The sequence below is a fragment of the Rutilus rutilus genome, assembly GCF_951802725.1.
Source record: "Rutilus rutilus genome assembly, chromosome: 21".
NCBI classification, from domain to species: domain Eukaryota; kingdom Metazoa; phylum Chordata; class Actinopteri; order Cypriniformes; family Leuciscidae; genus Rutilus; species Rutilus rutilus.
In genome coordinates, this window is record NC_140226.1 from 6,531,992 (window position 1) to 6,604,080 (window position 72,089).

Here is a 72,089-nt window from a genome sequence, read left to right on the forward strand (position 1 = left end):
TATTTTTGAAGGCAGTGACACCTGTGTGCTTACCTTGTGGACATGCCTTCATTAAGGAGTGTGGAAGAGCCCAAAGACAGAATCACAACAAGCGTTGAAAGGAAGATGAAACTGAACTGAGGAAGAAGAGCGGACATAACCAATATCTCTTTCAAGATTTCACCCAGTGACCCAGTAGTTCAACAGTAAGCAATGGGTCTTAATAGGTCACAAATCCACACCCGTGAAGCAGAAATTTCAATAGATCTGTTCAGTCAGTAGTCCCAAAACACAGAAGAGAATTAGCATTTTCAAGCCATGAGTTTCCTTGGTTATTTCTTATGGGTTTTTAGAATGGTGGTTTTTGATTTATGTACAAAATAAGGTATACAGTGAGGAAAATAAGTATTTGAACACCCAGCTATTTTGCAAGTTCTCCCACTTAGAAATCATGGAGGGGTCTGAAATTGTCATCGTAGGTGCATGTCCACTGTGAGAGACATAAGTGTCAATCCACAATCCAGAAATCACAATGTATGATTTTTTAACTATTTATTTGTATGATACAGCTGCAAATAAGTATTTGAACACCTGAGAAAATCAATGTTAATATTTGGTACAGTAGCCTTTGTTTGCAATTACAGAGGTCAAACATTTCCTGTAGTTTTTCACCAGGTTTGCACACACTGCAGGAGGGATTTTGGCCCACTCCTCCACACAGATCTTCTCTAGATCAGTCAGGTTTCTGGGCTGTCGCTGAGAAACACGGGGTTTGAGCTCCCTCCAAAGATTCTCTATTGGGTTTAGGTCTGGAGACTGGCTAGGCCACGCCAGAACCTTGATATGCTTCTTACAGAGCCACTCCTTGGTTATCCTGGCTGTGTGCTTCGGGTCATTGTCATGTTGGAAGACCCATCTTCAATGCTCTAACTGAGGGAAGGAGGTTGTTCCCCAAAATCTCGCAATACATGGCCCCGGTCATCCTCTCCTTAATACAGTGCAGTCGCCCTGTCCCATGTGCAGAAAAACACCCCCAAAGCATGATGCTACCACCCCCATGCTTCACAGTAGGGATGGTGTTCTTGGGATGGTACTCATAATTCATCTTCCTCCAAACACGTTTAGTGGAATTATGACCAAAAAGTTCTATTTTGGTCTCATCTGACCACATGACTTTCTCCCATGACTCCTCTGGATCATCCAAATGGTCATTGGCAAACTTAAGACGGGCCTTGACATGTGCTGGTTTAAGCAGGGGAACCTTCCGTGCCATGCATGATTTCAAACCATGACGTCTTAGTGTATTACCAGAGCCCGTCTACGGAGAGCCTGTCCACTCCCTATTTAGCCCTATTGTACCGAATTTTGGTTGTAGTACCACCAGAGTTCCACTGGGGGCGCTCGCCATGAGTGCAGAATCAATGGGAGTCAATGGGGCTAGACGGCTAAATTTGTCTCTTTCACCCGATTGCCGTTGAGAAATCTCAGATGTGATTGTAGATTTTGCAAGTTCAACATGGGTTTTAGGTCGAAAGTTGAATGAACGAGTACTTATGTCGTTTTGATTTCTTACAGGTTGAGTTGTTGTTGCCCATAACACGCTAGCATTCTGCTAATGACGTCAGCATTCTGACGTCATTGACATTTTGAAAGACTTTTTTAAAGCAAATAAGTGACTCTAAAAAATCTAACACCCAGCAATGTGTAATTTCTTTGCATCTCCTTTCGAATACAACATTCAAATTACTAGATAAAAAATTATATCCTGAGAAAAGTGGATTTTGAGGGGTATACCGCCATTGACCTCCATTCATTCTGCACTCGTCCTGTGAGCGCCCTCATATGGAATCGGAGTGGAACTGCAACCAGTTCAGAAGCCGGAAGTGTAGTGAGAGTGAAACTTCTCGCCATATTAGACATTCTCTGGTATTACCAACTGTACCAACAGTAACCTTGGAAACGGTGGTCCCAGCTCTTTTCAGGTCATTGCCCAGCTCCTCCCGTGTAGTTCTGGGCTGATTTCTCACCTTTCTTAGGATCATTGAGACCCCACGAGGTGAGATCTTGCATGGAGCCCCAGTCCGAGGGAGATTGACAGTCATGTTTAGCTTCTTCCATTTTCTAATGATTGCTCCAACAGTGGACCTTTTTTCACCAAGCTGCTTGGCAATTTCCCCGTAGCCCTTTCCAGCCTTGTGGAGGTGTACAATTTTGTCTCTAGTGTCTTTGGACAGCTCTTTGGTCTTGGCCATGTTAGTAGTTGGATTCTTACTGATTGTATGGGGTTGACAGGTGTCTTTATGCAGCTAACGACCTCAAACAGGTGCATCTAATTTAGGATAATAAATGGAGTGGAGATGGACATTTTAAAGGCAGACTAACAGGTCTTTGAGGGTCAGAATTCTAGCTGATAGACAGGTGTTCAAATACTTATTTGCAGCTGTATCATACAAATAAATAGTTAAAAAATCATATATTGTGATTTCTGGATTTTTTTTTTTAGATTATGTCTCTCACAGTGGACATGCACCTACGATGACAATTTCAGATCCCTCCATGATTTCCAAGTGGGAGAACTTGAAAAATAGCAGGGTGTTCAAATACTTATTTTCCTCACTGTATATTTGGCTAAAGTCAAGATGAAACAAAAGTAGCAACACATCTTTTCTTATATTTTGTGACGTACACACGCGAGTGTAACATATTATCAAAAATAAAATAAAAATGTAAGGCAGACACTTCTATGCATCTGTTGTTAAAGGTACAATATGCAAGAATTTTGCATTAAAATATCCCATAATCTCAAGGCCAGTGTTATATATTTTGTTAAGTTGATTACTTACAATATCCCAAATGTTTCCAACTATTTTTAAATCGAGAGAAAATTGCGATTTTAACCAAGGAAACGGGGCGTTAGAGCAGGGGGGAGCTGGGAGTCGCCAGTCAATTGCGTCATATCCGCGTTACCCTCGGTTTCCGCTCGTACTGCGTGGAGTCCTGGACAAATGCGGAAGTTGTAGTTGTAGCGTCTATCAAGCAACAAATGTTAGCTTGTTTCGTGCAGTCGTTATGGAACACAATTATTCTTTACCGATTGCAGATGGTTCTGTCGACAAAGCATGCTTAATTTTATATTTTCCAAATGTAGCATTCGGTAATAGTTATGTTTATGTAAGGGAAGTATTATTGCTTTAGATTTGTGTTTAGTTTATTGACATTGTTTATCACGTCTGGTGTTTATGGCCATGTAAATAAATATAGCATGTGTTTTACATAAAGATTAATCAGTATTTTGGCAAATGATGTGGGTATGTTCGAATGTACTTTTACAACAATTGTTTAGAACACGTAAAACTGCGCAGCGTTATCACAACAATGAATTCGACATACAGTAACATCTATAACCAATATAGTATTAAACCTTACTTTTCTTGCGGTTAATTCATTTTAATGAAATAAAAGTGTGATGAGGTTCAAGAGTCAGGAAGGAAGAAGACAGGGGTCGGCGTGACTGGGACTCGAACTTTATTAAAATAAAGCAAAACAAACAAAAGTCGCACACAACGTGCATTCACCGTGGCAACCGCGACGGCACAAAACAGTTCAAAAATGAGGGCTCGGATCCACCGGTTTTCTTTCTCTGTGTCCAATTTTCTCTTCAGTCTCTCTCTCGTTCCAGCGCGCGGCTTAAAAGCGGTCTCTCCACGCGGATCACAGCAATAAGACACAGGTGTTCGTCATTTGCACTTGACCTACTTGCTCGTCTCTTCTCTCTCCCATTACAGACCGCGCTGAACCACGCCCCCCTCGCCACAAAAAGCATGTCATTATAAAAATAGAACTTAACCTCATCCATGAACATGATTTTTCTATTCCCGTCTGACTGATTTACATCCACGGTGGAGTTTAAAACGACAGTTCCCATCATTCCACGCTACTTCACATCGTCATCAAGCTACGCCGTTGTTGTTGTTTGGAATGTAGCGCCCTCTAGCGGCAAAAAATTCTTGCATATTGTAGCTTTAATTGGATGTTGAGATGTGGGCATGGCACTCAAAAGTGCAGGCAGATGAATGTGAGCTTGCAGGGACAGGGTTTAAGTGGACTAAATAATTGGAGAAGTTCCGCATACATCATCAGAGAGAAATCTGTCATTTTCATCAGAAGGTCTAGATATGACATTTTGATTAAACATTACAAGGTCAATATTTTTGAAAGATGCACAGATGAATTATCACAATAAAATCTATAAGATGCATTCAGAAAATAGATTAGAGACCAACCGATAATCGGTTTTACCGATATTTTCCCCGATATTTAAGCATTTTCCCGGTTCGGGTCTATGCATATCATTAGTCTCGATATGTCGCGCTCATAATGCCGTTCACTCACCGGGTTGACGATCAGGAAATGCTCCATAAGCACGGTCACCGTAAACTATATTAACATCTACTATATAACCTTTATTTCGCTAGTAAAAATAAATAAAAATACAGCTCAGTGGAAATTAATAATTATCTCCGCGAGAGAAGTTCTGTGTAAACGCACGGACAAAAACAGCGCTCTGGCAGCAGGTATTTCATTATCTAGAGACCAACAAAAAACATTATTAATAATTCTGATAACATGCCAGAAGAGATGGACTCAGTAATTGCGATGATGTATTCGCTGTTTTGTTCATTCTTCTGACAATGTTTGCGTATTCCAGCGAATCCATGCGCAATATATGCGTATTAATATTCCAGCGTATTCCATTCTCTATTAAGTCTATTAAACACATAAACCTTTTTAAAAAATTGTTAGAATTATTTTTACACGCTATATTTGTTAGAATCGTTAACTTAAAAAAAAAATAGTGACTGCACTATATATATATATATTATTTTTTTCACACTCTTCAAGACTACTGATGTAGAAGTGTGTTTTGTTTTGTATTCAAGGAGGGAGTGGAATTGAAGAAATTACAGTATAATACATGTTAAAACAGTTTGTTCTGTTGTTATAATTGTCAAAACCAGAAATAAATAAATAAATAAATATTGGTTCTGTATATTGGTTATCGGGCACATAAACATGCAAATTATCAAATAATGAATCTAAGTGATCAAGCCGGCGCCTCGCATGCACAAATACAATATCAGTTCTTATTGCTTGACATCGTAGCCACTTATGAGACAACTAAAATAAAAGAATTTAATTTGTATGTTTTACGATATGTAGGCTGTCAGCATGAGAATCGCCCTGCCTTGGGGTTGGCCTAATTCCAAACAGATTTTTTTTGCGTATGTGAAGGATGATATAAGCAGATATTGGAACACAAGAGAAGTGCAAAGCCTTCTTTACATAATAAATAATAGTTTAACTATAACGATTTAACAGAAAGAAAGGTATGTGAGCCCACCGTGGTGTTCAGTTTCAGTTTAGCTTTAAATAAGTTTGTTATAGGCTTGGCATTTAAAATGAATTTTGCTTTAAATGAATGACACAATTTATTTTTATTTTATACATATATTTGACATTTTTGCTCTGTTCTGAATACCTTTAAATTTAAAGGATTTGGAGTGAGGGGAAGTAAAATAGGCTACATGGTGTTTTATAATAGTGTTTGTTAATGTTTCAGATTATTTAGGCGACCAGCGTTTTACATATTTCTGAATGTAATAATAAAATGCGAATTATACACCAATGCGAAGTTTGACCTGGTGCGACTTATTTTCGGTAAATAATATAACTGTGCTGTAGTATTAAAAAGTGCATATAGAATAGGGACTGTTTGCAACAATAAAACAATTATGTTATGTTCATTACATCCCACCACCCACAATAACTTTGGGTTTAATCTGTTATATTTTTGACGGGGTCCTTGGAAAATGTTCTCCCCTGTAAGGGGTCCATGGCTCCAAAAAGTTTGAAAACCCCAGGTTTAAACAACCATTTATTAAGTATTATTCTCTTTTAAAAGGTTGGATTTTGAAACTGTGATATCAAGTTTTAATGTGTTTAAATTATGTGTGAATTATCCCAAACACTAAGACAGTGATATCTCTCTATGGGATATGTGATTTTTGTCATATTTTTCTTTTTTAAAAATCTAAAATAAGTGCATATTAAAGTGAGAATTGAGGAAAAACACATCTTTTGGATGGAATTAAATAAATAAAAAGTACTTTGGTGTCTTGTTAATCATATTTATTTTCATATAAAAGCAACAGAACTTAAATTACATCCCGTTTATTAGCAAGACAACGCAAGAGTGAATACCGCGATATCAGCCTTTGAATTCATAGGTGTTTGATCCACTACTAGAAGACAGAACTGTCCATCTTGGCTGCACTTTTTTTTACTCCTCTCCTCACTGCAGCCCCCTACTCTCGCCTAAATTTCAGGCATCTCAAATGAGCCCAGTGTTGCCAACAATTTTCAAAGGAAAGTAGCTAAAGCCTTCCCAAAAAGTCGCTAAATGTAGTACATGCATTATTGTCAAATATAGCTGTTCTCATTTGCATATTTTCTGTAAAACAACATAACGAGCATAATATAGTGAATGACTACATTTTTTTTTACGTGTGAGTTCAATAAAGTTTAAAGTTTATTATCATGTTTGAATATGTACAATGTGCAGTCTCTAAATTAATGATCTGAAACTGGATGAACTAAAGCTCTGTGTTAGTGAGAGCCACTAGGCACTAAATCTAGCGACAAAGTCGTCAAGTTGGCAACACTGAAAAAACCTACTGGTGGTAAAGTGACGCAACTGACGCCGTAGGTAGGTCAAATGACAGTGACAACATATTGAACATTATTTTTTTAACAGTCACGAAGTAAGTTTCAAACCAAATGTAGTAACTAACTACAGTACTATACAGTAGCTGCATCCCAATTCAGAGGCTGCATCCTTCAAAGGGTGCAAAGATCGGACCGAGCGTCCGTGAGGGGCTGCCGCTTTACTTTCGTTTGGTTGTTGGCTTATTTGTGTCATTGAACTTTACGTTGATCGTTCGCTGGTTCCTGTCTCCCACGTTTTCCTGAGCCTTTAAACCTTGCTCTACAGTTTTTATTTTATTTTGTTTATTAATTCTGGGGTAGGCAAGGTCACGAAGGATCCATCTGTTGTATCCTTCATTGCACAGGAAACTTATTTGTATTAAAGATTATGATCAAATTGATCATTTTAAAATATTTTCTTCAGTAATAACTAATTTTGAGATCATACTGCACTGCAATCCAGCTCAGTACAAGTAGGAAATGGAAGCTTCCAAATAAAGTGCCTGTCGGAACAACTTGGTTTCTGGGTTGTCATTTATTTTGAAGCACCATTTTTTAATATTAAAATATCGCTTAGGTCTACATATTTAGAAAAATGCTATTTTGACAGTTGGAATAATAACAATAACCATCGTCTTTGTCGTTTTTACCTTTTATTTCGTGTAAAAGTTTCAGAGACAAAACGTGTAATTGGTAGTTATCTTTTATCTCGTGTTAAATGTTGATGCATCTGAGGGAAAACGTTGTATTTGTACATTTTCTATCGGGCTAACCTGGCTGTTTTAAGTAAAATGAGTCTTTTTCACCTTTTCTCCCCGGTGTCAGCTGTGTTTCTTACCGAGGTAACGTTAAATGTGTCTCCCCTCCGCCTCAGCCTCAGAGAAATTCGCGCCCTTCAGTCAACTCGCTCGCGCGGTCTCCTGGGTAACCATTGTAAACAACAGCCTACAGCACTGAGGTGAACAGCGAACAAAATCAGCCATGGCTGTCTGCAACACCGAGTATTTCGATCAGATCGGAAATATTCAAAAGATCATACACGAACGGTAAGAACGCTGTGTACTTTTTCCTTTTGCTTATTCACAATAAATGCTGTACTGTCTCGATTAAATGTTTGGAAATTGAAGTGGGCCTTGAATGAAGCAGCGCGGTAGATTTCAGCACTCGCGGACTGTAGCGTTAGCTGTCTGGCTCGGTGAGCAGGAGAGTGATAATAACCAACGGGACAGCGGTGAACGACTCTTTGTAGCTTTTGAAATAACATGATTTTTTAATAATCACCCGTGTATAGCAGTGAGCTCAAGTAGTATGTCGGATGTCTTATCTATCTTTTGGATATCGCCTTTTTCATAATTACTAGGATGACAGATTCAGTAAGTTAGTCTATATCACTATTTGTTCTTTTTCTCTTTATTTTTTTTTTTGTGAGGGATGTAAAGTTATACTAAATGTAAAGACGTAAAGAACTATTACTGTAACGTTACTATTATAAAGTTCGTCAATTTGCTAACGCTCCCTGGATTCATCTAACGTTACTCAAGCTATTTATTTCATCGATGTAGTGTTTTCTTCTTCTTCTTTTTGATCTAATTTAGTAGTTGTGGAGCTGAATGGAAGAATTGTTTAACACTAAGTTACTTTTTTGTTTAGGGAGAGAAGAAGACATGAACTGGAAGAAAAACTGTTTGCCTACTTGAGATCAGAGGAAAGACTGTAAGTATAACAGTAGACCCTTATATTATGCAATTAATAGTAAATATCAAGAAACCTGTATATTTGAATGTTTTTAAATATTTATTTTCTGCTTACCAAGACTGCATTTATTTAATTAAAAAACAGTAATATTGTGAAATATTATTACAATTTAAAATAACTGTTTTCTGTTTGAATATATATGTCATTTATTCTATCATTACTCCAGTCTTCAGTGTCACATGATCCTTCAGTCCAATATGCTGATTTGCTGCTCAAGAAATATTTATTATTATTATGATCAATGTTGAAAACAGTTGTGTACAATTACAACAACAGCATTTATCTGAAATAAAAAGCTTTTGTAACATCATACACTACCATTTGTAAAAATTATTATTATTATTATTATTTTTATTTTTTTTGGAAGGAAGTGAAAGAAATTAATACCTTTATTCAGCAAGGATGCATTAAATTGATAAAAAAATGACAGTAAAGTCATTTATAACGTTACAAAAGATTCTATTTCAAATAAATGCTGTTCTTTTGAACTTTCTATTCATCAAAGAATCCTGAAAAAAATGTACATAACTTTTTTTCAGCATTGATGATAATCAGAAATATTTCTTGAGCAGCAAAATCAGCATATTAGAATGATTTCTGGAGGATCATGTGACACTGAAGACTGGAGTAACGATGCTGAAAATTCAGCTTTGATCACAGGAATACATTACATTTTAAAATATATTCAGTAAAAAAAAGTTATTTTAAAGTGTAATAATATTTCACAACATTAGCCTACTGTTTGTTTTGTATTTTTAATTAAATAAATGCAGCCTTGGTGAGCGTAAGAGACTTCTTTTAACATTAAGAAACATACCAATAGCAAACTTTTGAACGGCAGTATATATATATATGCATGGATTCTCTTCAAGTAGAAAATGTATTGATATTTTTTGCTCCAAACAGTACTGTTTCACCGTGTATGTATCTATCTACCAACATTGACTTTCAGATGACATTTTTAGGGATTATTTTACAACCTGAAAGAGGTCAGAAAGAAATGTTTTACTACAGTATTACATTTATTGAGCGTTCACTTTTTTTTTAATCCTCTTGTTTATTTTTATTTTATTTTATCGAGTCTATATTGTTGTGACATAGGTCTTTTGTTGCTTTTATTGTTTCACCCATATAACAGGCTTTCTCCGAAAAATGGTTATTTCAGGATAAATAAGTAGACCAATACACTCACTCATTGATGATTTGGGGTCATCCGTTTCTGTTTAAGTACTTGAGGCCAGTTTGTTTTTATGATGGCTCAATTAAATGCATTTATAAAAATAAAGAATTTTGATATGGGGCCATGATGGTCAAGGATGTGTGAGAGGTTAGTAGATCAGCATTTATCATTCATTTTAACATTTCATCCATCATTATCCATTTTCGCCCTTTGCTAGTCACAAAACTCCATCTTAGCTGTGGAGAATCCATTAGTACTACTGTAAAGTGGCTCTTGACAAATATGTAATTTTTTAGTTTGTCCAGTAATATGCACAGTGAGGAGCAATTAGTAATACTAATAAGCTAGCATTAACCTATTTATAGTAATGGTTGACCTATTTGTTACAGGTTTCTATATTTATTTTCATTAATGCAAAGTCAGTGCAGCCTTTTTCTATACAGAGAGTAGCAAAGCTGTCCGTTTCACGTCTGTCTCCTGCTCACAGGACGAAGCTGAAGTGTGCCAAGATGCGCTGCTATTACAAGGAGCTGCACGAGAGAGAGCAGCAAGCGAAGACACGCAACCTTGAGCTTCTGGGGAATGTGGAAAACTTGGCATCGAAATTGAAAGAATTCTCCATTGATTGTAGCAGGCTGCTTCAAAAGAGGGTAACAACCTTGGACTGCCGAATCTGTCCCAGCATTCATCATATGTGCTTCTTAAAATAGTACTGACTCTGTGTCAATTGTTATGCTTATTTCACAGTTTTTATCTTTGAATATTTACTTTTGTTATGGTTTAGACAGAATACATCGCTTTATCATTCCAAGCTGTGTTTTGGTTGTTTTTTTAAGTTTCTGTTATTCTCATGTCAAAGCACATGTTTGCGTTGTTCTGATCATAGAGGTGAAATGAAATGTGCAGTGACCCAAATGATAGCTGCTCGGTACCAAACACGTTAGTGTAGTCTGAATGTTTGCATTTCCCAAAACTAAGGCATTATTTTGAGGCACTGATCAGCCCCCCACCCACCCACCGACATATATTCTGAGCATCAATTAGACCATTGCCATAATCCTGTAATTGTCTGTCTAATTGTCTTCCAGTGTTTAAACTTTCACACTTATTGTTGTTTGGGAACAATCATAAACACTCCAGCACTCATTTATCACTGCACGCAAATGAGAAAAAGAAAACAACAGCTCCGTCAGATTGTCACTTAAAACTAAACAGTGCTCCACAGCTTAATATCAAATTAGACAAATTGTTTAATTACACTAGCACAAATTAATCGCCCTGTATTCAGATAGTGAAGTGCCACTGAATTTCCCTTTTTGTGAAAGAAACCCGTGTTCCTCCTTTTTGTGCGTGTTGTGTTTTGTTGCTGCAGTGGTAGCCTAAAATTGCAATTGTAAGAGATACCTGCTAATCTAGCTGCCAGTCAAAGAATATCACTTTAATTTCTATTACACTAAACTGAACTTGATTGCTTAATTGCTCAAATTCATACCATCACCTCATATCGTAAAGCTCTCATTTCGCTTTTCTTCCCTGATGATTTTTCATTCCCACTCTGATGTTAACAATGCTAATATTTGTCTGCTTGTAACTGCACGGACCACTTTAGGTGTTATCGTGTGTAAATGGTAACGCTGGTCTCTTCTGGGAGTGCAGATATTGTCTTACGAGAATGAAGTGGGAGGTTGGAGGTAATCCCAGCGCCCTCATCTCTGCCACTGGTTAACTCGCCAAACTGATTAAGAGCCTTGGCAGGCACTATTAAGGGCACTCACAAAGGAACACACACGCTGATTGGTGCTACATTTAGGGGCAGAAACATAATCTTCCTCTTCCATTGCTTTGTTTGTAATGTTTAATGAAATAAGAGGTTATATTGGAATTTGTGTGTGATGTGTCTCGTAACTGTGGTCACTTTGACTGCCATGTTATTAAGCCAGTGCCGTGTTACAACTAGTGTTTATAAGCAAATATCTTTTGTCGTTTAGATCGTTGAAACGATCTATGTTAGTAATGATTTGACTTGAATTCATTTCAGTTGGAGTACAAGAATCATATTACCAGACTGAAGAAAGACAAGAAGAAAACGGGGAGCAGGGGGGAATCAGAAGCGGACGAGGTAAGAGAAAATTATCATGTCATCTATGGAAATTACAGTTCAGTGGGGAATTTACAAAGCTATCTCTGTGCCTTTGATAAAACTGCAGTGCTGTGATGGGATCCAATGGAAGTGTGTCTTTTTTTTTTTTTTTTTCAAAAGAAGAGAGTTGAGAGTTGTAGAGAAAAATACCACAACCATTATTCAGCTCAGCCTCCCTCTTCAGGAGACACTTTTGACAGTTTATATGGGGTATCAGTGTTCAAAGGCCACAATTAATTTATAATCAAAAGCAAATTGGAAAGTGCTTGAAGTAATTACTGTTTTTCTCAAATGACTGCTTTGGTTTAACAAAGGAGTATCACAGTCTTAAAACAAAATGATATTGCACATTTTTAAAAGGCCGTTTAAAATTAGAAGAAAAAAAACACAAATGGAAAAGAGTATTTTTAAAGACTCTTACAGCTAATGCAATCCAACTGATCATGTGTCATATTTTTCTTTGTGACAGTCTGCGGTATTGCACATCACACGTACGACAGCTGAAACAATATGCGTCCAAACTCTTTCTGTCAGTCCCTCGAATAAAAGTCGCTGTTATGCAGATTGCTCAGCGGTGGTCGTGAGGCTGTTCATTTTCCCTCTCGTATCTGTAGTGCCGCAGGTGTCTAATCCTGGCTGCTTTTGCCCGAACCGACAATGTAGTTCAAGCCCGTGGCTGTAGCTTTCCCTCTCTTCAAGCGACTCGAGCTCTCTCGGATGAAATGTGGAAGACAGCTCATAATGACTTAGAGCATTCTGTCTAGAGCAGTCACTTGTGACTATGCCGTGCCCCCCCTCCCCTCCCTCCCCAAATCCCACCCCCCCTTCCAGCCTGCCGATATTGTAATGAGCAGAGATGGGGGGAATCACTCCATTATGCATAGACGCCACCACTGGCTGCGTGCATGTCCCCGAGGCTGCAGCATTCATTAAGGGGAGCTTACCAGCCTGAAAGCTGGGAAGCCATGATAACGGGATATGATTTTCATATTTAATATATTCCTTGGAAGAGCAGGCGCGTGCCGCAGATTGATAGAAGAATCAATTGCTACTTTAGCGAAACACTTTCTACTTTGCCCTGCAGCTAGCGATGGAATCACTCAGCCAAGAAATTAACTTTTCCTCTCACTCCATTTCTTTTTTCCTTTTTTTTTTTTACTTCCACACTGGATCTGCCAGACAGACCGCGTGGTTTACAGTGGATGTTATTAAGCAGCTAACGGGTTGGTATTTAAGACCCTTATCAGAAAAGAAACAGAAGCCATGTGTTTTTTTTTTTTTTTTATTATTATTATGTGTGCTGATTTTTTTTTTTCTGTACCCATCCACCACTCTTCCTCCATAGTGCGGTATTTCTGTCATGAAACAGAGTTTAGGAGCATAGGATTGTTAATAAGATTAAAAGTTAAGACACTGATCTCAGTGCACTCAGCTGAACAGACAGTTGGAAGAAAATCTAACCTTGACCAAAAGAAATCTTAGTCGGTCTGTATAAAGCTACAAAAATGATACTTTGAAATGTTTTAGATTAAAGTTTATTTGAAAAGAAGCCACCGTAACCTGATTTGTCAGGGTTGAGTTTTGGGGCCAAGGACTAGTGGAAGTAAAGCAATGAGAGAATGATATAGCAGACATTTAGCTCCCACTTACTTGCAATGAGGTATCCTTGACCGGCCAATTAATTTTAGCACTTTGTAAATGCCTTGACTTAATCAATGTACTTGACATGCCTTTTTTGGTTTTCTGCAGTTTTACTTCCTTTCATTTTCATGAATTTAATAAAGTAGTATATCACATTTTTACAGATGTATTTGAGAAATATTAAACTTTTTACATTGGTTAAATATTCCCAAACTCTTCCCATGAGTATTCAAACGGACATGCGTCAAAGGGTTTGTTAGTTTACCCAAAAATGAAAATTCTCTCACTTTTGTGTTTTTCCAAACCTGTATGACTTTCTTTTTTCTGTCGTACTCAAAAGGAGATGCCAGGGTATTCACAATATACAACAGAAGTGCATTGGGACTGACTCTAAGGATCTCAAAAATGACAACAACAAAAAACAACAAAAAAGTACTTCACATGACTAGTGTGCAGCATTCCAAGTATATCTTAACTGGTTGCAACATACCAGTTTGAATGTGCAGAATGAAGGTCTGTTTATAACACAAACCTATCATATGGTTTTAGAAGACCCGAAATAGTACATAAATCTTTTGTAATTTTGAGATGTTTGATATATATATATATATATATATATATATATATATATATATATATATATATATATATATATATATATATATATATATCATTTATTTATATATATCATAATTTATATATATATATATATATATATATATATTTATATTTATATTTATTTATTTCAATTAAAGTTTTAATAAATAAAAAAAAGTGTTCTTTTGTCATTTTTATTAGTTTTTATTTTATTTTTAATATGTCTAGTGTTTAAGTTTTATTTTTATTTCTTTAGTTTAAAGACAGATATTTTCTCCTGAGTGAAAATGATAGAAACCAGACAGTTAATTATGGTTTTATAATAAGAACATGACAAGCACTTGAACTCAAACAGGTGAACATTTCGCAAATTCATATTACTAGTGCAAAATACCCGTGAAAAATCTGTTTTTGTGTGTGTTTTTTAGTAATTGTTGGTTTGGTATGTTTGAGTGCTCATTGTTACAATTACACAGCAAAAGTTCAGTGACAATTTTATTTGTGCATGGTAGAAAGCACAAAGTGAACTCTGAGAAAACGCTATGCTTGAGCAAACAGGCTACTACAAATGATGCCCGTGAAAGAGACTGTGAATGCATTGAATAGGATATGTTTAGTTGGTGAATAGCACAGGCTACTATTACACAGTAGCGATAACGTTAAGCGCACCTGAATGAAATATAATATTCAGAAGTAAACAGCATAGCTGACTTACAGATTCACTTAACATCCACAAATGAATAAGCGCGTCGATTCAGGGAGCAGTGCAAAGTGCCCGTGCAAAATCAGTTTTTGTGAGCTGATTGCCGTCAAAAAAGTTCAGAAGATATTTCTTAGCGATGGCTGATTCCAACAGTTTCAATATGATAAAAAATTACTTTTATATTGATTCAATGGATTAATTGCATTTTGAAAAAAAAAAAAGTGTCATGAATTTATTGCATTTTTTGGGGAAAATAATTGCATTTTTGGGGAAAAAAAGATTTGAATTTGTTATGTTATTATAACCTAAAGATGCTATGTGAAAGTTTGAAACAGAAAATAGTGGTTTTCATCTTGCCACTTTCTTGGTAAAGAAAACACATTTTTACTCAAATTAATCAAAATGGATTTATCACGTTCTGGAACCAAACTATAATATTCAGAAGTAAACAGTGTAGCTGACTGAGTGTTTATGTCAGAATGTTTATTTTTAAACCACAACCTTCTTGGGGCTTCTTTGACCGATACAACCCTCTAATGTCAGAATGTTTATTTTTAAACCACAACCTTATAAAAATGATATATTTAACGATATCTTTTGCATTTCTCATCCAAACAACATCAAACTTGGCACTGCACTTACTCATGCCCGTGGCAAGACACCTGTCGAATTTGAAATCCATCGGACTAACGGTTCGAGAGATATGCGGTTAACAGACACACACACACACACACACAGACAGACAGACGTTTCTGTAATTTATAGATAGATGTTTTGTCCCTTAGAAATGAACTTTTGACAGTAGCTTGAGTTGGGATGCAGATGTAAATTTATGTTCATTAACAAAAACAGATATTTTTCTGTTCGTTTTTATAGGGTAAAATTTGGTCTTCCATAGTATTTGTATCATGTGTTATAACCACAGGTAAAACCATGCATTGCACCTCACTACCATGGTTAAAACTAAATTGCTTCTATGGTATTTGTTATGAAAAACAGTAGCCTAAAGAGATTTAGTAGGGTACAACGGGGCTTAAGGCACACCTTAAGAAAAATGTGTTTTTCACTACTCCCATAGTGTATGGCATATACACTAAAAATATTTAGCCTATTGAACATTGATGGAGCAACAGGTTTTGTGTCAAAATAATTCATAAAAGTGGTTTGTTTTGTATAAATGTATGATGTGACAAGGTGGGCCTTTTACCCCACACACGGTGTAAAACCAGACAAAGGCACAAAGTATTGATACAAATAATCTAATCTAATCTACAGTAATATCTAAGTTAATACTTGTTCAAAACAATCAATTCAGCAAAGTTTGTACAATTTTCTGTTTATTTTCTTAAATAAATTTTTCCCCCCAATAAATATACTGTTATTAAAATATTGTTCATTTAAAAAATACAAAAAAAAATATTTTAAAAAGAAAATATTCTGAAAGCATTGAATGAGATCCCATAATAATTTGATGTAGCTTTACAGTTTTAACGATAAATGAGATATTTTATTATATGATATGATTAATATCATATTTTTAAATATGATGGTTTCATTATATTGTGTCGTGATTATCTCTAAGGTGGACTCCCAACTAAATATATGATATTTACCATCTGAATCTAATCATGTCACGCAATCATGTCAAGGATCTGCCAAATTTCCACATGCATCTTTAAATGTGTTTTTTTAAGTGCTGTGGTGAATTTTTGTGCCATCTAGTAGTTTAAAGGATAATAAAGAAAAATGCGCCTTTTACCCCGGTGCACCTTTATGTTTCTCATACGTAACAGAAAAGGCAGCAGATCAGTTATTGCCACCAGTGCGACTGTCTGCAACACCAGCATTATTTGCATAGTGCATAAACATTATACTGAACACTGATCGACCTTTTGTTATAATTTTATAGAAGAAAATTATGTCAGGATAATTATCGTTATCGTTCTTGCGCCTAGTCCTAATTGCCATCAACTCCTGTCTGCCACCACTTATATCTACCATATCTATTGTTTCACTTGAACAGCACCTGAGCAGGTTCCAGCTCCCCAGCACTCGCGGATCATCACAGAGTGCTGTCATCTTCACGGGTCACCAGACCTCTAGCCGCTCATCAAGACATGATCAACGTTCAGCATATCAGACAGAGCTGATGCCTAATCATCGTTCACTCTCTCCTCTACAGAGTGGCCTTTGTATGCACTCCCATGTTTCAAAAGCCAGTGGCACTGCCATTTTATCTGATAACATTCTAAACTCAGGTGATTTCCTTGAGGACAAATGTTTGAGTGACGTGCATGAAAAGCAGATGGAGTCTGATTGGGACTTCTCTCAGAGGGCAGGAGAGCAGCAAAGATGGGAAGAACGAATCTCACCTCACGTGACCCTGAAGGAAGCTGAAGTGTCCTCTCTATCTGTGACCGTAAAGAAGCCCGCGGACATTGTGTCATTAAAGCGGTGTCCGACCCGCAGTCCTTCCCCAGATACCACCGATCCAAGAGATTCCTCACAGTACATGAACTCTGGAGATGGAGATGAGGATGAGGAAGTGTCTGCAGAGGATGAAAGTGACTCTGTGCCAAGACTTCATGATCATCCAGGTTTGAAATTCCTGCTCAGTTACTTTTAATTCCACATTGTTAGTAAACAGATGTATTGACATGACTTGCCAAGTTTCATCAATGTTTGTCACTTTTTAAATTGATTAGCCCAATTTAAGAATTATCCTTTCTCATCGTGGTCTTATACACATTTCAGATAACACTAACAGCAGACGTCCCAGCATTCTCAATCCAGCTGGTGAAATTAAACCAGACCTCTCGATGCAGACGGACAGTGATGTTTCAGTTTCACCGAGTCAAAGTGGGCATGACACCTGGAGAGGAGATGATGTAATTCAAGAGGAAAGTGTAATACCTATTCAAACCAACAGTGGCACACATGAGCAGATCAACACACGGCAGTATGGAAGGCCTGACCCTCTCGAATCCCCCAGCAGGTACAGTTGCTTGGATTGCTCGACGGTTTTCTCACTTCTGAAAGCAGATAGAAACTATAGACCTAAAGACCGGCCCTACTGGTGTGCTTACTGCACAGTAACAGATTTCTCATTATCGATGCAATTACAGTCTCGTGTTCACTTATCTAAGTAGTATCATATAGATGCACCTGACTATTAATCTAGTTTAGAAGATATGAAGTCGCAATGAAACGGAAGCAAAATTGTAAAAGATTAAAGTGCCGTTTAAGTTATTGGTTTCCCTTTAAATTATTATTGTTTGTTTTGCGCGATTGATAGTATTTGCATAAACCTAAAGAATTTAGTTTTAAGTATATTTTGTTATTTTTTAGAGGTGTAACGGTTCACAAAATTCACGGTTTGGTTCACAGTGAATGTTGCTGATTTGTGGACGTAAAGCCTATAACTAGTTTATTCATGGCACGATGTTTCTCCTGGTTTCCACGCCAGTGCTGTTTGATCTAATAGAGATCTACAGTTAATAACGGAGAAATTTGAATGCTTCTCACTAGATCTCGCAGCGATGTTATTACTTCTGTGGCGAATATAAATGCTTTCTTTACTGGATCGCTTAGCGCTGTGTAGTAACAGTGTCGCTTGATCAAAATCGTCTCACGCTGCTCTGATAAACGCACAAAAGTAGCGCAGTTTCATTACGTTTGACATTTGATGTTGGGCAACGTTGTGTGGTCACGACTGCTAACAAAATTTTGGTCACACCGGCAGTAAAAATGGTCCAACGAATCGTTTGGTTTGTAATGCGATACCGAACCGAAAGCCTCGTACCGAACGGTTCAATCAATACGAATACATGTATCGTTACACTCCTATTATTTTTTACTTGATAACAAGACATAAATAAACAAAGACAATCTTTTTTTGTAGCATGTTGTAGTAAGCATGTTGAAATCACTCAGCTAATGCAGTCGTTAGTAGAGTTTCTACTCAAACCACAACAACAGGGAGGTTTTTTTCTCTGTGTGTGGTTTTCTGGGATGGGGGATGCGTGTACATGTGCACATCATGGGTGTACAGATATAATGAACTGGGGTTCTGCAGCCAACAACCTCACTCAACGGGGCTCAATTGTGGCTTTAGGACACCTTGTGTGGACGGCTCAGACCCTGAATCCAACATTATTGCCCTAATCCCAGATAATGCTGTAAGGGAGCAATTTTCTCCTCGGGAGATTTGACCCCAAGTCCCAGGAGACTCAACTATTTCTTGACTTCATAGAATGTTCTGAAGAATGAAAGTGTGGGCATCATGATGGCTTCGCTCAGACAGATAGTTAGTAGGTTTGCATGATGTGCATGGACTTATTCTGTTTATAGTATATATGCAATACTAGTTATAATATATACACAACATAAATATGTACACATCTCAAATGGACATAGAACTTTTGAAAGTAAACTGTTATGTAATCTTATGATAAATCTAAAAATACAGGTTTCATATTAAATCTATAATTGAATGCCCATATAAAAGCTGGGCCATTTGCATTTGCATTATAAAATGTACTTGATAAATTTAGGCTACATGCATGTCTGAATACTAGAGATCGATTTTTATTTTATTTTTACGATTGATACCAATACAGATTATGTTTACACGCCTGTTTGATAATATGCCGAACAGATTTTTAATCATTTTTGTTTCTAATTTTTCCACAATATTGAATATGTTTGGGGGACTTATAGGGGACTATATCTAACTGTATAGCTTTTTGTGTACCTCAAAATGAATAAGTAACTAAGAGTGTGTTCACACTTGGCATGTTTGGTTTGATGAAAACAAACTCTGGTGCGATTGCTCTGTTAGTGCTGTTCGTTTGAATGCAGTAAGTGAATGCTGCCATCTGAACCCTGGTGCACACCAATCAAGCGGACCGAAACCGCTGAAAAGATAGGTCTCGCTCCGCTTCCAAATGAACTCTGGTGTTATCTGGTAAGGCAACACAGATCAAAGACAGCTAAACGAACCAAAAACGGTACATGATGTCACAAAATGTGACCCTAACAAGGTCAGAATGCTCAAGCATACACGTTTTTTTTTCTCATCATTGTCACGATGTTGTCCATCACAGTTCGGTACAGGCATCAGAACCGCATCTCCTCGCAGTAGATCTTCGTTTGTGTGTGTGACGGAGGGATTCCTGCCGCTGTTTTGACTCCTTTACACATTTTATAAGCTCTTCATAAGTTCTCAGCTGGTCAAAACTGCATCATATGTGGCTACGCAAATACAACGAGTGCATTTAGCCCCGAACACAGCATTGTTTTGGATGTTCGGTAACTTCAGTTGCAAAATATATGTAAAAAGCTGACTAATCAGGTTGTGAACGTATCCCTATGACTTTAGGTTTGGTATCTTTAGGTTCGGTGTTAAAAATGCCAATGTGAACTCCAAGCAGACCAGGACTAAATTTTTTTTTTTTTTTTTTTGGTCCAGACCAAACGAACCAAGCGAATCGAACTACATGTGTGAACACAGCCTAACTACTGTTTCCAGTAAATGGCAATGCTTATCGGTAGCCTCGATATTTAAAAACCGATTAAGTAGAAAAGTGTGAGTACTGGTTAAAACATATTGGTCAAATGGATTAGCTGTCTATTTCTACTTATTTATTTTTTCTCCAGTGCCACTCAATGTAGAGTATAAGCAGAGTATAAATAAGATTTGTAAGATGCGTTACAATGTGTTGTCCCTTCAACCCTATTGTAAAACATGCTCCTGTGGTTATAGACATCACATTAGAAAAAGAAACCATGGAATGACATGCAGCATTTAAAACAATGTGTCATGACGAACTTCATAACCCTCCAGGACAGTGTAATTTAAGGTTTATAATAATTACTCCAGCTATAGGCTATCCTTTTTGCTTTTTATTACTTATTTTATTATTTCTGCATTGAATAAATAGATTAATGAAGCCTGCTTAATTAATATTGCCAAGTTTACACATGGAGTGGATTATCCACTTTAATGAGTTGGTTGAATACATATTTAGCACAAAGGTATGCATGCAAATTCTGCGTTTTTGGCAGAATACTTTGTTTGCTTCATGCATAAAGGCCCTGTGATCAAATGAGATGACTATCAAAACAAACAACCCCTTCACTTTAGATGCTAATGTGCATGCAAAGCCCCAGTGGTTCCCTATGGAGGTGATTGTAAAGTGTTTCCTAGTAATTTAAGACCTTTCAATAGATTAAAATGACATTTTATTGACACAACCCACCACTTGGGCTACTACGTTTCCTGCCGTCTGTTAAATGAATATGGTTTGTAGTGACCTCTCCGGCATATTATTCGTCTTTGTGAATGTTTGCTGTTAAACATGAATGTGAGAGGTTTTTTTGGCCTTGTGAAAAGGCCTGGCTAAGAACAAAGCTCTTGTAACGTAATTGTGCGTGTAAGCAAGAGAAGGAGAAACCATTAGTATCAATCGTAGCATTTAGTAAATACTGTGTCACACATTTTGTGATGCGAAAGTGGAGTCAAGGCTATCGTGCGCTCAGGTCTAGAGAGGAGAGTGTATCATTGTATTCTTTCGAGCGTTCCCTTCATGAGGCTGTCCTCTCAGCCTCTCATATGATGGTACGAGTTTGTGTTTTCAAAGATCTTGATGTGCTTCAGTTGATCTTTCGACTAACCCATTGTACTTCTACCTTTGTAAAAGGAGAGACCAGCACTAAAACACCCTGTAATGGATCCGTTGTCAAGCCCTTTCAATGATGCCATGATGCTGCTGTATCTTCACCGATTGATTTGTTAATATATTTGTGTCTCAGTTTGTGTCATTTTCATGTTTTATCTACTTTTCAGAAAGAGTCACATCAGTTCCCTTGTTACATTCTGTCTCTAGGGTGGACTAGAATATATGCTAGTGGAACCATTATTGCTGTTATGGAGAAAACAAATAGCTGAAATATAGAGGACATGCTCCTCATAAATGGTCTCAAGAGCAAACACCTATAGATGTTGCCAACAATGTTCTGTAATTAGCTGCTGTTTGGGTGTGTTAGGTGTTTTGAAGAGCCCTGGCGAATACACTGTGGGAAGATGATGACGGAGCAGAGGGATGTATGGGGGGTGGACTTTGCCCAGATGGATTGTGCTCCACAGAATGTCATGGATATAATTCACACAGGCAGCTTAATCAGGGTGTTTCCAGGAAACAACCTGCCAAAGAGAGGCAGCGATTGTTTGGTGGCCCCTGACCCCAGGGCCCATTATAGATTGTCATAAATTCTTTTTGGCCATTTTATATGGTGGGGGTTTTAGGATTTGGGTTTAGGTTTTGCAGAAGCTATTCTATAAGGGCCACCCAGTGCTTAATACGTCAGTGTGAGAGATATGGATTCGCTAGAACAAAATGAGCCACAAACAATATTTCACATTTCTGGAGCCATCCAATGCCAAATAATTTATTATTATTATTATTATTATTCTTTGAAAGTGTAAATATAAATGTATTTATATATTTTAAAAAAATGTACTTGATACAATATGTTTTTAATATACTTAAATTCAATAAAAAATCTGAATTGACTCTATTTTCATTTTCAGTACACATTCCTGGACAATTACTGGGGATCAGTGCATGATATTCAGAAAAAAATGAAAGGGAAGAAAATGTCTTTTTCTAACCTTGTAATGTAATTAAATGCTCCACTTCTGAAATGGTTTTCTGTGGGCTATTGGATAATGATAAAAATAGGCATTGCCTTATGCTACTATTATAGATAATGCAGCCTTTATAAAATCACATTAATGCTAATTGATGTGAAAGTAATAACAGCAAATAATGGTAGATATGAAAAAGGAAAGGATAAGTCTAGGTGCTGTCGAGGGTGAACTCAAGCCTCAGCCTCCTCATCTCGGTGCAAAATTTCCCTTAAAAGTGGGTTTTGGAGGTTTTCTGGAGGAAAGTAGTTCTCCACGATCCACTGCAAACTTACTTTCAGGTCTGAAAGGTCATTCCTTGGAATGGAATGTTCACTGTGATAATGTCAATTCCCAGTGGATAATGCCACCCTATTTTTTTCAAATTTCACATCCTTATTTTACTCAGAAATATGTTACATTACACAAGTAAAACTGGCTGAAAATGTAGTCTCAGTAACATTAATGCAAGAGGAAAAACACCATAAGTTAATAAGGCTGTATACAATAACAGTATAAACCAATAATTGACCTTCTTGTTCTTGTTATTGAACATTTCTCCAGGCTCTCCATGGAAGGATTTTGTCTTCTTCTGGACAGCATTGAGCGCCGTCTCGGAGAGAAAGACGCGAACCTCTACAAAAGCGCAGTCAATGAGCAGAAACTCAGTGATATCATCAGGTCAGAGAAGGAAGATGTTTTGTCCCCTGCTTGAGTCTGCTACCTCTCATGGTGGTGTAGTGTTCACAGATTCAGTGGAAATTGCATTATCCTGCTTTTAAGGGCCTCTCACTATAAATTAAGTGCCATTACTTTGGCAACAACAACACTCCAGCAATAAATCTTGGTTTCTAAGGGGCTTTGGATCACAGTGACAATTTTGCAATGGCGTTTTATTGCTCTCCGTGTTTATTTGTGTAGATTGAAGGCATGGAGAATATTTGTACTAATCTAAAAGTACTCTTACTAATACTGCATTATTAGTGAGGTTTTCAAAGCTGAAGCTGAAATGTGTGTGCCTGCACTCCACATATTGTCATTTTTAGCCTGTTTCTTCATGCCTTCCCCAGTATATGTGGTCAGTGTGGGCGTCTGGATGGTGTGGATCTGCATGCGTGTGGTGCTGTGGTTCTGCAGCAGCTGCCCCTGCTGTCCTGCAGTCTGTCTCATGGATGCCTGTTACCCAGTGATCTAGTCAACACACACTGGTCATCAGCTACAAAGCCAGAACAGATCAGGTATAGTGCTTTGCTGTTCTCTGGAGTCATAGCATCTATTCAGGTTGTTTCACTGTTATGTATATACAGTATACTGTATAGCAAGAGATTGTTTGAATAATATCGTCGGCTAATTTTGGCAGCTTTAATTAAATAAAAAAATGCATTAAAAAGTATGATTGCAGTCCAAGAGTCTTATTTTCCCTTTTTATTTATTTTGAATGATTTTAATTGAGTGTAGTTTTAATGTTTTGCTGTTTGCTGTATTTGAATGTGGTTATTTGTATGCAGATTTGTTCAGTGGCTTTTTAAATAACAGTTGATACTAATAGATATGTTTTTCTTATTTTCATACTGTCATAATTAGATAAGATCATGGAAATTATGTGCCTGTGTTAAATTAGTTTGTCCTGGTTTGGGCTTGTAGGTGGTGTCTGTCAGCTGAAAGCGTTCCGCTGTGGGATTGCTGTTTCAGGCACTTCCTTCAGCTTCGACAACAGAAAATCCTCAGTACTGACCACATCATCCAGCTCTTCACTCCACTCCTGGTGACAAGCAATGCCATCTACACTGACAAGGTCTCTCTCTCACTTGCTTTCTGCTTCACAGCAATCTCCCAAACTCAGCACAGATGTTTTTAATACTACAGGAATTATTTTCACAGGCCTTTTATATAAAATGTTCTACAGCCACGAATCAGTTTGTGGTGATTAAAATGTGTCATTTTTGAGTTCCCCTTCGTCATGACGTGAGTCAGAAGTGATTCTGACGAATGAGGATCGCTTGCGAGAGCCTATCTACTTCGAGTGAAACTAAACGAGCCAATACACATTGACATGCGATATTTACACCAGCTGCCGTGCATCGCGGCGCGAGCAAATAACGAGCAGCAGGGGCGTTCGCATCCTTGTCTTTCGCTTTGGAGCCAGACGGTGTATGCTGTTCTTATCTCCTGCAAGATCTACTGAGTGTCTTCGAGTCTCTGCCAAGAAGAAACTCTGGTTCGTGGTGTTGGTGTGACGGCGCTGACAGCGAGGGTCGCGATCTCTCTGCATCTTCTCTCTCAGCATAAACAGCTGTTTTAACAGCTTTGTCGGTTCGGTGGGCGTGACGATTGAGAGCGAGTGCTCACACTGGGTTGCATTCCTGGTGTGTAGCCGCGGCTATCTCCCTGTGCGTTTCAGCACCTCAGAGCACTTCTAAAAGAGCTAACAGGAACTGTCTGTGTTTTTTTTCAAGATATCATTCAGATCATGTGTTTCTGGATGCGGCCAATGTTTGACTCCGGCTGACGGGCATGATCGCTGTATCACGTGCTTGGGCTATAGGCACGCTGAAATGGCACTCATTGGATGACTCATGTTCTCATTGCAGGAACATGACCATCGCGGCATTACGGTCGAGACTCTGTTACCTCGAAAGAGGTGGAGCCTCTTCACTTATTCCCCGATCTAGCGCTGCTTCTGCTTAGCAGAATTAAGCCTATTTCGGTTAATAGCCTTGGTGACCTAAGGATCACAGTGAGAGGTAACCCGCCGAGCCAGTCTCCTCGGGCCCCTCACTCCTCTGTAATGGCACCCATGGAGCCCACAAGAGAGCGCGCTGGGCCGTCCACGGCGGTCCCAGTCGTTTCTTTTGGAGTTCCACCGGATGATCAAATGGTCGCTGCATTGGAGAGTGAGCTAATGTCCTCTGGGGATGAAGACTCGGCTGCGCTGCCTCCTTCGGGTGTGCCAGCGTTGTGCGAGTCAGACCCAGAGCTCACGAGCTCCGGGCCGCCGCAAGTGTCGGGCTCGAGTGGAACCCTCCACCGTGTCCCGAACCTTCGCAGCTGGACGATTGGTATCTCGGGGCGCCCCGTGCTGGTTCTCAGCGTCCCACCCCAGTGCCCTTCTTTCCGGAAGTGCATGAAGAGGTTACCAGCGCATGGACGGCACCTTTTTCTGCCCAAAACCGTTCTGGTGCCTTTTCCTCCCTCACTACGCTCAGATAGATCTGTTTGCCTCTCCGGACTCGACCCATTGCCAGTTGTTTTATTCCCTGACCGAGGGGACCCTCGGAACGGATGCACTGGCGCACAGCTGGCCCTGGGGCCTACGCAAGTATGCGTTTCCCTCAGTGAGCCTTCTCGCACAGACTTTGTGCAAAGTCAGGGAGGACGAGGAGCAGGTCTTGTTAGTTGCGCCGTATTGGCCCAACCGGACCTGGTTCCCAGAACTCATGCTCCTTGCGACAGCACCTGCTTGGCCCATTCCCCTGAGGAAGGACCTGCAAGCATTTTCGGTCAACGAATTGTGCCTAGAATTTGGGCCGGCCAACTCTGAGTTATCCTGAGACCCCAGCTTGGATATGTGCCCAAGGTTCCTACCACTCCCTTCAGGGATCAGGTAGTAAACCTGCAAGCTCTGCCTTCGGAGGAGGCAGACCCAGCTCTAGCTTTTCTCTGTCCCGTCCGCTCTTTGCGGTTATACGTGGATGGAACGCAAAGCTTCAGGACCTAATATCAGCTCTTCGTCTGTTACAGAGGCCAGCAGAAGGGAAAGGCTGTCTCCAAGCAGAGGATGGCCCACTGGATAGTGGATGCCATCGCCTTGGCTTACGAAGCCCAAGGTGTGCCTTGCCCATTCGGGTTGCGAGCACACTCAACTAGAAGTGTCGCTTCCTCCTGGGCGCTGGCTCAAGGCGCCTCGCTGACAGATATATGTAGAGCTGCGAGCTGGGTGACACCTAACACATTCGCTAGATTCTATAGCCTCCGTGTAGAGCCGGTATCTTCCTGTATACTCACCCCCAGTGGCCAGTAGTGCGAGGGACCCGTTCTTAGTGTCAGCTTGCAACGCCACTCCCGCCCCCAAGGCATTTAAAGGGAATGGGAGATGAGACTCTGATTGGTTTAACGCACGTAAATCCCAAAACACACCCATTACTCATTAAGAGAATAAGGACAACCCTTTTAGACCATGCGCCTGGCGCGCCGACCATTTTTCCCATCGTTAAACTAGCAATGGATTCGGACACGCCCTAAGTGAACTTGCGTTTAGACCATGCGCTTAGATAATTAAAATAGGGCCCAAACAGTTTAGAAAGAAAACACACAAGTATATTGGATTTGGATCTGTGCAGTCTGTCATAAAGTAACAGCATCCAATTTATCTGATGTCATTATTAATGTTAATCAAACAACAAAAATAGTGAAAATCTCTCATTGCTCTTGACTGAATCACTTTTGTAACTTTAATAAGAATAAATGTATATTTAATTTATTTTTATACATTTGATTACTTTATGTAGAATTTTGATCATATCGCCCACCATTAGGTTCAAGACTGTGTGCTTAATGGCTTTAGTGAGGGAAAGAACTACAATCTCAAGAAGCATTACAATATGACATCGAATTTAAAATGGAGAAATATAAAACTACTTCTTTACAATTACAGTACCTTACAGTTCCTTGCATATAATACATTTAACTATTTTGAGAGCATCATTTGCAGTGCTACATGGGAGTGGGTGGAGCTAAAGAGATATTTCTGATTTGTGTAATTTTCTGTACAGCATCATGGGTATTGTAGTTTTTGATCCTGCAGCCGAATTAATGAAACATTCATAAGATAAATGATGCAGTCACTAGTTAGAACTACTGAGGCAGCACGCACAGATACAGGACGCATGCACTCTAGAAAGAGCACAAGAAAAATGTGCAAATGAATGGGAAAGATCACTGTATTTTTCAGACAGGTTCTTTTAAAAGAACTATTTTAACTTGACTTGGTACATTAAAATCACTGCGCTGAGTGATTAACCACCTTCAAGCCAGTCGTGACGAACGTAGTCTGAGCGCTTATTATGATAACTACGGTAATCTGCAGGCAGTGCAAAAAGACGGGCTTTGAGGCGTGAATCCGGCCCCAGGAATTCCACTGTTAAACGTGATTATTTTCAAAATAAGCTGAAATAATGCTGGCTGACGGCTTCAGCAGAAGCAAATACCATGGATTTACAGCTTCGTAGTAGCTCACAGTAGGGCTGTCTTTATAAGTTATCATTCAAAATCAATTTCCCCATGGAGAAAATGAATGGAGTTTTTACTTCCACAACCTGACTGTTGCACTCTATTGCCATTTCATTATATGATGTATGGACCTGTCATCATGAAGTGCCAACATACTGATACTGATAACAGGGCTGTGATTACAAGGATTACACTAATGCTAGTACAACCAGTGTTAGACATGAATGTTTTCACGCATCACAAACAAACCTTAAAAAACTTGATTGATTGATTGAGATTTAAATATTATATATTTTGTATTATTATTTAATATTTCCTATTTATTCCTATTTTTTTAATGATTCCTATCCATTTATAGTTGGATACCATTCTTCTAGAAAAAAAGAAAAAAAACCTTTAATAAATTAAACTGGAAATGTACTTAAGCAGTGCCAAAACTGCTCTTAAAGGTTCAGTGATTCATGTTATTTTCCATAAAACCACTTTTTAATGTTTGGTGGTGTACATGGAGACATTATTATCCTGGAATATGGAATAATTACGAGGAAAGGATGAAGAATATGATGCACCTGGTCCAGTAAAATGACCTTATCCTGTAAATGTAGATGGGCTTTGAAAGCAATCTTTCTTAGTGGCATTGCATAAATTCCATCTTTATAAAGTGCTCTACTTTTTTTGTTAAAATGTGATCAAGGGGGTGGTGATACTCTCATGTTGTTATTAGACTGTGTTATGTGGCATTTGGCCTGTAAGGTGTAAATCTTTTGCAAGGGTATGATAATATTTGATATCTGACCCCTATTCCTTGTCATTGTTTGTGATACAGTTTTGTTGTTTGTTTGTTTACCCATGTAGTGACTTTTTGGCTTGGCTTTGATATGTTTTCATGCGTATTTCTGTTATTTGTTATTTTGTCTAACCTGTATCTTTTAGCCTGATGCAGAGAAACTGAATTTCTATCTTTGGAACTGACCTGAGGATGACCACTGACAATCTAATTGCAGTTTGAAGTGTTTGAGTTTTAATATTTAGCTGATCTACCCAGATCAGTAATATTAGCATTTTTAAATATTGCTGAATGTCAGTTTTGAGTTGAGAGTAGTGGAATCCACTACCGTGGATTCCACTCCGGTGGAATCTGCAGATTTTTTTTTGTACTGATTTTTGCTGGGAATTGTTTTGAATTCTGAAGATTTGTGAAATGTGCTCAATAGTACTGCCAAAATGTATAATAAACAAACACTGGGAGCTGATTCCTACATGTGAATTTTCTGCAAATTAAAATAAAATCACACATCGTCATGTTGAATTTGAACAGGGTAAACACAGTCATAAGAATCTGAGTGGCATGGTCTTATGGTTATGGAAATCCTGAAAATATCAGGGAATTTTAAAACTGTGATTTCCATGACTGCAAAAGTCATGGATTGCTATTTTTTTAAATGGTCACTTGTCATTTTTTTTAAGTTAGGTTTTGCTGTAAAATATTTAATTGGCTAGAAATTACTAATCGTCAATGTAATGTCTATAAAACGTTTTTAAATAAGATATCATGAATGACTGGAAAATAATGGAAAATTGAAAAGGTGTGAGAACCCTGAAATTAAGATAAGTCGTCTCTTTGTGTCATCCAGGCAGGAGAGCTGTTGAAGAGGCTTCTGACCCACGAATCTGAGACCCATCAGCCATCAGAAAGTGAACTCTCATCTTCTTGCAGCCTGCATTCTCTTCTGCATGACGGTGTGGGAATAAAGCCCGCCGGGCCTTCCGGAAAAAATCTTCCAACCGTTGGAACACAAGGTAATACGCTTGTTTGACATTTCAGCTGGCATTTGCAAATTCTGCTTATCTCAAATATCTGTTTTTTCGGATTCAAATGAATAGCCTGTAATCCATGTATTATTGAGCATACACACAATACACACAGATGTTAAGAGCCCTGCTCGGCCAGACCGAGAGGGATGCCCTAAAATCAGGCAAACCGCATTAATGGCTCGTTTTCAGTGGCAAAGCAGAGAAACATCAGCTCGGTGGCTCCGTTCTGATGAAGGACCTCGAGTACTCGCAGGATGCCAGAGCTCTGACCCTCATGAGAATACACTTTTGCCCAAATCTCATTTCTGACAAAGCCAGCCAGCCTTCATTCTCTCTTTAAACCTGTCTCAATCAGTCCTGCTGTTCAGATTCGAAAAGCTCAGCCCCCCCTTACCAGATCTTTCTTTTCTTTTCTCCTCTGTCTCACTCTTCCACCATCTCTCTGAGCTGCGCTTTCCTTCTCTTTTCTTTGTTTCAGGAATTCAAAGTGCTGAAGAGGACAGTGCCGACCAAAGCCCAGTGGAAAGTATTCCTATTAGAGGTAAAAAGGCAGATCGAAGAAGCGCCCGTTCGGGAGTTCTTCTGTGTCTGTTTTGTCTTTCTCCTCACGCAGTAGATAATGGGGGTCCCTTTTTTTCCCAACTGGATGGCTACTGAAAAGATGATCAAGGTGAATCAGAGGTCAAAGTCCCACCTGAAGAGTGGAACAGTTCCTCTAATTATCGGCAGAGAAAACAAACCCGTCTCTTTTCTTCTGCCCTAGGTATGGGTGAAACTGAGATTCTCAGAGCGCATAATGCGGAGGTTTAATTGTCCGACGGCCGGGTTGGGGGTGCCGCACAAGATCTGTCATTGGTTCTCATTATCTGCTAAACAATGCCAGCCAGAGGCGGACTTGAAAAGACTGGATGTCAAGGCATCCTTTGAAAAGCCTCGGGTAGCAAGTCCCAGCGCCAGCTCAGAAATGTAAAACTATCCATTATTCCACTTGGCTATCTGATTTCAAACTGTGCCTTTCATGCGCAGGGCTAGCCCAAGAGCGCCACGGAGAGAGAAGTCCAGCTTCTCACTGCAACTAATCAAAGGCATTATGGTAGTCGAAAACCGCCTCTGCTGTCCCTGGCTGCTTATGAGCTGTTTACAGGCGGCTAATGAAGACTGCATTGAGTTCTGTTGCCTTTCGTATTGCATCATTTTGCAATCATCCGTGGAAACGTCGTCCGAACATTGGCCTTCCGCCGTCCTTGTCGGTAAAGCGGCGTTACGCATAATAGTGTTTTATGTAAATGGCGAACAAAAAGGAAATCTTTAGATGGTGTTTTTTTTTTTTTTTTTTTTTTTTTTACATGGCACTGAAGCCTATATTTTGCAGTCATTACACCGGAAGAAAAGAGCAACAAACAACATGTTTGTTGCAGCCATACTACAAATATCTGGATAACGAGATGCCGGAATGTATTTTGTCTTTTGGGATTCTTTGGGGGCATAACCACTTTGCAATTTGTTTGTCTGTTTGCTTTCAACATTTAAAACTGACATATTTTTTTTGTTTTACAGAGCACGTTTCTTTCTCTTCGCTCGTTTTCAAAAAGTATTTTAAGCTTGAATGCTCGCTGGTTAAAGATCTCAATTTTGAAAGTTTATTCAACATGAAAGAGTGTTTTAAATGGAATCCTACAAGATGGTGCGGCAACACAAAAGCCGACGGGTTCTTTTTTTTTTTAGACGGCAGCCTGTATGTGTGCGTCTGGATTAGATCAATAGTTTAGTGCTCACTCACTCTGTTTTTCACCTCCTCTCTTTGCTCATCAAGGCCTTAAAGAGCTGATGTTGGTTCATCAAACATCAGGGCTCTGGAAAAAGTTGAAAGTTGAGGTCTTTAGCAAATATTTGACTAGCTGCTCTCGCTTTTAGTTTTTTGTTTTTTTCTGTCTCTTTTTTCTATAGAGACCAAAGCATATCAGCTGCTTAAACAGTCTGTGGCACAAGAGAGGCACTGGAGTGACTCGGAGGAGGATTCGGAGCCGTCAGGTAACGGGGAACAATAGCAAAGAAATATTCTAAAATTTGACAAAGCATGTATGAGCAAATCTTATTCCGAAGAGGCTTTGTTTATTAGCATGGAAACATTTAAATGTTTTATATAAAATAGAATTTATTTGGTTGAACCTTATTCAAAATCACTATTCTTGAATTTAATGTAACTATTACAATTATTTCTATTGACTGGAGAGTAAGCAAGTTGTGTGTTCAGATTGTGTTTGTAAATAATTATTTTTAGATGGCCCAATCTCAGGAAACTGTGCCATTTGTGCCCAAAGTTTCAAGTTCATTGTTCCCCCCACCTCAGGCCCAAAGTAGCAGGGTCATTAATTCCATAGACATTTGGGGACAACCATAAAACATTTTTTTTTTTTTTTTTTTAAACAGCAGCTACTATTACCCCAAATTTTTTATTACATTTTAATTGTAAAAATCAGGCTATTAAATGGCCATTGTTTTGTGCAATGGCCATTTAACCCAGTTACATTTTAAAATATTTTGGAGAGTTATTCACTGTCAATATTATCTGCATTTTAACAGAAAAATATATAATATTTCTATATACATTATGATTACACTGATCATACAAATGAACAGAGTATAAATGTGTAATAATAATGCACCTTTTTCCTTCTCTTTTTATTTAAATTATTCATTTTTTTATCCAAAGACATCAACAAATTAAAGAGGTCTGAGGCACTCCGGGACCCTGTAACACAAAATAGCCAGTAAGTACTCACAAAATTATATTTATATTAAAAAATCCTTTTTTCCATTTGTCCTCTTTTAATAAAAAAAAAACAATGTGTGTTTGTCCTTGAAACACTCTTAGCATCATTAACACAAGTTCACGTGGGAGGCATCAGTCAAGCTGTATTTTCATTCAGGGCTTCCTCTCTCATCATCGGCATTATTTGATTGCTTCAGTAAATCAGGACTTTGAATGATGAAAAAGGATCTTGAAGGTACATTGTTTAGGTTTTCACATCAACACAAGTTCACACAATCAGCTAAGACACGCAAGCCCTCCCAGCAGTGCCTCTCCTCCATGAATCCATTAGGGCAGGTAATGGATGGGTAAACCTTGTGAAGAGTAATCGTCTCTGATTTCACATGCTTTTCAGAGCATCACGCTGACACAAGGGTCGAAAGTCTCTCTCCCTGTCTCTCCGTCTTTTTTTCCTGCCCAGTCTTTATGCCCACTCTTTGCCCGCCTCCCCCCGCGCTCTCTCTCAGCTAGTTTACACTATTTGCAGAGGAAAGGGTATAATGATTGCACTCTGACAGAGCTCTCTGATGGATGCCACAGTCTGCCCAATGAATGGCCTCATTAATAAACATAAGCCGTCTCTAGTGCGAGATGCTTTTGGAACATCCCAGAACCTGGTAGTCACACACAGCTCCTGAGAGAAGACCCTCTGTGGGGTTATGATGGTTAAAGATGATGGTTAGCGTTGCAGCATTCGCTTTGCTTTCAGGTAAACCATTTCGTGGCGTGCTGAAGAATTCCTCTTGCCAGTCACTTCTTGCGCTTTATTGCCTCTACAAGTACCCTGCACTCGAGCACCAGTAGAACACTACATGTGCTGTTCCCCCTCTCTCGCTCTCTCTTCTCCGTCACTTACTGTTGTCATTCTGTCACTGAGCCGATGGGCACATTAAAAGACCGTCTGCTTCGGTCCAAAACTCACAAAAAAATTGTAATAAAGCAAAATAAAATAAATCAAGTGCCTCTCTTTCTTAGTCATAATTATGATTTTGCGCTTAAGCCGGGACCGTAGCTGAAGAATCGGAGTTTAAAGCAGGCACTTTGGAGCAAAAAAATGCATTTATGGGCCTTTGTGCGCCTCCTCATTATGTGTGGGGCTGATTCATTAAGTAATTGGTTTGCAGTTGTTTACATGAGTATTAAGGCCCCCTATTCAGCAGTCTTTGAGAGATACATTGTGCAAATGTTGCATGTTATGAATGCCCAATGAGAGGCGGGGGGCCAGGCCTATTGGCCAAACACTGCGCTGGGCTGAAAAGACCAGAGAAAAGCGTCAGGCGCTGCTTTGCATAGCAATGACTCGCCCATAATAAGCTTTCCAGATTAAATACATGCAGTCCATACAAGATGCAAAGAGATACTCTTAACACATTTATGTGTGTTCATTTCACTATTATAGCACTGAAGAGAATTGGGGTCTTTCATATCCAGCCCCGTTTTTTGTTTTGTTTTTTTTCCTCCCTTAATTCCCTTCCCTGCGCCCTCCTCTCGTCAACGTGCCATTTTTACTGCTAAATACTTTTATGGAACACAGCGTTTTATTGTGTTATAATTCAGAGGCTGTGCGGACGGTATTTGTTACGCCTGTGTGCTGCAGTGATTCGGGAAGGGGAGAGCTGCAATAAGCAGCTGCACTCCATGTAAAGACCTCTTGTTCCTGCGCTTTGTTTAAGGCTGCATGCCACAGCTTCCTCCTCTTCAGCGGCTATTGTGTCCTCGGCTACTGCAGGCATGTAGTGCAGGTCTCGCCCGCTCGCTGGATCTTAGTGTCCCGCTCTGTTGCTTTAGGAAAAATAACAGGTTAGGAGTAGTGACGGGTTAGCGTAAAATCTTCACCAACATTTCTTCAATTTAAAACAATTGTGCTTGTGTAACAGCAGCGGGAGGTTAATATGTAAAGGAAGCCGTTTGTATATAGACTTTGAGTTTTCCCAGTTTAACAAATTTGCATCATTGAGATACTATTATAGTATTTTTTTATTTTTTTTAAATGTCTATATATTTTTATACATTTTATTTCAGTTTCAGTTATTTTAGTACATCAAGTTAAACTAAATGAAAATGAGAAATGTTGCCTTGATTTTTGTTTTAGTTAACTAAAATATCCCTGTTACGGGTGTCTTCTGTTGTAGAGTGAATGCAGGGGTGGTGGTGGGTGGGACGGGGTAGCACTAAACGGCAGTAGCCAGTGGGGGTCACTCTCTTTCTTTGTGCCTCTCATCATCCGCCTGCTTTGTCTAACAAAAAAGAATATCCTCTGTACACATATCAACATTTATTTCACTGAGCCCTTTTTTTTTTTTTTTTTACCAAGAAGAGGTCTTCAATTTGTAAACTGAAATAATACAGGAGAAAAAATGCAATGACCCAGTTCTCTTGAGGTGATGTCTGTGTGTACACAGCACATTTAAAAAGAAAAGTCCCCTGCCTATCCTCCTGCAGATCTTGCTGTTTGCCAGCAGAGGGCACTCATATTTAGGCCGGCTGTGTGGTACCCAACAGTGGCAGCTGGTGGCACGTAGAGGGCGCTCTCTCTGCTGCTCTGAATCAGTACCTCACTCCAGAGCTCTTGGCTCTTACAGGGGTCCAATCAATGGTAAATCAGTGCTGCTGTGGGTCACAGCTGGGATGGGTGTAGGAGGTGCTACTGCTACCTTGCACAAACACTGATCCAAAGAGCATGTTCTATTAGCATAGCTGTGGAGGCGTATGGATGTTTATCTATGTTTTTATATGCTAAATTCTTATGATAGATATAGATCCTTTACTCATACACATTTGTGTAGAAACAATTTTCCCTCAGAAATTGCTTGTAAATTTGACAAGTAATTACGAAGAATCAGCAAGTAACAAATTGTTTTTATTTATTTTTATTAAAAAAGTTTTTTATTTAAACTACATACACACTCAACCAACAACAATACATGTGTACAGACATTGTGCTTTACTTAGCATACATATCAAATATTTATATATAATATATTAATAAAATAAATGAATTAATAAAAAAGTAAAGTAACATCAGTGAATTACAGGCAAAACCAGCCATCAGTATGAATTCATCCCCTTCTGCTATAACTAATTTTGAATATAACTTATGAAAGGTTCCCACATGACAGCAAACTTAGAGCCGGAAACACTTAAATTAAGTCTTAAACATGACATGTTTAAGTGGAAAGGCTGTGAGAAAAATCACAATTAATTGTCAACCTTTATTATATTTATTAAATATAAGTGAATATCTGTAAAATTTCACATGACATGCATATTTTTTGAGCGGTTTAGTTTTAGAGACTCAATTGCTTTATATGATGAACAGATTTAATTTAGGCTTTTATTCACATTTAAACATTGATCAGCGAACATAAACAGAAGCTCAACCGAACCTGCTTGACACTCGAGAAAAAACCTCATTAATTCTTGTGGAGCTCAAACCTGCTGCATAACATGAAAATGAACCTCATTGGTTCTTGCTGAAGCTCAAACGTGCTGCGTAACACGAGAATGAACCTCATTGGTTCTTGCAGAAGATCAAGCGTGCTGCGTAACACGAGAATGAACCTCATTGGTTCTTGCTGAAGCTCAAACGTGCTGCGTAACACGAGAATGAACCTCATTGGTTCTTGCTGAAGCTCAAACGCGCTGCGTAACACGAGAATGAACCTCATTGGTTCTTGCAGGAGATTAAACGTGCTGCATAACACAAGAATGAACCTCACTGGTTCCTGCTGAAGCTCAAACGTGCTGCGTAACACGAGAATGAACCTCATTGGTTCTTGTGGAAGATCAAAGGTGCTGCGTAACACGAGAATGAACCTCATTGGTTCTTGTGGAAGATCAAACGTGCTGCATAACACGAGAATGAACCTCATTGGTTCTTGAAGAAGCTCAAACGAGCTGCGTAACACGAGAATGAACCTCATTGGTTCTGGCAGAAGATCAAGCGTGCTGCGTAACACGAGAATGAACCTCATTGGTTCCTGCTCAAGCTCAAACGTGCTGCGTAACACGAGAATGAACCTCATTGGTTCTTGCTGAAGCTCAAACGCGCTGCGTAACACGAGAATGAACCTCATTGGTTCTTGCAGGAGATTAAACGAGCTGCATAACACGAGAATGAACCTCATTGGTTCTTGCAGGAGATCAAACGTGCTGCGTAACACGAGAATGAACCTCATTGGTTCTTGTGGAAGATCAAACGAGCTGCGTAACACGAGAATGAACCTCATTGGTTCTTGTGGAAGATCAAACGTGCTGCGTAACACGAGAATGAACCTCATTGGTTCTTGTGGAAGATCAAACAAGCTGCGTAACACGAGAATGAACCTCATTGGTTCTTGAAGAAGCTCAAACGTGCCGTGTAACACGAGAATGAACCTCATTGGTTCTTGCTGAAGCTCAAACGAGCTGCGTAACATGAGAATGAACCTCATTGGTTCTTGCTGATGCTCAAACGTGCTGCGTAACACGAGAATGAACCTCATTGGTTCTTGTGGAAGATCAAACGTGCTGCGTAACACAAGACTGAACCTCATTGGTTCTTGAAGAAGATCAAACGAGCTGCGTAACATGAGAATGAACCTCATTGGTTCTTGAAGAAGCTCAAACGAGCTGCGTAACACAAGAATGAACCTCATTGGTTCTTGCAGAAGCTCAAACGTGCTGTGTAACACGAGACTGAACCTCATTGGTTCTTGAAGAAGATCAAACGAGCTGCGTAACACAAGAATGAACCTCATTGGTTCTTGCAGAAGCTCAAACGTGCTGCGTAACACGAGAATGAACCTCATTGGTTTCTTGCTGAAGCTCAAATGTGCTGCGTAACACGATAATGAACATCATTGGTTTCTTGCTGAAGCTCAAACGTGCTGCGTAACACGAGAATGAACCTCATTGGTTTCTTGCTGAAGCTCAAATGTGCTGCGTAACACGAGAATGAACCTCATTGGTTTCTTGCTGAAGCTCAAATGTGCTGCGTAACACTAGACTGAACCTCATTGGTTCTTGAAGAAGCTCAAACGTGCTGCGTAACACGAGAATGAACCTTATTGGTTCTCGCACATCCGTACCGTCCGAACATGCTTGAGCTTCCGTTTAACACAACTGATGTGTGAGCTGATGAATGTTTATATGTGAATAAAAGACTAAATTCAATATGTTCATCATGTAAAGCAGGGTTTCTCAAACTCGGTCCTGGAGGGCCACTGTCCTGTTCCACAGTTTAGCTCCAACCCTGATCAAACACACCTGAGCAAGCTAATCAATGTCTTCAGGATCACTAGAAACTCACAGCTAGGTGTGTTTGATCAGGGTTGGAGCTAAACTGTGCAGGACAGTGGCCTCTCCAGGACCGAGTTTGAGAAACCCTAATATAAAGTGATCAAGTCTCTTCCGAAAATTTGGACTAACCGCTCAATTCATATGGATTAGTTTTACGATCTGTTTATGAACTTTTTGAAATATCAAAGTGGTAGTTGCATAGCTGTCAATGGAGGGACAGAAAGCTCTCAGATTTCATCAAAAAGATCTTCATTTGTGTTCTGAAGATGAATGAAAGTCTTTCAGGTTTGTAACGACATAAGGGTCAGTAATTTTCATTTTCATGTTCATTTTCATTTTTGGGGGAACTAACCCTTTAATAAATGTAAGTGAAGATCAGTAATATTTGACAAGACACACGTATATTTTTCCCCTTTATAAACAGAATATTTCAAAAGGAATGATATTGCAATGATACACTTTCATCAAAACTAATAGCAGAGCTGTAATCGTACGTGATCACAGGTATTATGAAAATAACTTTGCCCAGACAACAAATGCAGACTAACTGCAGTCTATTTACATGAAGCATATTGCTGCATAGGATGCCGAGAGACGTCTTTTATTCATAGCTCAGATATCATAACAACAACCCACACACCCCATATATTAATGTATCAAATGCTTGCCTAAAAACGCACAGGGGCACTTTTCATCAAATATCGCAAATACATCCAAATGCTCAAAACAACGCGAAACAGAGGGAGAGCGGAAAAAGTAAACGCTGGTGCGGAGGGAAATAGAGAGAGGTTGCCGTCAAAGCAGTAATTTGCATCATTTTACACATTACATTCACCTCTGTGTGTGAGACGCAGCCAAACAGTGGCCAGCCCTGTCTTACATATTCAGATTCGTTGCCTCAATTAAGTGAACCTCAGTGCAAGATGAACTGGCATAAATGTTTATGGAAATGGAATATTAGATTGGAGGGTCAGTGCATTCACAGCTCTCTGTGATAATAGTGTCTTGAAATCAGACTCGTCACTGTCTGAAGTGGCTCAGCGGATAGAGCATTCCCATGGCAAGCAAGTTATATAAAAGAATAGCCCTATTTACCCACCAAAACATGTATTTATTATTGAGCTCATCATAACTAAAGGGGGGGAAAGCCCTCAAATTTTGCTCTAGCATTCAATGTTCATAAAAGACAACGGCCTCCCATATTTTCAATTTGAACAGAGAAAGGGAGATGGAAAATTGGACACAATATGTTTGTTTGTTAGTTTATTCATTTTTGCAGACAGTTTAGTATTTAAATTTACATAAATTCTAAAAAGCATTTTTTTTTTTTGGCATAATTATTTGAATAATGTATTTTATGTCGAACTCTCCAAAGCAATCGTTCTAGTTTCAGTTTATATACCAGGACATGACAAAACTTCATCAGTAGATTTTTTTTTATACTTTTATTTAGAAAGGATGCATTTAATCAAAAGTAACAGTTAAAAATGTATAATGTTACAAATGATTTCCGTTATTTTGACATTTCTATTCAAGGAATTCAGAAAAAAGTATCCTGATTTCCACAAAAATATGAAGCAGCACAACTGTTTTCAACATTGATAATAATCAGAAATGTTTCTTGAGCATCAAATCAGCATATTAGAATGATTTCTGAAGGATCATGTGACATAAATTACATTTTAAAATAGAAAAGAGTTATTAAAATGGTATTTTACGATTAGGGGTGGGGGAAAAAATCGATTCTTCGATGCATCGCGATGCGGACGTGGACGATTCTGAATCGATTCACAAAAGTAAAAAAAATCGATTTTCTAAAAAAAAAAAAAATATATATATATATATATATATATATATATATATATATATATATATTCTAATAACGTAATATTGACGGAACGCAAAAGGCGGAACTATAAGCGGACGTGCAGTGTGCGGACAGTCTGTGGCGTGCAACAGAGACGCGCACATAACAGAGTCGCGCACATACATAACAGACGCATGATGGCTGAGCGCCAAATTCGAACGGCACCTTCTTCGTTAAAAGCTAACGTATGTAAAATTGGCAATTTCATTGTTACCTATTTAGTATTTTTGTATGAGAGCTGCTTTCTGTATTGTTTAGTTTTCACATCAGTACACTGTGTAAACCGATCTGTTACGTTATACTGCAATATGTGCAATTTCAGTCACAAAAAGTTACATTTTGACGGTGCTCTCTGCAGATGTTCATTCACTTTTTTTGTATAAGCTGTTTTTGATTGTAGTATACAGCAAACATTTCAAGTCATAACTCTTTATTATTTAGTTGTGTATAAGAGTGGCTTTAATTTCTACCACCGGTGACATAATCTCTGCTCAGAGGTGTGCTCTTACATCTGAGCATGCTGATCAGTTAGTGTTCCTCAAGAAGAATATGCCTTGATGTGTCCACTGTTTACAGTAACTTACTACTGACGTTTCAGTATTATGGTTTACACATGTTAATGTTCATGTTGTTTTGTAATGTTCATGCACTTTTATCTGTCTAGATGTACAGTGTTTACATTTAAGACCAGGAGGCAGTGAGTTATTATGCAAATGCATATTTCTTTGCACAATGTTGGAAATGTTGGCATTAATAAATGCATAAAATTTCCTTATTTCCTTATTCCTTCTTTTTCTTTTCAGTCACATATATCGTGATATATCGTTGATGAAATTTCTTCCAATATATTGAATATCGTAGATATCGCGAATCGTGATATTATCATATCGTGGACCACATATCGCCACAGAATTGAATCGTGAGGTACCTGTATCGTCCCACCCCTATTTACGATATTATACTGTTTTTACTTAAATTTTGTTTAAATGCAGCTTTAAATCTTACCTAATGGTGATGAATGTAAGGAATAATAAACAGTCAGTCGATTTATGATGCAGCTGCTTGCCAAATAAATAAACGGCCGTGAAATGTTGATCTGAGTCGAAGTTATTTTATAATGCTAAAATGTAATCTACCTAATTTAATCTAAAAATTATATTGTCAGTCAGCATTAAAAAAAAAAAGGCCATTAAAAGTCGTAACTGAGTATTCCAGAGAACCATGCAATAAATATTAATATATGCTATAACAAATAATGTGCTACGCTAAAACGTGTCTGATGCTCATCATGTGTGTGTGTGTGTGTGTTTTGAATGTGCTGCCAATATGCTCTGTCTACGCAACACAAACACCACGCATTTATGTCGATAATATTTAATACAAATTGTGCTCAGGCCATCGTAAATGGCCATTTTGAACAAGATAATGATTTCTGTTGTATTGTAGTGCTGTGCAAAATTGCTGCCTAAATAGTCAGTTTGAAAAAGAATTCAGCCGCCAGTATCTGTTTCAGAAAAGTTTTTCATGGGTTTATGCCAGTCATGTCCCTTGACCTTGGGACTGAATACGTATCTGTCAACTGTAACTATACTTACACTTGCATCAATAGAATTTCTGAAATGTTGTGCCTTGTACAGAGATGTTCTGGAAACAAAAGAGCTAAGCTGAATTATGTGAGAGCCAACCTAATTGAGTTCAACTACGTCTTTACAGCTCCTTTGGTCAGTGTCAAGGTTGAGCGTACAACGTGACTGAATTTGCTGTCAGGTCGGCGGGCCACGTGTGAATGCACATACAACCGCTGTTTTATCTTTTCATCCAAATCCATCAAAGGAAAACAAAATATTCTTACTCTTGCTCCCTGAATCCTTTAAAGTACATCAACGTGAAAACAAATTCAATGATATGGATATATGAAGACACGGAGGGCGAGAATGAGGGTGAAGATGAAGACGTCTTTGTTGACGGTCTGAATAGCCCTGTGCTGATGTAAATGAAGAAGGAAGGCTGTATGAAAAGTAGCGCGAGCTTTTGCATATGCATCAATGCAGATCAAAGGCTTGTCAGGGGTCATGCATTTACATAGAGATATCAGTGATGCTATGGGAACCCAGGAACCCGGCAACCCAGCGCTCAGGCCACTTGTGAATAGAGAGCCTTGACCGGGTCCTCCAGTGCCATTAGAAAAGAAGTCGAGGAAGTTTATTTGGCCGATCACCCCATCTGAGAACAGGCTTAGAGGGGAAATGATGTTCTTCAGGGTTTGGTTAGTACCTTGCGAAGAAAAGACGATGTCGTGTAAGAAATGATGGCTTCCGGGAGCATGTTGTTGTCTGTTGTGGCTGAACTGATGTTGAGCAACTGATGGAATGATATGGTTTGTACAGAGATTTTAATTATTAGTGTGTGTTTTCATTTTGTTAGATAAAATATTGTTGTTCATAATTACAGACAAGTAAGAAAATGGGTAGTCTCACAATCTCTTGTTTTTCATTTCTCACAGGAAGAGTGCAAAATGTAAAGCTTTCTCTGCTGTCCAGTCAAAAGGTAAGACCACAGTACAAATGACTGAAATATGTTAAAAAGAAATATTTATCCTTTTATATGCATGCTTATGTTCCACAATCAGGTAGTACTTATTTACTACTTAGATTTACTGCACTACTTATATTTTGTGAATGCACTACCAGGCAAAAGTTTGGAATCATTTTTTTTTTTAAAGAAGTCTCTCATACTTACCAAGGCTGCATTTATTTGATCAAAACTACAGTAAAAACTGCAATGTTGTAAAATAGTATTACATTTAAAAAAAACTGTTTTCTATTTCAATATATTTTAATCTATACTTTTATTTTAACTTTGATCATATCAGAATTTTCAGCATCATTACTCCAGTCTTCAGTCACATGATCCTTCAGAAATCATTCTAATATGCTCAGTTATCAATTATTTTCAGTGCTCAGTTTTTAATAGTTTCATTAACGTTTGCTGCTTAATATTTGTGTGGAAACCATGATATATGTTTTCAGGGTTCTTTGGTGAATATAAGTCAAGTCAAGTCATCTTCATTTATATAGCGCTTTTAACAATGTAGATTGTTTCAAAGCAGCTTTACAGAGATAAACGTATAATTTAAGGTAACAGAGATTGTTTTGGCTTTATAGCGGTTCTTTAATAAAGTTATTTTCCAGCTATTTTCCAGCTTCCGTCGCAACGATCATTTGTCATTAAATTAGGGGCCGCTAAGACGACACCATTCTCTCTACACAGACTTTAAACACGAACCTGTGAGAAACGCTGATGGCGTTCACATGCGCATTAAGAATTGGTTCTACTAGTGCAAAATACCCGTGCAAAATCAGTTCTTGTGTGTGTTTTTAGTAATTGTTGGTTTGGTGTGATTGAATGAACTTTTGCTGTGTAATTGTAACAATGAGCAGTGACATTTTTATTTGTGCATGGTAGAAAGCACACAGTGAACTCCGAGAAAACGCTATTTTTGAGCAAACAGTTTGTGAATAGGCTACTACAAATGATGCCCGTGAAAGAGACTGTGAACGCATTGAATAGGATATGTTTAGTTGGTGAATAGCATAGGCTACTATTACACAGTAGCGATAACGTTAAGCGCACCAGAATGAAATATAATATTCAGAAGTAAACAGCATAGCTGACTTACAGATTCAGTTAACATCCACAAATGAATAAGCACGTCGCGATTCAGGGAGCAGTGCAAAGTGCCCGTGCAAAATCAGTTTTTGTGAGCTGATCGCCGTCAAAAAAGTTCAGGAGATATTTCTTAGCGACGGCTGATTTCAACAGTTTCAATATGATAGCATTTTGAAGAAAAAAGTGTCATGAATTTATTGCATTTTTGGGGAAAAATAATCAGTTTTTATAATAAATCGTTGAAAATCCAAATCTGGATTTGAATTTTTTTATGATATTATAACCTAAAGATGCTATGTGAAAGTTTGAAACAGAAAATAGTGGTTTTCATCTTGCCACTTTCTTGGTAAAGAAAACACATTTTTACTCAAATTAATCAAAATGGATTTATCACGTTTTGGAACCAAACTCTAATATTCAGAAGTAAACAGTGTAGCTGACAGATTGTCAGAATGTTTATTTTTAAACCACAACCTTCTCGGGGCTTCTCTGACCGATACAACTCTCTAGTGTCAGAATGTTTATTTTTAAACCACAACCTTTTAAAAATGATATATTTAACGATATCTTTTGCATTTCTCATCCAAACAATGTCAAACTTGGCACTGCACTTACTCGTGCCCGTGGCGAGACACCTGTCGAATTTGAAATCAATCGGACTAACGGTTCGAGAGATATGCGAGGAACAGACACACACACACACACAGACAGACAGACAGACGTTTCTGTAATTTATAGATAGATAGTTATGTGCGTTTGAATATATGTGCGCAGGTTTGTAATTCCCTACAAACCAAGCCTAAACAAAGTACTGGTCTTATAAATTTTGATACAGAATTTTATTTTATTTCGTCACTTCGGGGTAGGTACGCGAAACAAATTTTCCCGACAACGCTTTATCTGTAGAGAATATAAAGAACCAAAGAACAGCTTTTATTTGAAATGTTCAATCTTTACATTTATGTAACATTATAAATGCCTTGTTCAATTTAATGCATCCTTGCTGATATTGTTTAATCTTCCTTACCCCAAAACTTTTGAATGCTCAATTTTCAAAAAAAAAAAAAACCTTTATTAAGCAGCAAAACATTGATAATAATCAGAAATGTTTCTTGAGCAGCAAATCAGCATATTAGAATGATTTCTGAAGGATCATGTGACACTGAAGACTGGAGTCTGTTTGATCACAGGAGATTACATTACATTATTTAAAAAAACATAATATAATATTATTTCACAATATTAATGTTATTACTGGGCGCATCAGAGACCCATTTCAAAGACATTAAAAAAATCTGAATTATTCCAAAATGTGGCCAGTATGTCTGGTTACCACGTGCGTTTAGTTTTTAGTTTTTATTCGTTTTTTGTTGTTTTTTTGTACCAGTGTCTCTGGAATTATTTACTTTGTTGCGGATCGCGCTCCTGCACAAATTCATTACTTCCCCCTTACTGCAACAGAATGTTAATGGTGTGCGTACATATTTTTGATTGCAGCATTTTGGGGAGAATCAGACGACAGCAATTCTGAGATCGAAATGGCCTTGCGTCCTCAGTCCCGCAACACCAGCAGCCATGACTTTGATGATTTTTATGATTGATGTTTATTTTTTCCGAGTTCACACTGTCACATTTTTTTCCCCAATGAGCAGTTAATATGTTTGAAAGAGATGCCTTTATGCGATCGCAAAACAAACAGAAATCTTCACCGAGGAATGAGTGCGACATTCCATGAAAACAAAAAAGAGCCATCCACTTTATTGTGGCCAAAGACTGTGAAGGGTTTTCAAAACATGTTGGTGTTAACCCTGCTTGAGTCTCTTTAGCTGAACAACACTTGGACCTGGTTGAAATAGATTAAACTTGGTTTTTAAAGTGATTCCTTTGCACTGTGTTGAATATTACGCATTTTAGATGCTGCAGGTATCTGGCGTTGAGTTGGAGTGGAATGCTCTGAGTCAACTCCTATGAAAAGCCAGTGCACAATGGCCACTCTGCATGCTGCTAAAACACCTTTGAACTCACTCAAGTACCCATGGGCCATTTAGGAGGACAAAATGCGTTGTGCTCATCTCAATATAGAAACAAACGCTCTCTGTATTTGCGCTGGTCGTCAGCTGAACGCGACAGCGTCTCCCCGACTCTTTTACGCCGACGATATGCGGCCACTTCAGAATTCGACTGTTTTTAAAATGTGCTATTATTCATTTTCACACTTTATTCTCTGGTTGCTTTTTAAGCATGTTGCATCACAGACATAGACGTTGCCGTACAAAATATGTGACGTGCTTGCTTCGATTCATTGTTAAAAGTCTTTCCCTCTAATGCTTATTTTTAGACTCAAAATGATAGTTAAAATTATGGATAATTATGATTAGGCATTGAAAAGAGCACTGATCAAACACAGCAATATCATTACAGTAATAACGGTTATTTTTCCCAAAACAGCCAATCAGTGAGAACGACTGTAACCCTTTTTCTAATGGACCTGAAAATAACATTACAAACTAAAATTGCAGTTCATGGATTTCCAGATATGTTTCCCCAGCCATCAGTAATCTACATCATCAGTGACAGAGGATTGTCAATTTTGTCTGTGACTCCCAGGTTCATTAGGTTTCATCATTGTGCTGGTATATTTAACATGCACACAGGCATGTTATCCTGTAATGATATAAAACCTGCAGCATTCTATCCATCAGTATGATTCCATTAGTTAGCTTTTAAGTAACTTTATGAGGCCGAACCTGCTAGAGTAGGACTCCACTCTCATTAGCCGTAATGGCTCCAGCCAGCCTTGACCCGCACGCGTCAAAACGCGCCTGCATAATTTGGGGATTGCTAAAAAGCTCCCCTCACATAATAACTGTGTTAAGGATCATGTCAACAGATACTTGTGTGATGGAGAGTTACATTGTGCCGGCCCGTAACAACGCGATAAACACTTTTTAAAGGAACTGTCTTCCGAGCAGCGTAGCCCATGGACTGGGTAATGGGAAAAAATAATATTAAAACCACAGAGTGTGACTTGTAAATGATGTCACATCAAAACGGAGAGAGTGTTTTGTTTCAAAATAGACCATGCCCAGATTACTTTTGCAAAAATGTGTGTACTAAGCCTAAGTACTAAACATGCATGAAGGTCTCCCAGCAGGGAAGGTCATTAAGCATTCAGATTCAGAGACTTTCTCAGTTTAAATGATCTGTCTGAATCTAATGGCGTGTCGTGCCCTATTTCAAGGCTCAGTTTGGAACATCCATTCATTTAACGAATAAAAGGAGTCAAGTCAACTGCGCAAATTGAAAATACGCCCAATGGAAACTCCCGTTTATTGCTAAAAAGTTTTTACGCTCGCTTGAGGTGGTTTTTCAGGCAAATCGAATCTGTTTGCAATGGAAACAGTTTTTGCGCATTTACAGGTCACCTGACGTAGATGACGCGGTGTGTTTGGACAGAATACGAGACAGAGTTCTTAATTAAATTCATAAAAGACAAAAGAATTACAGGAATACTGGATTTTAAACCTCAAAGAAATGCCACAATCAAGACCTCGAAGCAGAAATGAGGGAGAAACACCCAGAAATGTGTGCCGCTCCAAGTATAGGCTAAGGGTCTTTCCTTGCCATTAATGATTGGATAGCACACATACGTCTTCTTTGATTAATAATAATGGCCAGTGCGGTGGCTGGGATATACATAAACCTACCAACGTCCGCCGCCATGTTTTTTGGAATGACTTATCGTCTAAAAGTTTTAGTCGCATAACATCGGATAATGGAAACGCCGTCATTTCGCAATAGTTTTTTGTCGACATAAGAAAATATTGCAAAAGTTTTGTGCAAATCTGTAATGGAAACCTTTTATCTAGCTATTGTCTGTGTTATGCATGGGATGTGTGTGACAATGTCACTCGTAACCCACAAAACTGCCTTCTTTGGCAGAATGATGAAATATATAATATATTTTATTATTATTCATTTTTATGGTTTTATTATTAATAATTGTATCATTATTAATTGCAATAATAATTGTTAACACTTTATTTTAGTGTTCTTGTTACATGTACTTACTGTAGTAATAGCAGTAAATTATGAATAATTGCATGCAACTAATCCTATACTATGTTAATTCATATTTCTCAGTACTTAATATAATTAGTGTAGCAATAACACCTTAAAATAAAGTGTAACCTAATAATCTTATTTTATAATTAGCTAAAAAAAACAAAAACATATTTTGTTTTGTGTGTGTGTGTATATATATATATACAGTGCCCTCCACAATTAATGGCACCCCTGGTAAATATGATCAAAACTGTCTGTAAAAAATAAATCTGCATCGTTTATCCTTTTGATCTTTCATTCAAAAAATTTGCAAAATTCTAACCTTTCATTTAAATAAAAGAATTGAATGTGGGGGGGAAATCACATTATGAAATAAATGTTTTTCTCCAAAACACGTTGGCCACAATTATTGGCACCCTTTTATTAAATACTTTTTGCAATCTCCTTTTGACAAGATACCAGCTCTGAGTCTTCCACTATAATGCCTGATGAGTTTGGAGAACACCTGACAAGAGACCATTCCTCCATACAGAATCTCTCCAGATCCTTCAGATTCCCAGATCCATGTTTGTGCTTCTTCTCTTCAGTTCAGCCCACTCATCAGGTCAGGGGACTGGGACGGTCATGGCAGAAGCTTCATTTTGTGCTCCGCAACAAGTTTTTGTGTTGATTTTGATGTTTGTTTTGGACCGTTGTCCTGATGGAAGATCCAACCACGGCCCATTATAAGATTTCTAGCAGAAGGCGTCAGGTTTTGATTTTTTATCTGTTGATATTTGATAGAATCCACGATGCCATGTATCTGAACAAGAAGTCCAGGACCTCCAGCAGAAAAATAGGCCCACAACATTAAAGATCCAACAGTATATTAAATTGTACACATGGGGTACTTTTTATCCTTGTGTTCACCAAACCCATCTAGTGTGTTTGCTGCCAAAAAGCTATTTTTTTTAGTCTCATCTGACCACAGAACCCTGTGCCGTTTGAAGTTCCAGTCATGTCTGACAATTAAATTTGCTGGAGTTTGTTTCTGGAGGAGCGAGGAGGATTTTTCTTGAAACCTTCCCAAACAACATGTGGGGATGTAGGGTTTTTTTTTTTTTTTTTGGCTTTCTGACCCCAAGACTCAACTAATCTCTGCAATTCTCCATCTGTGATCCTTGAAGAGTCTTTGGCCACTCAAACTTTCATCCTCGCCGTGCATTAAGACAGTATAGACACACGTCCTCTTCCTGGCAGATTTGTAACATCTTTAGTTGATTATAACTTCTTAATTATTGCCCTGATGGTCAAAATGGGGATTTTCAATTCTTTAGCTATTGTCTTACAGCCACTTTCTATTTTGTGAAGTTCAACAATCTTTTGCTACGCATCAGAACTATATTCTGTGGTTTTACTCATTGTGATGGATGATTAAGGGGATTTGGCCTTTGTGTTTCCTCATATTTAAACTCCTGTGAAGCAAGAAGTCATAGCTGGACAGTTTCATGTTCCTAGTCACCCTGGTGTACTAAAAAAGGTAAATATTAATGGGAATATACTTCAGAGATATTTTACTCGTAAAAAATTCTAGGGGTGCCAATAATTGTGGCCAACGTGTTTTGGAGAAAAACATTTATTTCATAATGTGATTTCCCCCCACTTTCAATTCTTTTACTTCAATGAAAGGTTAGAATTTTGCCAATTTTTTGAATGAAAGATCAAAAGGATAAACGATGCAGATTTATTTTTTACAGCCAGTTTTGATCATATTTACCAGGGGTGCCATTAATTGTGGAGGGCACTGTGTATGTGTATATATATATATATATATATATATATATACTTTGCTGAACTCTTTCTTTTATCACATTATTTTAGCTATGAAGTTAACATGATTTTTTAAGGTCTCAGTTATCATGCAGTTCCGCTAATTTAACATTTTAAACTGTCAGCGTGTTTAACTGGAGCCTTTTTAATTGGCTAAATTGCTAGCATCACTAGGCACCTAAGCTAAACTTGTATTCTGCTGATAAACAATATATTATGCAGCAAAGGCCAGACATGTATGTTTTTGTTTCTGGAACAATCTCAGACAATAAAAGAAAGGAAGACCTAGATGAAAGCAAGTAGGGAAGTTAAACACTCTCATTAACAATGATATGCCAGCATTGTGCTATTTGCATATTGCATGTTTGTGTAATTTATTCACGCTTATTCGACAAGTTGAAGTTTCAAGTGTGTCCCTTCCACTCTCCCCCTATCCACTTTTATTTTTATCATGGAATAATGATTTAAAACAAGGTCATTTGATCTTCTGTTTCAATAGACCTTAATGAAATATTCATTTACTCGCCTGTGGTTTCTCTGACCGTGTTTCTGAGGATGTTCAGCGAAGACACAAAGGCCGCGCTTTTCATCATTCAAACCCACGTTTCACATTTTGATTCATACAGATATTGATAATTATACCTTATTTTACTTAGAAACCTACAGTTTACCTAACAAGAGGGTTTATAGGTGTCCAAGCAAAAGCCATTTTGTAATATGCCAATAGGATTTGTGAGTTGAGGGGAATTTGGGCTGCACATATTGAATCTTTTTCTTAGGATTGTAAAGACTAAATGTACTGCAGTGTGCTGTGTGTTCTAATACATCTAATACATGAACAATCATTAGTGCAGTATGAATGTCGTGGTCTCAATGAATTCACTTTCCATCTGACTACAGTTAGATTTCTTGGACAATGTTACATATTGTGCCATGTTTTTCCAGAGAAAATATCAATCTATCAGCCTGTCTGGACTGAGTCTGCATTTCCCAATGTACAGGTCATTTTATGCAGTTCATTGAGCAAACGTTTTCATAAAAAGAGGCATACCACGCATTCAAGGTGTATCTTTTCCATTATGCCTGTTTCCAAGTCTGCATGGCCTTGGCAAAAGACATAGTACATACATTTTTAGCATTCCAAAAAATATTTCAATATTTATCTTTTCTTTGTATTTTAAAGATTTTTTTTTAATCACTTTGGAACTTTTTTCACAAGAGTAACATTTTGAAACCCTCAGTACAAAAATCCACACTGATCACACTCAAAACAACTTCTCGTTCATTTAAAACCTGCTTTTGTGCTGTTTTGTACGTTTCCTTTCACAATACAAGAGGAATGTTTCAAATTGCCCAGTGCTGTAATGTACAGTCATCATGGGTTAAACACTTAGTACATTACATAAGCAAAATGACAAATTCCATGATAAATGAAGACACTGGCATCGTAAAAAAAAATATATTTTTTAATAATGCAATGGACAGCACAGCCTGCAGCCTACATGTTATCTTCATAAAATGTTCTTCCAGTATAACTGAATTGGTACAGTATCTGACCTTTTGACCTTTGGGTGAGGTATAGTCATTTGCCAGCCTTTGAATATTATGTAGTATACTGTGAAATTATGACTCAGTCTTCCTATCATATTCTGCCTTGTAATGCACACACAAAAACAAACACACTTTGAATGTATATTTTAAACAGTTACAATATATTTTAGTGGTTATTAATATTGTAATATCATAACAAGTATGTATTATGGTTGATTACACTTTTTTTTAAATAATACAAAATAATCAAACCAGTTTAAAATGTATAGGTAATGTATACAGACTAAATGATAATCAATAAATTAAAATGAATGTGAATTATGCATTAAAAGCAACAACTTTAAATGAAAGGTATGTATTGATCGAACACTATAGTAGAGTAAAAGTTTATGATATGGAAATATCGAGAGAAAAAAAAACTTGTTGGTAACCAAAAGGAAAATGCCTTACTGGCTCCACACTATGAGCAAAAACATTCATACGAGGCACCTGTATGAATGAATTTCTCTACGGAAGAATGTTCTTTTACAGATGTAGGCTTGTGCATTTCCTCTAATGTAAGCTGTAATGCTATACGTCAAGCCGTAAGCTACATAATGTAACATATAGATGAGAACACATCCCGGCGGGCAGATCCATAGCAGAGGAACTCTCAGCATCACTCAGGACCACTGGGCCCTTCCATCTAATGCACAAAATCAAATTATAATTAACCACATTTAAGTTGGAGCAGCAAGTCCCTCCTTATAGGTTTCCTGTGATCCCTGCCTCTTTTTTCCGCTTCATGCCCATGGAGTAATTAATATGGTAAGACATCATGTTCGGTGAATTCCTTTGAGATGGGTTTGCGAAAGCTGTTAAAGCCGAGAGGCTGAATTAGTATTCATGCAGATTTTCTCGCTACTAGTCCGCTCTCCCATTGGGACCGAGGGCTAGATTGGGTAGACAGACAACGTTCATCCTTGATTATGTGAGCGGAATGCCACCCGGCTGCACGAGTGAAGCGGGAAAAATGCCGTTCCTTGGGCAGCAAATCAATTTCTGTGATCTGCTAAATGGAACGACAACAGTGTGATACTTTAACCCCACACATCAGGGCACGGAAATAAATAAATAAAGGTGTACTCTGAGTTAGGATGATTACTGCCCATTACCTATAGTCTGGGTTTCTCCATCAGTTATGAACCATTTAGAGTGAAATTTTACATATGCCATGATTGTGCAGTGGCATTAATGTACTGGTCATATCTCAATTAGTGTGAACTCCAAATCCAGCTATTATTCAGAACTAAAACAGCCAGCCAGGTTTCGTTTTGCAGATAATTTGCTGATAATTGGCATCACTCAGTAAAGCGATATATACTGTATAACAAATCTCAACTGGTTGACTTTTATTTTGCCGCAAAATGTAACTATATTATCACAGTTATTTATATTCAGTTGGATATAAAAGTATGTCCAACTTCATCCCCATACATACAGTATTGTTGCATTGGGCGATATAAACTACATATCTCAATCATTTGCTTTTCTTAGTAAAATGTAACTATGTTATCACCAATCTCTTTATGTAAATATGTCCAGTTTTATCTTCACATACATACAGTATACGCATGTAGGCCACTATATAGCTAATCTCAAATGCTTGATTGCTTGTATAGTTGCGAAAAGTAAACTATGTTATCACCCAGCTCTAATCTGCTAAGTGCAACTATAAGGCATTAAGATATTATAGACATCAATATAATGCTTTGTAATAAATGTGCATCTGCTGCACATGCATTCCGTCAGTTGGTTCCCAAGGCGGATGTGAATGTTTGCCACAGAATGTTTGAGGGCTTTCTTCGCTGTGGATCTGTTGTGCACCCTCTGCTACCTGCTCTCGTCCAAGGGTGACCCTGCCCTCTTGTTAAGTAGCCCAGATTGTGAGCTTTGACTTCCTATTGGATAATTAACCCAAAGCTGAGTCTTATTACAGCTGTCTGGCAATCTGGCACAAGGTAATTCACTGCTCCCTGAATGCAGGGCCAAAGCACTGGCACCTTATGCTCCATGATTGAAGACAATCTCCTGAGATGAACAGAATTAATCATCACGGATAAAGGAGAACTAGTTTTTCTTGTGTCTCTTTGGCGTGCGTAACTATTGACTCTTCACTCTGCAGAACAGCGCAGAGGGTTCAAAAGGGGTCACCTCTCGCATTCACCTGTCATATGCGTCCTGTGCGCGGATGTGATGGTTTGCAACGTGTTTTTAACCTCTGCACTTCAGGCGCAGTTCATAACCTGCCGTTACATCGGTAGCATTTCACTTCATCCTTCTTTGTCTGTCCTACCACAGGGAATACAAATGTTTATAGACTGAAGGGTGCAGACTCCATCTGGGAAAGCAGAAGTCACATTACGGTAATCTCTGCCTGGATTAAATCTGTTGTTCATGGAGATGTTAACAAAGGTGATAAAACAAGATTAGCCAAGACACACAGAGCAGGGATTTTGGAGTGTGTTCTTATTAGCATTCACTGTGCTCTGGAGAAGAGAGCACGCTCAACTCTCCTCACGGGGGGAACAGGGTTCAGCCATTAGCATGAATAGGAAATGCTAATTTAAAGCCTCAGACACCTGCTCCTCAGCAGCGGTCCTAGCTACGCGTAGTGAGAGCTTCTAGCTCAGAGCAGTTAAGGAAGTGAAAATGTTTCATGAATGTATACAGGGCACCACCATTGGGGAAGCTTCTTTGAAACCATGGCTTCCCAAGCTGCAAGCTAACAATCTGTGAAGTTACTCTTTTGAAAAGTTGCTAGTTACCAACAAAGCTAACTAGACTGAAGCTATTTAAGGGTACAATATATTTTTAACCATATAACGCCTACTACGTAATTTTTGATATGCACATTTCTAAGGCCTCTTAATTATCAAGATGAGCAAAACTTTGCTTAAAACTTTGTTGTACACAATCTACTACATGCCTTCTATCAGAGTCCTGCATGGGTCCTGTTTGATAAACCCGAACCCGCCCCGCACCCGCAGTAATTAACATAACACCCGACCCGATATCCGACAGAAACACTAATTTTAGTCTGTACCCGACCCGACCGACATAAAAACGGCGATCAGAACCGTAAACGCATTAAATCTACTACATGAGGTAGACAAAAATCATTTTCTTATGTAGCCCAACACAAGCAATAAAACCAACATTAGGCATTCTGAATCAATGCAATTAACATTGCATTAAACAACACAAGTAAAATAATAGAACAAAGAATGTTTAGTAGGCCTATTTAACTGTAAGCTAGTAAATATTTTAGCAGATTCACTTTTAAACGCGGTTGTCTCTTCTGAAACTTAGCAGTGTTTACCTGGCCGCTGGTCCTCTTTGTAGCAGCACAAAAAAATAGGCTACAACTTTTACTCAAATTGTGAATATATTTAAATACATAAAGTGAGCAAAGCGCGCTCCCTTTAATATAATCACTATAGCTTTCAATCAGATGCACCACGATTGGCTACAATGCTCAGCACTGCAAATCCTGCTGTAATTAGAAGCCTTTAACGGTCTCCAGACAGAGCGTGAACACAAATAAGCACGGGACCATTTGAAAGCAACTGTCAAATGCACCGAATTGAGTTGAAATAGTCTTGGCTATTGGACCCGCAGTCCGCCCGTGTCTACCGCGCGTCCGATCCTCACCTGACACGTAAATATTATTCTACTCGTTACATCAAATATTAGCGGGTCACCCGTCGGGTACCCACCTGCGTGCAGGTCTCTATCATCTGATTGATAGTTAAACTTTTTTACTAGCAAGTAAAAGGCCTTTTAGTATAATTGCACACACTAAATTACATGATAACCGTCAAAGGACATGACCAATCCGGGTGTATAAATACAATGAGAACTAAATGAGCAGACTGATCTCATGAAATGGCGTATGTATGACACGCCAATTCGTATTTCCATTTTTGGCGTGCTATCAACACGCATAATCGCTTTTCAGCGTGTTTATCAACGCCGTTGACTTAACGTTACATTACTCTCTATATAAATATATATGACTTTCCCCAACCCCGTCCCTAAACCTACCCGTCACTGGGGTTAATACCATTTATGAGTCTTCCCCTACCATCCTAGTAAAAAAATATCGCTCCCCAGATGGAGATTTACATTTTGCTTCGTTTCGCTCGGACATTTAACGGCGCAGACATACACGCGGAATCACTCAGACATTTAAAGGCGTAGACATACACGCGGAAGATGACGGCGTGGACATATACGCGGATAGCTCAAAATGCGTATAGATAACACGCCACTTGACTTGAAAGTGGCGTGTATGTTTACGCAAAGTCATGATGTCATGTTGAAATGAGATAGCTGTGGATAATTGGTAACTATAGAAACAAACAAGGACATAATCGGAAACCAAGGAAACCTAAATTAAACCGAGCAGAGAAACAGGAAATTTAGGGATCAGAACAGAATATCAAAATTAGAGTCCATAGAACAGATCCGAACTGTAACAATATTCCCCCGTAAGGCGCACCCTCGCACCGTAACAAACCTAGTCCAACAGTGGTCCGAACCGAACCTGGGGAATGATTGATGGAGGTGGAGCTGGAAGTGATGCAGACCCAGGCGAAGTCGAGAGGATGACGGACCAGTGCGATATTGATGAATGAGGTATATATTGTGCATTTCCTATGTACTGCTGTACAAAGTGCTTTACAATCATGTCAGGGGTCTCTCCTCAACTATAACCAGTGTGCCGCATCCACTTGGATGATGCGATGGCAGCTACAGTACAACAGTGCCAGTGCGCTCACCAGACATCAGCTATTGGTGGAGAGGAGAGAGAGTGATAGAGCCAATTCAGTTGATGGGGATTATTAGGACGCCATGATTGATAAAGACCAATGGAGGGAATTTGGCCAGGACACCGAGGTTACACCCCTACTCATTTAAAAGAAGTGGCTTGGGATTTTTAATGACCACAGAGAGTCAGGGCTCTCCCCATCACTATACTGGGGCATTAGGACCCACACAGACCACAGTGTAAACACCCCTGTCAGCCTCACTAACACCTCTGCCAACAGCAACCTAGTTTTCCCAGGCGGCCTCCCATTCAGGTCTTGACCATGCTCAACCCTGCTTGAGCTTCAGTGGGCAACCAGTCTTAGGCTACAGGGTGATATGATTGATTTAGCCCAGAAGCCCAAGGTGGTGCTGCTGACTTATGGGACCAAGGTGCAGATCGGTGCGACACCAGAGGGAGTGAGGATCAAGGTGGAGCCGGAGGAGTTGAGGAGCTTGGTAAAGCCAAAGGGCTAGCCAGACCTCTAAGGGACCAAGGTAGAGCCTGAGGGACAAGGAAGCTCAGTGGTGCCCAAGGGCTGATGGACTAGGGTGGAGCCAAGGGAGCATGAAGGAGCTAGGAGACTGGACGGTGTCATCCAAGGTGGATGGACTTCAGGCAGGATGGAACATTTAAACAATCGGACAGGACCGGCGGAGAAGGAAAGAGTTCACGAGTGGAACAAAGTTGGGAATTGGCTCTGTTGTCTCCAAATTGATGAGCCAGACCTTGGCTTCTGGTTCGAAGATGGTTGTATTTATTTTCGTGGACTCCATAACTGACATGGTGGCAGGCTCTGGCCTTGGGACGGATGTATCAACCGGCTCTGACTGGTCTCGTCCTTTCTAACTGGGACTGCTTGTATTAGGGGTGGGAATCTCTAGGCACCTCATAATTCGATTCGATTACGATTCAGAGGGTAACGATTATCGATGCATCTTTTTTGTGTGTGTGTGTGTGTGTGTGTGTGACTACTTGGTACTTTTAAAGCAAAGTATTTATGATGACCCATAAAGAATTTACTTCCAATACTTCTATATTAATTTTATTAATAAAACAAATGGAAGTGATTTGGCAAGTCAACTGCCAGCATATGTCCCAACATTGCAAAGAATTAACAGGAAAATAAATGTGTGTCTGTACTAGCAGCATACTTGTAGTAAATTAATACAAACTTCAGCATATTCTGAATCTCTAGCATTTAATAATAGACTTCTAACCAACATCCTCTTGTTATTTCCAATGAGCAATATAATCCTTCAGACAAAAAACCAAAAACATTTTGCTGTAGCAAAATCACAAACAGTTTTCGTACAAAAATATAGAATTATGTACCATCAGCTCTCATACAAACATAATGCTTGTGGACTTAAGCATATTCTGAATAATTATTAACATACAAAGCCGCTCTTATACACAACTAAATAATAAAGAGTTATGACTTGAAATGTTTGCTGTATACCACAATCAAAAACAGCTTATACAAAAAAAAGTGAATGAACATCTGCAGAGAGCACAGTCAAAATGGAACTTTTTGTGACATTGCACTGATACATACTGTGACTGTGGAGAGCAGTATAACGTACGTATAACAGATCGGTTTACAGCATATTGATGTGAAAACTAAACAATACAGAAAGCAGCTCTCATACAAAAAATACTAAATAGGTCACAAAGAAATTGCCAATTTTCCATACGTTAGCTTTTAACGCAGAGGGTGCCGTTCGAATTTGGCGCTCAGCCATCATGCGTCTCTGTTATGTGCACGCCACAGACTGTCCGCGCACGGCACATCCGCTTTAGAGTTCCGCCTTTTGCGTTCCGTCAATATTACGTTATAAATTATTTTATTTTTTACAATTATATTTGTGAATCAATTCAGAATCGGTCACGTCCGCATCGCGATGCATCTAAGAATTGATTTTTCCCCCCACTCCTAGCTTGTATTGCTAATCGCTACTTACCTGCATCTACTTACCTGTATCGTCTTCCTGTGCTCCATTCATCTGTGCTCCCGGTTCCCTGGATTCCTGACTCCTCCATTATCGTCTGTTCTGCTCCTACAACGTTAAGAGAAATTGTTATCTTCATCTTCAGCTCACCCACCAGGTACCATGGAACAATGAGACATTGAAAACTGTCTTTAGGAGTGGTTTGGACAACCAGCTGTTTCTCCAAGCACCAGCATGTACTACTCCAGGTACTATGTCACAATACATAGATCAGGTGCTGTGGTTCGTCATTCACCGTTGGCGAGATTGCGGAAGTCGCCAGCCCTACTCAGCTTCCCAACCCACTCCAGCCATCCTGATACAGACGTTTTTTCCATCTAGCCTGTTCCAGCCTCAGAGTTCCGTTACGTGCCTGTTCCAGCCCCAGAGTTCAGCATCAAGCTCGTCCCGGCTCCTGAGTCTGCATTGGAGCTCACTCTAACCCCTGAGCTTGCATCAGAACCTGATCTAACTCTCAAATCCGCTTCAGAATCGTACCCACCTATGAGTCTACTCTAAATTCCCCTTCAGTCTTTGTTTCTGTATGAGTTTTCCCCAGAACAAGAACCCATTCCAAGGACCATAGCATTGCCAGTTCCAATGGTCACAATGCTTCCAGTGAGTGATATTCCCGAGTCTGCTCCAGTGAGTAATGTTCCCTAGTCCATTCCTGAGAGAGACGTTCCCTAGTCCGTTCCTGAGAGAGATGTTCCCGAGAGAGAAGTTCCCAAGTCCATTCCTGAGAGAGAAGTTCCCGTGTCCGATCTTGAGTCCGTTCCCGAGAGAAAAGTCTCCGATTCCGTTCCAGTGAGAGACATTCCCCAGTCCGTTCCAGTGAAGGAAATTCCCCAGTCCGTTCCTATACGTCCCTGGCCATAGTAGCCAAGCCTGGCTTCCTTGGCAAGGCCACAAAGGCAGATCCTCCTTGGCTCCCTGAACTGCCGGCGCACCCTTGGTCTCCAGAGCTGCTGGCGCCTCACTGGCTCCCTGTACTGCCGGCACCACCCTGGAAGCTTCCTAACCTGCCAACACCGTACTATTCACCTGTCTGTCACCTGTCACAGCTCCAGGATGCCCGCCCTCCCACCCTGGCTGGATTCTGTCTGGCGCGAGGTTGTGCCTTCCAGAAGGGGGGAGTACTGTCAGGATCACCATTCACCAGTCACCATGCCTGTTTCCTTTACACACTACATTTCCCATAATCCTGCCTGGACATCACCTGCACACCCTTCTTAATCACCACACCTGTCTGCCATTATGCTAATTAACTCTCCATAAAAGCCAGCACTACGCACATAGGGGTTGTCTGGTCTCATCCTTGCTAACTGGGACTGCTTGTATCGCTAATCGCTACATATCTGCATCTACTTACCTGATTTGTCATCCTGTGCTCCATTCATCTTTGTTCCTACTTCCCTGGATTCCAGTCTCCTCCATTATCGTATGTTCTGCTCCTTCAACGATAAGAGACATTATTATCTTCATCTTCAGCGATCATCAAGGTGTGTGTGGTGCAACTTACCTGTTTGAACTTTGTCATTCCTCATCCACTTTGCTTGTTGTGATTTGCCATCTCATTTCACCCTGTTGGTTAATTAACCAATGATGTCATTATTGTACTCCCCGTTCTCCTGAGTCTGAATTCTGTGACAGACTCAAGCAATGTGAGGCATATAGTCTATTTGTTTTATGTTGATGGCACGTTTTGCTATTGCATTTTGTGATTATTTTGTATGAATTATTGAAGTTTATAAATAAGTGTTTTGGCTAGTGCTGTCAATGTTATTTTTTCCAGTTTAACAGCATCCGTTTTTTTCTTTCATCCTTAGGCTGGCGTTACATTATATGATCCTGCTCTTATTCATGCAAATGTTTTTAAACCATTCAAGTGTGACAGCAGAGAATGCAACAGTATCAGGTTCTCTTTTATGTTTGAATGAACAATGATTGATGATGAACACACAATTATGCCAGAGTTAAATAACTTCTTAAATAAATGCAAAGTGTGAAAAAAATGAGACGTGTGTGAGATCCGCGTCATGTACAGCAGCAGCAGGTCTTAAAGTGACAGCAGCTACTAGAGACATCAGTAGCTGTATCAGTTTCAGTAATATTACCTTCATTAATAAAAAGATGCCATTAAAGCAAGTATGTAAAATATACTGTCGTTGTGTTGTTGTTTCTACATTGATTTGGAGATTAACTGTTAAATGCTTACATTATACATTGTTTTTACACATTACACATAACTTTTAGATTTAGAAAAAAAAAACAATACTCAGGCTACATTCTCAAATAGCTAAGTAACGCAAGTTACTTTGTTTTCCCTTGTTGTTTTTTTGACTGACACCTCCCTTGTCCATGTTGAGAGAAATCATGAGTAAGTGCAGAGGCGTTGTGCGCTGTCTAAACATGATGGTTAATATAGTTCTAAAATAAATGTGAGCATGCATTTATTCATCTCACTTGAACAAAAACAGATTCAGTATTCCTCAAAATGAATTAAAACAGTGAAATGAAAACTCAAAATATTACACAAACCTGGAATAATTGAATTTTAAAGTGCCCCTATTATGCTATTTCAAAGTTTCCTAATGTTGTTTTGGAGTCTCCTACAACATGTTTACATGCATCAAATGTAAAAAAAAACTGTTTATATAATATACATTTTGTGCAAATGTATATTATATAAACAGTTTTTTTTACCTTCTCCTACAACATGTTTACATGAATCAAAGGTAAAAAAAACTGTTTATATAATATACATTTTGTGCAAATGTATATTATATAAACAGTTTTTTTTTTTTCTTTGATGCATATAAACATGTTGTAGGAAACTCCAAAACAACATTAGGAAACTTTGAAATAGCATAATAGGGGCACTTTAAAATTCAATTATTCCAGGTTTGTGTAATATTTTGAGTTTTCAGTTCACAGTTTTAATTCATTTTCACCACATTTTCAATAATTCTCAAATGACTCGTCAGATGAATCAATCTCTCTAAATCCCACCTTTCCACAAGCTACTCTGCTCTGATTGGCCAGACAGCTCAGTCTGTTGTGATTAGTTTACCGCGTACAGCGTGCGAAAATAAAAACGTCCAATGCCATAACAACGTCAGCTTTCCTGAGGCTTCCTACACTGTAAACTAAAGACAGTAACAAACAATGACGTTGATTTTACAGAGTATTTTTGTAATATATTGCAGTGAACATGGAAACTGTATCAATAACAGTGCATGTATGCAATGTATACATTAGTCAAGTCACCTTTATTTATATAGAGCTTTTTACAATACAGATTGTATCAAAGCAGCTTCACATTGATAACATGAAAATAACAAAGAGGTTTGTTTCTAGAAGAAAATTGCGTCATCGTCCACCCTAAGTAAGGCAGATCAATAATATTGTTGAATATTAAATTAGCCGAGCTCTAGCGTGAATGACTGATGTAACATAAACGGTGGTAAAACAAATCTTGCTCCATGCTTAATCTTTCCTCAAAGTAGTGAGAATGACTGACAATCTGCATTAATAGACACAGTTATAGGTAATAGTGGCCCACAAACTAATTAGCATAAGTATTTAAGTAAGACAGTGATAACATGAGTTAGCCAGTTAGGAGGAGACCTACACAATATAAAACTCAAAACTAAGTGTTTTGAACACCATCTTTCAAGAGCAAGCGTTTTACAAATCCTGCATTGAACTCCGAGATTTGAGAAGAAGTCTTCAGTAAAATAAAGGGAACACAGCAAAAGTTTAGGATTATACTGCTGTGATATCATGGTAAAGATGAATTTTAACCACTGATTCTTCACATGCTCGTCCTTGGGCGAAAAAAAAAAAAGACTTTACCTTCACAATGTAGAGCACAGCGTCTTCTCGACATGATGCTATCCAGTATCCAAAGGAATCAGCTGCAGGTTTGAGGTTCCAGTTTTCCCTGGAGTTTGCGCACGCTGAAAGTAGGCGGGCAATATGCTAATGTTTCGTCTTGATGTCACAACGAAACGGCTTATGACTCGTTTGAAAAACAATTCATTTCATTGACTCAAGAGTCGACTCTTACTTTTGAAAGACAATAACTTTATATATGTTGCACTTTAAGTTTTAAAACTTTGCAGGATGTTTTCATTCACTTATACCCCTTTTCCACCAAGGCAGAGCTGGTGCTGGTTCGGAGCCAGAGCCTAGTTTCAAATCGGTTCTTCGTTTTTCCACCGCCAAAGCACCAGCTCCGAACCAGTAAAACTGGTTCTTAAGTAGCACCAAATCTTTGCAGGGTCTAGAACGGAGCCAAGAAAGAACCGCTTGCGTCAGGGGCTGGGGGCGGGGTTACCGTGACCAACAAGACGAATAGAAACTTGTGACCGCCATTTTTAAATAGCAGCTCGATTATAATATCCGTCTATGTAAGTTACGGCGAGCTGCACGAACGCGTTGGATTCCGATGTATTTTTGCAAACCCATGAGCATCCATAGTATTGCAACGTCCGTTATTGTTGATGGCTTGTTCGAGATGCATCGGAGTGGCGAGGACCGATCGGAGCTGCGGGAGTGTTTGGAGAGCATACGACTCCTTGTGCTTTTAGATCGCTATCGCAGTGCTTTTATGTCATGCGGCGATCGATCTGCGAGAAGCCGATGCATCTCGAACAAGCCTGGCGTGTTTGTGTTTGGCGCTACCGCACTAGCGGTTGCTGGGCAACATGAGACGTATACAGTGACGTAAGATCTGGCTCTGTTGTGGCTCTCTAGCCGGTGGAAAGGCAAACCGGTTCTTAGTAAGCTCGTCAGTCGAACCAACTCTGAACCAGCTTTGGCTCTGGCTCTGAACCAGCACCCGGTTCTTGTTGGTGGAAAAGGGGTATTTGAGCTATGTCACACACTACATGAAAGGTCATTTTCAAAAATCCATAATAGGGGCCCTACACTTTATGTATTTAATCTCACTTTATTATGTCTTTGCTGCTGAACTTTGATGATCCAATTCAACCATAAAAATAAGCAAAAATTACTTTAGTTAAACATCACGTTTGTGTTTATTTTATTTATTTATTTTATTGCTGAAGTAAGAGTGTTCAACTTTCTTCTCCTGCATCCTGTTCTTCTGCAATCCAGAATGGCAGCACTGCTGAAAGGTTTGTTTGAGTTGCGCCCTCTATTGTACAGGCATGAATTTGTATTTCCTTCAGCCTGAGCCTTATTCATTTCACTTTTAGGGCCCTATTTTAACGATCTGAAACGCAAGTATCAAACGTGAAACGTAAGTAACTGTGGGCGGATCTCGGGTTGGTCTAAAATGGGTTGGTCTGAAGTATAGCTACATTACTCATATGTGGTTTGGGCGTAACGTGAAATAAACCAATCAGAGCGTCATCTCACATTCCCTTTAAGAGCAGGCATGCTTGTTCCATGGTGGATTGCTATTATAACAGCGGATTTGCCAGGCGCAGCCAGGAGCGGTTCACAGCCGAGGAGACTGACGTTCTCGTCAGAGCCGTAAAAGACAGAGAAGTGACATTGTATGGGGATGGGAGAAACCCACCGAAATTAGCTTCGGTTAAACAGGCGTATAATAATTTGGGTAAATGTGTAAGCTAGATTTATGCCTATTTTTTCACATCTTCATGGACACCACAATGATTTCCCTCGTGTGGAATATTTTTCCTTGTAATTATATATGGTTTGCAAAAATGGCAACTGCTGCGTCTGTGTAGATGAGCGAAGCAAAGTGTATGCGCGTTGTGCGCGCGCTACATTATGGCCAAGCATGCGCCTTTAAAATAGCATCTGAATAACGCGCCACTGACTTTAGACTAAGTTTTTCCTGGTCTGTGGCGGAATTGTATTCTGGAACTGCAAAATAGCACCAGGGAACGTTTGTGCCGGAACACGCCTCCTCTTTTCGCTGAACCGCCCCCGGGAGCGCAAGTTCATTCCCTAATTTACCGGCGTGCATCTGTGGAGGGAAAAGTCTGCTGTGCGTCGGATGCAAAATAGGAATGATACATGCGTCGGTGTACAAAGTCAATTGCGCTGGGTGCAAGATAGGGCCCTTAGTGTGAAAGGGCTTTTACATTTGCCAAAATATATCTTTTTTTTGTTTGTTATTAAAAACAAACAAGCAAGCCTGGGTAACGTGAGAAAAAGTAACGCAAAAGTAACATTACATTAAACTATAACTTAATATACAAGGTGTCATTATTACATTGTAATTACACAGTAAGTACCGAGTAAAATGAATTGACAACATAAATAGCCTAATTTCTATAGAATTATGTTTTGGTTTAGGGGGATGCTTATAACTACTATAGCATCATTTATATGTGTATGTGTATATACATACAAAGTGTTAACAAAAATCAATAAGGATATTTTAATGAATAAACAATGAATAAATTGAATAAACTTATGAAAATATTGTGTAGTGATGAACGGCAACCTTAACCTCATAATTTTGCTTTAAAAAGAGAAATTAATCTTTTTTAACTTTAATGCTATGAAATATCGCTAAAATGAATCAGACATCCTAATGCTATTTGAAAGAGGCAGACCGCATTTGATTTTAAAGCTGTTAAAATGTGACATGAAAATCAGCAATGACGCTACACCACTAATTTTTGAAAAAGCTACTTTGAAAAACTTCTGAGTGACGGAAAGATGTAGTTAAGTTAGTAGCTTTGATACTTTTAGTTAGAACTCCCCCTTAACTGCATGAGCAATATATCCACCTTATTCCCGCGCCCCATGACACTTTGTGCAAATTATGGGTGTAACTTTTACACTCGCTCTATGAACGCACTACGTTAAAAAAGTGTCACAATGAGATGACCTTAATCTACTCACCCTTCAACCATCGAACATTAAAAGTAAATTTAAAAGTGTAAAAGCATCAACAAGGTATTTCAACAGACCAAAACCCCAAAAGCGCGAGTATTTCCACAGCAATAACGAACGGGTTAAATATCACTGTAGTAATATCTGTATTATGTAACTTATGTTGCCTTAATCAAAAATGTTCATTAACTTCAGGATTACGTGATACTATTTCAAAGTGATATCATTTTGACAGATTATAAATTGCATTTACCTGTGAAAACATTCCAGTGAATTAATAGAATATATTGTAAATTAAATCGGGAGAACTGTACACAAATGTGCAGGATATGTTGTCCTTTTTCATACTTTTACAGCGGATGGCAAAGGGAAAAAAGAAAAGAATTATGACGAAAAGAATGCAGTGACTGAAAAAAGCTCTTGCCATAGATATTCTTGTTATAACATGTCATGTTAAAACACCAAGTATAACGTTATTCTCATGATGTCTGAAAAGAAATCATGAAGGAAAATTGACAGCGCATTGAGTCAAACTGATGGATCAGCTTTATTTGTAGGGCAACCGTATGATTTGAAATGATTCGTTTCAGCCTTTTTGAATGGAAGTTCCCCAAACCGGAAGTGCCACCCATTCAAAACGCAGTAAGGTCGTCAGGAATAAGGTGGATTAAAAATGTTTTTTTATGGATAACCTTGCCTTCACTTAAAAATATCTCATGGTATCGTTTAATATAGTAATTCATTATACTTACTGAAGTTGGAAGGTTTAAATGTGCATGTATTAGGTTGATTATTAAATAACCATTGAAATATATTGTCAGAATTCCCTCAAAGAGGAGTTAATACACACAGAAATGTGTTTACCCAAGTGTTTACCGCAATGAATATAGGTTATAAGACATTGTGCCCAAAACTTTGAAACATCACCCAAGCATCAAGCCAGAATAAACGGACTCAAGGTGCATGTGTGAAGAGAAGGGAAGCACAGAAGCAAACTGTTCTGCACTGTACTTGAAATGGGGAACAAGTGCTCTCAAGTTTCATTGCTTTCCATGTACTAAGAGTGTTGAATGTTGTACAATGTTGAATTTGTGTTTAGGTGAATATCACATACTTTGAATAAGATGTGAGCACGATCAGTTTCCTTATAAAGGACCCACATCATCTTACTCGAGTCAAAGAAATCTTAACACTTGACTGATGCAATGGGGTTAAGACTTGGAGGAGGGACACTGTTGCTGATCATCCAATCAGCAACATTTTAGTGTATGATTGCAGCCCTTGAGTATGTTTTTGTTATCCTAGACATTAATTCCATATAAAACAGCCATTAGGTGCATATTGTTCTCATAAAATATTAATTTGTATTTAACTTACAGCATTATACAATTTGGCTGATCAGGTTGAATTTTTACTGAAATTAGAGAAACCAGCAAAAGATGCTCCAGTTCATCAAAAATATCATTCACCTTGCATTCAACTACACATCGAGCAGAAGCAAGGCCACACATTTTCAGTTCACATTGAAATAGGTTTTGAAAAAGCATTTTGAAGCATTTCTTTTGCTACCACTGCTGGATAGCTGCTTGTATGGTGTGTTTCAGTTGCCAGTGATAAAATTGCGAATGGGTAGTCCTCGAGCGAGAGTGTCTTTCTGTTCGTGTACACACATATCTGTCTTTTATTAATGATGGACTCGCACAAGAGCAGTGAAAACATGCTATTCAGCTTATGATAAAAGACCGTCAAGCGATGCCAAAGCAGAAAGAAGGCCAAGTCGCATTCATGTAGTTGAAGCGCTGACTACTGTTCGGGTAGCTACCTTTCAGCTGTGACCATTCTCTATAAACGCATTTCATTTCCATTAAACAGAATTTAATGTAACTCCTAAAATTTATTTGTTTCCAGTTTGCCAAACTGTTCTTCACCCATGTTTCTTCTTGAGCTTGATTCTAAAAGGAAAGGTCATTCATGCAACATCTCAGTTCTAGTATCTTGTTTTATGTAGTTTCTCAGTTGGAAGTCTTTTCTGAGCATCACTGTTGGAAAATATTACATTTTGTTCATGGTGTTAAACTAACTGTAACAGGCACCAGCAAACAAAACATACAGTATTTAGTTTTCAGTCAGTAATTAGATGAATGCGGTGTTGTATTACACCTCCATCTTTCCTATTTTCAGGACTGCTCTTGTCTCATGGTCTCAAAAAAACTTCTTGTAACTTTAAACTGATATTTAAATACTAATATTAGTCATGGTGCAGAAATCTTTTTCTCAGTCTGCTAAAGTTATCAATTTCATGAAATGTCCAAACCCTGAGCGGTATATCCTAATTTTATAAGGAAAAACGGGGCCAGATTTCATTCGCCGTCTAAATGGCCATTATCTGAATATAACACTTGTCCAGCAGGCAAATAGGCCTCGGTAGGGGTTTAAGCGTTGTAATGTCGGTGAAGACTCTGGAAGGGCAATGCGGTCAATCAAAGGCCACCTAACATCTCTCAGCCCCGGTGTTGGGTTTTCTTCTCCGTAATTCTCTGATTTGACTTTGATGTGCCAATTTGCTGCTGATGAATAATTGTCTGGTTTGCTGATAACTTGTGGGAGTCAAGAGCATTCTGGTGGCACTTAATGCAAATGGGATATTTGGGTTTGGCAAATCAGGATCGTGTCCCCTGCATGTCTACCATGTGATTCGCTGGATAACCTTACCAATTAGCGGTGTTTGAAGAAGCTATTTTTGATTAGAGCAATCAGTAAACAGCACAGCCTCTCTGTGATTGTCCTTGTGATTAGATGAGTTGTCACTTGAGAAGTTGTAGGAGATTTTAATGTATGGCCTTATAGTCCTGGAAAGTACAGTAATTACCTGATCTGTTTTCTGCAGCACAGCACTCAGAATAAAATGTGGTCGCTTGGAAAATTCTGACCACCTCATTTCGCCTTTTTTTGGAGGAGCAAAGTAATTGAGCGCAGTTAAAGTAGTGTCTGAGATATGAAATTCAGCATTTCCTAGGGAAGAAACTGTGGCGTATCAAGTAAGAAACAACCCAGGTACATTGGAAATACGTTGCTTTGGGTACAATTTGCTGTGACACGTCCACAAGAGGCCCTATAAGCAGTATCATGGTTTTCTCCATTGCAGATGCAGGTTAATTAAACAGCCTAGTGTCATGAAAAAAAAAAGTGCATTTCTTGTATCATATTTCAATGTCCAGTGACTGGCTCTACATAGCGTGCTAAATGTCTAAATGTTTTAATTTGCAAATCATGCTCTATGGTAAAAGTGTTTTGAGATCATGACCAGTGTTGGGGGTAGCGCAGTACAAGTAACGTAATTAGATTACTTTTTTCAAGTAACGCATTACTTTACAGCAAAATATCTAAGTTACATTTTCAAATAAGTAACGCAGGTTACTTTTTCTTTCACATTTATTGCCTGCACCTGTCCTGTCCCCATGTTGAGAGAAAGGAGTAATGGCAGGAGTAAGGGCAGATGTGTTGTGTGTGTGTGTGTGTTATTGTAGTTCTAGACTAAATGTGAGCATTTACTCATCTCACTTGCAAAAAAACAAAACAAAAGATTCAGTATTCAGAATGAATAAAAACCGTAGTGTTGGGTCCGAGTCCACCTTTGTCGAGTTCGAGTCCAGTCCAAGTCCTTACCAATCAAGTTCGAGTCCAAAGGGGCCCGAGTCGGACATGAGTCGGAGTCCGAGTCCGAGTCGAGTCCGGCCGAGTCCACAAAGATTTAAATTATTTGAAATTGACCTTTCACAAAGACCCACCCCTTCCTGTGCTATGTCCGACAAGCCATTCTGCTCTCACTCCACACATCATGTTCTCACACAATGAAAAATATATTGCGGAGCAAAGAGGACACTGACAATGCGGGAGTCTGCAGTCGAGCCATTCTTTCAGTGAGTATATGGCTCAACGGCAGGAAAAAAAATAAACATATATATATATATATATATATATATATAGAATAAAAGGTTGTGTGTCGATTCAATAAAAAATCCACAAATCACATATTTTAAAATATTACATAATTCATTGAAGCCTGTTTGTCATATAACACACCGACCAATCTTCATCTGGCACAAGAAGTTCAAATTTCATTGGACAATGTGAGGTAGAGCGGTAATTTTCCGGTCTTTTATAAATAAATCGTTTGAAAATTACATGGACATACGAATTTATATTTATGAAGCGATCTGAATTTGCGTCGTTGAACTAATGGATGTTAATTGACTACAAAGCACTGCACAAAACCAGCACCAAAAGTAGCGTTAATGGTAAGTATATTCAAGTCACTTATTTAGTCTATATTGATACACCGTTTACCATTTGAAGAAACTATCATAGTTTGTTAAATGAAGCCCAGGCCCTACAGGTTATGTGAAGTGTAGGCTGACAACAACATGCGAAATGGTGACTTTATTATATTTAGGCTATATTTTTGATAATTTTGCAGCAATAGTATAATAACACAGTACTACTGGTCAACAGTTTGCACACACATTACTATTTAAAAAAAAATAATAATAATTAAAGTCCCTCCCTTAAAGGTATTGCGGAGGATTTTCTTTTTCCGGGTGGATCATCAAGACTATTGGTCCTCCTATAGTTGTCAATCATTCTGGTGATATGTTTACGTAAGGCCATCGTACGTGCTCGTCCCTAGGTAGTTTTCGCTTTCTGCGCATGCGCACTTTCGGGTGTATGTGTGTGGTGAGCTACGGTTTCAGCCATTCATTGAAGCTCGCCCGTTCTCGCCGGGTTTTTTCAAAATGTCTGAGGGTCGCAAGAGAAAAAGTGTCTACGAATTGTATGACAAGAAGAGAAAGGCCTCTGAAGAAAGAAACAAGACCAGAGTGTTTTTGGGAGAATATTTCACACGCTGGCGTGCGCTAAAAGCACAGGTTGGGCTTCCCACTGATGCCTCAGTCGCGAAGTTTCTACTCGACAGGTAAAGTTTGGCATGCTATTTGGAGAAATCCATTTAAAATCACTGCTAGTAAAAGTTAATGTAAGCTATGATTAGCGATGCTAGCCCTGGCACAAGTCACGCACCGCGCAGACACGGTAAACATCTCAATTTGTCTAAAGTAATTATGACCAAATGGTAAAAGGTATCACGCTGAAATGTTCTAAAACCTTGTGTGTCCATTTTTGATAATTCCAATGTGTTCACATAGTATTTATTACACAAATGCAACAAGCTACTTCTCCATTGCAGATCATGTCTTGAGTCCTCACTCAATCGATCAGTATAATAAGTAAATAAAACACGGAAGGGCATTTGACATTTTGTCTTGCATGAATGTTTTTGAGTTAGAGTGTTTTTGGGAGAATATTTCACACGCTGGCGTGCGCTAAAAGCACAGGTTGGGCTTCCCACTGATGCCTCAGTCGCGAAGTTTCTACTCGACAGGTAAAGGAAAGTAGGCTTGTGTGAGCCATGCCAACAGCAACTTGTACAGCAACACCAATAGCGTGCACGAGGAGAACTAGGCTCGTGCATGCTCTCTCATGCACACGTTTAATAGGTGTTCCCTCTCGGGAGCAGGTAGAGTGTTGCGCATGTGCATTTTTTCAAAAAGTGGAGAGGGCGGTTCTTTTCTAAAATTCGGGAAAATCCTCCGCTATACCTTTAAGCGCATCAAGCCTGCATTTATTTGAAACTATTACAATTTAAAATAATGGTTTTCTATTTTAATATACTTTAAAATATATAATTTATTTCTGTGATGCAAAGCATATATATATATATATATACAGCTTTTTTCTATATATATATATATATATATGGGTGATTCTCCAACTAGGAGCCCTTTTGGCACTGTGAGTTTATGGAAAATGCACTCTCTTAAAACACTCTTAAAACAATCTTCCTAGCTTCATTCATTTGTCTTCTAACACAATATAACAGTGGGCAGTTTTAGAATTCCATGGAATATTATTATTTTTAACAGTTTTTCTGAAGAGCGCTTTCAAAGATGTCATTTCCACCACTTTTCAATTTATGTATTTTATTACAATATAATATTGTAAAACTGATTATATAAGATTATGTATCAGTCAACAACATCAGTGGCTACCTAATCATGCAACAAAATAAATCTTAATACTTCATGAACTTAATGCATTTTTGTTTAAAGTTGCTAAATGCCACGAGTTGGGATTTTTGCCTACAGCATTTCATTTTTGCTCAGGTCTATGTTTATTATAAGTCACTCACACATATATTGTAAGTAATGAACTATTACTACTTGATTTAAAATACATTTAGATCCACATCATTGGTTATTTTTTTTATTTTTTTTTTATTAAAAACTGTAGTGGTGGTAAGTGGTGGAAATGACGGTTTATGGTGGAAAGATTGTTTCTGTGTATTTTTACTTAAATTGCCAGTCCAAAATATTTTTAACCAAGTATTTTATTATTTAACATATATGAGTTGAACAGTATACCTAATAGTTTTAAAAATAATGATTACAAATGATATGCAAATTATATGAACCTGCTCAAAACATTCATATAAATATAGATAAATAAAAATAAATATAGAGTGTACTGGAATGGTGATATATAAAGTTCTCAGTCCACAAATATGTCATGAGAACATGCAAATAGCACACAAAAACTACATATATCATGTCCAAAGCTACGCTTGTAATTTCTCAGAGGTGGAAATGACATTTTAGCAGGTTTTCTGCAATATTAGCACTCCCTCATGTCAGGCTTAGCTACTTTTGGACTTATTATGTTGTTTACTCGTAATAAACATAAATACATTATTTTCATATTTGTTGTACATAATTCAACCGAACTACAGCCAAGGTGGAAATGACGCTGAATAAAAATACTCTGTATAAAAGCTTGAGTTACCTTGATTTATTTTATTGTGCTGAAGAGCACATGTGCCTGAAGTTTCATATTCAACTAATACTTCCTTTTCACTATTATTTCCATGATTACCAAGTAAATAAAATATTTAAGGTGGATCTATTAAAGTGGATTTTATTGAAGGAGGTGGAAATGACGTAAAACCTGGGGACAGACTTATTTCATTCCAAAAATAGTTAAAAATTATGATATACATATGGAATTTTGATGATATGATATTATTTTATTTGTCTTTAAGACAAATATGTTAAAAAATATTTTTAAATCGATCTTTTAATATAATTTTTTAACATTCAAAGAGGGCCAGTCTGGGTTGGGGACGAGCTTAAAACTGCAAAATCTGCTAATAAACAGCCTTGCAAAAGCATTTTTAAAAGAAAAAAGGGGCAAGATTTGGTGGTTACTAGGATGTTGGAGCATGAACTTCATAATGACAATTTATTTGTGCACTTGTTTGTTTATTTATTTACAAAAAAAGGCCAAGTGCCTTACAAAAGTGCCTGTAGTTGGAGAATCACCCATATATGTATATGTATGTATATATGTGTGTATATATGTATATATATATATATATATATATATATATATATATATATATATATATATATATATATATATATATATATATATATATATATATATGTGTGTGTGTGTGTGTGTGTGTGTGTGTGTGTGTGTGTGTGTGTGTGTGTGTGTGTGTGTGTCTAAACGTATGTGTAAATGTAACAAAAATCATAACATTATTAGACGCGAAAATGTTACTATGTTATCACGTTCTCACGTTACTATGTCAGTCATCGCAATGACCATAATTTAGCGGATTCACTCCCACATTTAAATGCAGTTATCACTCCTTAAACAGTGTGAACGTAACCACTGGTCCTCTAGAGAAGCATGAAAAACAAAACTGTTATTTAGATCAATAGCGCCATTACAATTAAGCCATC

The 72,089-nt window shown here is 38.5% G+C and overlaps 1 protein-coding gene across 3 annotated transcripts; it reads left to right on the top strand.

Annotated features, from left to right (window-relative positions):
* The first annotated feature begins 7,611 nt into the window (after nucleotides 1-7,611).
* On the top strand, nucleotides 7,612-44,997 carry kiz (kizuna centrosomal protein). 3 transcript variants are annotated; one of them, XM_084393344.1, is made up of 15 exons: nucleotides 7,657-7,790; nucleotides 8,395-8,457; nucleotides 10,167-10,329; nucleotides 11,718-11,798; nucleotides 16,784-17,357; nucleotides 17,515-17,755; nucleotides 23,012-23,128; nucleotides 23,518-23,685; nucleotides 24,092-24,242; nucleotides 29,311-29,476; nucleotides 29,970-30,032; nucleotides 31,439-31,522; nucleotides 32,205-32,262; nucleotides 41,954-41,997; nucleotides 44,617-44,997. In XM_084393344.1, exons 1-15 carry the CDS (start codon nucleotides 7,726-7,728, stop codon nucleotides 44,718-44,720), a joined length of 2,142 nt encoding a protein of 713 aa, XP_084249470.1. In that variant the 5' UTR covers nucleotides 7,657-7,725; the 3' UTR covers nucleotides 44,721-44,997. The 3 variants fall into 3 exon arrangements, with proteins under 3 accessions (XP_084249471.1, XP_084249470.1, XP_084249472.1); XM_084393345.1 differs by lacking the exon at nucleotides 29,970-30,032 and having other exon boundaries at nucleotides 7,612-7,790; XM_084393346.1 differs by lacking the exons at nucleotides 31,439-31,522; nucleotides 32,205-32,262; nucleotides 41,954-41,997; nucleotides 44,617-44,997 and adding an exon at nucleotides 30,255-30,457 and having other exon boundaries at nucleotides 29,970-30,161.
* The last annotated feature ends 27,092 nt before the right edge of the window (nucleotides 44,998-72,089 follow it).

What these genes read in the sequence shown, in the direction of transcription:
- kiz (XM_084393344.1), top strand. Translation starts at nt 7,726, where the DNA reads ATGGCTGTCTGCAACACCGAGTATTTCGATCAGATCGGAAATATTCAA. An exon ending in GGAAAGTATTCCTATTAGAG is followed by an intron (nt 30,033 to 31,438) that starts GTAAAAAGGCAG and finishes TTTTTTCTATAG; the next exon opens with AGACCAAAGCATATCAGCTG. An exon ending in CCTGTAACACAAAATAGCCA is followed by an intron (nt 32,263 to 41,953) that starts GTAAGTACTCAC and finishes CATTTCTCACAG; the next exon opens with GAAGAGTGCAAAATGTAAAG.